The sequence below is a fragment of the Salmo salar genome, chromosome ssa15 (genome assembly GCF_905237065.1).
Source record: "Salmo salar chromosome ssa15, Ssal_v3.1, whole genome shotgun sequence".
In the NCBI taxonomy this organism is placed as follows: Eukaryota; Metazoa; Chordata; class Actinopteri; order Salmoniformes; family Salmonidae; genus Salmo; species Salmo salar.
This window is the reverse complement of record NC_059456.1, coordinates 51,200,464-51,272,552: the sequence shown is the minus strand read 5'-3', so window position 1 is coordinate 51,272,552 and position 72,089 is coordinate 51,200,464. Positions and strand designations below refer to the sequence as shown.

The 72,089-nt window shown below is 42.7% G+C and overlaps 1 protein-coding gene and 1 long non-coding RNA gene across 2 annotated transcripts; both read right to left on the bottom strand.

Annotated features, from left to right (window-relative positions):
* Positions 1–42,306: 42,306 nt before the first annotated feature.
* Positions 42,307–44,502, bottom strand: LOC106571622 (uncharacterized). Its single transcript, XM_014144916.2, has 2 exons — positions 43,141–44,502; positions 42,307–42,960 (listed from the first exon to the last, which is right to left on the bottom strand). The coding sequence occupies exons 1-2, from the start codon at positions 43,612–43,614 to the stop codon at positions 42,688–42,690; spliced, it is 747 nt and encodes a 248-aa protein (XP_014000391.1). The 5' UTR covers positions 43,615–44,502; the 3' UTR covers positions 42,307–42,687.
* Positions 44,503–60,548: 16,046 nt separating this feature from the next.
* Positions 60,549–64,832, bottom strand: LOC106571623 (uncharacterized). The gene is made up of 2 exons (XR_001320956.2): positions 64,603–64,832; positions 60,549–64,111 (listed from the first exon to the last, which is right to left on the bottom strand). It is a non-coding gene; the product is annotated as an uncharacterized lncRNA (long non-coding RNA).
* Between the last annotated feature and the right edge of the window lie 7,257 nt (positions 64,833–72,089).

The window sequence follows — 72,089 nt, the reverse complement described above, 5'->3', positions numbered from 1 at the left end:
GTGTCACGCCCTGACCACTCTACTATAGAAAATAAAACTTACTATGGTCAGTACGTGACAAACGTTCTATCTTAATTTGACTTTGGTGCAGGTTATGTTGTTCTTCACATTACCATCTCTGGTAAACACACACTATATAAAATCAAATATAAGTTTATTTGTCACATGCACAGGATACAAAAGATGTAAACGGCACAGTGTCTTATGCAGACATAGCTAGCTAAACAATGAACCATAATTTCAACTCGTTACCACCCTGCATGAATCTGTAGATAGCTAAAGCTAACCAACTACTTAGGTTCAATATTAGCAAGCTAGCTACAGTAACATTAGGCTATAACTAGCAATGCAAATAGCTTTGAGATACGAATAATATTACTACACAGATCAGACACGTAACGTTGGCTAGCGAGCCAGCCAGCTAGCGAGCCAGCCAGCTAACGTTAGCTAGCTAGCTAACAGTGTGTTTTAATTTGCAATAAAAATGACTTTCTGAAAAAAATGTGAAACGTATAATAACTGATAATGTAGCTAGCTAGACTCTCTTACCCATATACATGGATGAACGCTTCTTCCTCACTGTCACAGATGCCATGGTTGCCCTTAGTTTGAAGATGTAAGCTGGAGACAGGTCTTTTATAGAAGAACCTTCTTCTGTGTGTTCTCTTTTCGAAACCCTCTGCATTATTTGCAATCAAACTCCAGAATTTTCTCCATCTCCTTAGCTATCATACTCTGCTTCCACTGGGCATTTCACTGATGTCATTACTTGGCTGTCCAGAAAGTGGAGAGCATTAACAACACTGATGCTGTTCTTCATGATATCTTCCAAAAAAGCCGCAGTAGAAAGGATTACCTACACATACTGAGCAGCTCATGTTATAGACAGAAGTGTGCTACATGGCAGGCCAATCCAAACTCATCTCTCGGTATGTCCAGCCCATCCATTATCTCAGCCAATCATAGTTAGTGGAAGGCTCCTGTCTTTTTCCGTGGATAAACCAACTTGGCTCGTAATTTTTTTAAATTCATATTTACAGATGGCATACAAGTTTGTTGTTAGGGCACATTTAAGTTCACATGTTGCAGAAGACATTTCTACCAAAAAATGCATTTTGATAAAAAATGTATGTTTATGTTGAAATGTCTCTCCTGTGAAGTAGTGACACGCAACATACGCCAAGTTTCCAGAAACTAGTCACAAATGGACAACTCCCTGGTGTAATGGAGCACTCTCCCACCTGGGGGCACTCTTACATATGTATTCCACTATAGGGAGAGTAATTCTGATTGATGTGTTGAGCCTTGGACCTCTCCCAGCTGCTCAAAGTGGTAATTACTTCCCTCCTCCTCTCAGAAATAAGTAGCCTTTCCTTCCATGTTCCATTCATAGCCAGCCCTTTCAACAAGACAATAAACCAGCACTCTGTCTGCCGGCGAGTGTACAAATGCTCAGCACCTTTCCTCCCTGTTAAATATGGGACCTAATGAGTGATTAATATTGCACCTAAGTAAATATGCAGTTTTTATTCCTCCACCGTTTATAATTCTGAGGTCTGAGAAAAGAGTGAGGCACCGCAGGGTTGTGTAAATCACAACTGCACCAGGAGTAGTCCAACCACTCGGCTTGATTTAAAGATGACAGTTTTACTGCTAAGCACTCCTTCCCCACATCATACGCAAGCACACACGCACACATCCCCCAAGGGCCTGCTAGGGCCCCGCCAAACACAGCGGAAAACATTAGGCTACAAAATACATTGTAGAATCAAGGGAAGAGAGGAAGGAGGATAGTTTGAGAAAGAGCAGCAGGAGGGACACGTTCGTCTCCACTAGAGAGGGTAAGACAGCAGAGCAGGAGGGCACAGTGAGGGCAGTGAAGGCGCAGAGGCAGATTGGACATGTCCTCAGACACATCCCTGCAGCTTCCCACACTATCCACTGCTGGCTACTGGTCTGTAGCTTTTCTGACCTTTGATTTGCATATTTACCGAGCAGTGCAGTGTGTGAATCTTTGCTCTAAGCCCTTGCTTTAAATTATTCTGTGAGTTGAGTCACTGTGATTGCCACACACTGGTAATCAATTCTTTATTCTTTATTAAAAAGCCTTGTGCCAAGTGCATCAGCTCATAACAAAACCAATTTTCATGAAACTTCTCCTGCAGAAGCAAAAGGTGATCATTATAATCAAATATGTATTTTTCCCTAGGTAACCTTGTAACACATTCACTGATCAAACCACTTTCATCCATGTTATTTCAGATGTATTATGTGACAATGAGTTGGCAATCTACTTTGTTTTGAGAGACAGGCCTATAATTTCTTACTGAACAAAAAGCCTTATTCTACATTCCTTTACTTTAGATCCAAGCTAGCTTCCTGTATGTTTAACACCAGAGTAGGCTGGTGGGAGGAGCAATAGAAGGACGGGCTTAATGTAATGGCTGGAACGGAAAAATTGGAACGCAGTCAAACATGTGGTCTCTATAGTTTTGATGATTTTGACACCATTCCATTTATTCAATTCCAGCCATTACAATGATCCTGTCCTCCTATAACTCTCCTCACCAGCCTCCTCTGATGTAACAGAATATCCCTGTAATGTGATCAGCATTTTTTTCTTAATTACTCCTAATGAGAGCCCTCCTTTGAAATATCAGTAGCCTGACATCATTCATGTCTATAAATGTAAGTTGAAAGAGTTGCATGGGAAGTAGACCTCCCCAAAATAGCATAAAATAACCAAGGGAGCTGGATTATATGACAACAAAAAACACTCTGCTCCTGATCAATAGGACCCTTCTTCTCCCGGTATTTTTGTCAACATGCAGCGAGCTAGAGACTGAAAGAGTGTCAGCTTGGCAGGGGGTAGCTAGTCAGTTGCACAATAGAATGCATTGATAGGGGGCTGAATAAGGGTCTGAATCCAACCATGCTATTTTGTTTGTTTTTTGCGTTCTTTGTAACTTGTTGGGTACATAATGTTGCTGTTACCGTCTCTTATGACCGAAAATAGTTTCTGGACATCAGAACTGCGATTGCTCACCTCAAACTGGATGCAGAGTTCTTCTTTAATGAGTCAGACAGGAAGGATATAATACAGACACCCGACCAGGCCCAGATTCCCGTTATTCGCTGGAGAAGGAAACTTAGATTTTGCGGAAAGAGACCTGGGTGCCTTGTGAGGATCAGGCGACGAGTGGATAATCTGCCCTTGCCTTCCGTCCTGCTAGCTAACGTTCAATCACTGGGAAATAAATGGGACGAACTGAAAGCATGTATATCCTACCAACGGGACATTAAAAACTACATTATCTTATGTTTCACCGAGTCGTGGCTGAACGACGACATTAAGAATATGTAGCTGGCGGATTATACACTCTATGGGCAGGACAGAACAGCAGCCTCTGGTAAGACACAAGGCGGGGGCCTATGCATTTATGTAAACAACAGCTATCTAAGGAAGTCAAGGTTTTGCTCCCTTGAGGTAGAGTATCTCATGATAAGCTAAGACCACACCATCTACCTAGAGAGTTTTCATCTGTATTTTTCATAGCTGTCTACATACCACCACAGACAGATGCTGGCACTAAAACTGCACTAAATGAGCTGTGTACAGTCATAAGTAAACAGGAAAATTCTCATCCAGAGGCGCCGCTCCTATTGGCAGGGGACTTTAATGCAGGGAAACTTAAATCAGTTTTATCTAATTTCTATCAGCATGTTAAATGTGCAACCAGATGGAAAAAAATTCTAGACCACCTTTACTCCACACACAGAGACGCATACAAAGCTCTCCCTCGCCCTCCATTTGACAAAGCTGACGATAATTCTATCCTTCTGATTCCTGCTTACGAGCAAAAATTAAAGCAGGAAGCAACAGTGCCTTGGTCTATAAAAAAAGTGGTCAGATGAAGCAGATGCTAAACTACAGGAATGTTTTGCTAGCACAGACTGGAATATATTCCAGGATTCTTCCGATGGCATTGAGGAGTACACCACATCTGTCACTGGCTTTATCAATAAGTGCATCGAGGACGTCGTCTCCACAGTGACTGTACGTACACTACAGTTCAAAAGTTTCGGGTCACTTAGAAATGTCCTTGTTTTAGAAAGAAAAGCTAATTTCTTGTCCATTAAAATACATAAAATTGATCAGAAATACAGTGTAGTCATTGCTAATGTTGTAAATTACTATTGTAGCTGGAAACGGATGATTTTTTATGGCGTACAGAGGCCATCAGCAACCATCACTCCTGTGTTCCAATGGCACGTTGTGTTTGCTAATCCAAGTTTATCATTTTAAAAGGCTAAACCTTTTGCAATTATGTCAGCACAGCTGAAAACTGTTGTCTGATTTAAGAAGCAATAAAACTGGCCTTCTTTAGACTAGTTGAGTATCTAGAGCATCAGAATTTGTGGGTTCGATTACAGGCTCAAAATGGCCAGAAATAAATAACTTTCTTCTGAAACTTGTAAGTCTATTCTTGTTCTGAGAAATGAAAGGATGCTGGCCTTCTAGGCAGAGTTGCAAAGAAAAAGCCAAATCAGACTGGCCAATAAAAATAAAATAGTAAGATGGGCAAAAGAACACAGACACTGGACAGAGGAACTCTGTTTATCATATACGCATAGTCACTTTAACTATACATTCATGTACAAACTACCTCAATTGGGCTGACCAACCAGTGCTCCCGTACATCGGCTAACCGGGCTATCTGCATTGTGTCCCACCCACCACCGCCAACCCCTCTTTTACGCTACTGCTACTCTCTGTTCATCATATATGTATAGTCACTTTAACCATATCTACATGTACATAATACCTCAATAAGCCTGACTAACCGGTGTCTGAAGGTAGCCTCGCTACTTTATAGCCTCGCTACTGTATATAGCCTGTCTTTTTACTGTTGTTTTATTTCTTTACCTACCTATTATTCACCTTATACCTTTTTTGCACTATTGGTTAGAGCCTGTAAGTAAGCATTTCACTGTTGTATTCAGCGCACGTGACAAATAAACTTTGATATGATTTGATTTGCCTAGAAGGCCAGCATCCCGGAGTCACCTCTTCACTGTTGAAATTGAGACTGGTGTTTTGCGGGTACTATTTAACCTGTTATGGCTAGGGGGCAGTATTTTCACGGCTGGATAAAAAACATACCCGATTTAATCTGGTTACTACTCCTGCCCAGTAACTAGAATATGCATATAATTATTGGCTTTAGATAGAAAACACTCCAAAGTTTGAATGGTGTCTGTGAGTATAACAGAACTCAAATGGCAGGTCAAAACCTGAGAGATTCCTTTACAGGAAGTGGCCTGTTTGACCATTTCTTGAACTTCTTTGCCATCTCTATCTTTTACAAAGGATCTCTGCTCTAACGTGACATTTCCTACGTCTTCCATGGGCGCTCAGAGCCCAGGAAAAACCTGAATGTCGTCATCCCAGGCCCAGGCTGAAACACATTATCGCCTTTCTCAAGTGGCCGATCAAGGGACTGTGGGCTTAGGCGCGTGCCCTGGCCGCCCCCGTCTTTGTGATTTTTCCTCTGTTTGCTGAAAAGGAGATTCCCGGTCGGAATATTATCGCTTTTTTACGAGATAAATTGCATAAAAATTGATTTTAAACAGCGGTTGACATGCTTCGAAGTACGGTAATGGAATATTTAGAATTTTTTTGTCACGAATTGCGCCATGCGCACGACCCTGATTTACCATTTCGGATAGTGTCTGGAACGCACGAACAAAACGCCGCTATTCGGATATAACGATGGATTATTTGGGACCAAACCAACATTTGTTATTGAAGTAGCAGTCCTGGGAGTGCATTCTGACGAAGACAACAAAGGTAATAACATTTTTGTTATAGTAAATCTGATTTTGGTGAAGGCTTACCTTGCCGGGTGTCTAAATAGCTAGCCCGTGATGGCTGGGCTATGTACTTAGAATATTGCAAAATGTGCTTTCACCAAAAAGCTATTTTAAAATCGGACATATCGAGTGCATAGAGGAGTTCTGTATCTATAATTCTTAAAATAATTGTTATGCTTTTTGTGAACGTTTATCGTGAGTAATTTAATAAATTGTTAGTAAATTCCCCGGAAGTTTGCGGGGGGTATGCTAGTTCTGAACGTCACATGCTAATGTAAAAAGCTGTTTTTTGATATAAATATGAACTTGATTGAACAAAACATGCATGTATTGTATAACATAATGTCCTAGGTGTGTCATCTGATGAAGATCATCAAAGGTTAGTGCTGCATTTAGCTGTCTTCTGGGTTTTTGTGACATTATATGCTAGCTTGAAAAATGGGTGTCTGATTATTTCTGGCTGGTTACTCTGCTGACATAATCTAATGTTTTGCTTTCGCTGTAAAGCCTTTTTGAAATCGGACAGTGTGGTTAGATAAAGGAGAGTCTTGTCTTTAAAATGCTGTGAAATAGTCATATGTTTGAAAAATTGAAGTTTTTGTATTTTTGAGGAATTTGTAAATCGCGCCACACCTATCATTGGATATTGGAGCAGGTGTTCCGCTAGCAGAACGTCTAGATGTAAGAGGTTAATGAAGCTGCCAGTTGAGGACTTGTGAATCATCTCAAACTAGACACTCTAATGTACTTGTCCTCTTTCTTAGTTGTGCACCGGGGCCTCCCACTCCTCTTTCTATTCTGGTTAGAGCCTGTTCTGTGAAGGGAGCAGCACATAGCGTTCTACGAGATCTTCAGTTTCTTGGCAATTTCTCGTATTGAATAGCCTTTATTTCTCAGAACAACAATAGATGAGTTTCAGAAGAAAGTATTTGTTTCTGGCCATTTTGAGCCTGTAATCGAACCCACAAATGCTGATGCTCCAGATACTCAACTAGTCAAAAGAAGGCCCGTTTTATTGTTTCTTTAATCAGAACAACAGTTTTCAGCTGTGCTAACATAATTGCAAAAGGGTTTTCTAATGATCAATTAGCCTTTAAAAATGATAAACTTGGATTAGCTAACACAATGTGCCATTGAATCACAGGAGTGATGGTTGCTGATAATGGGCCTCTGTACGCCTATGTAGATATTCCATAAAAAATCAGCCGTTTCTAGCTACAATAGTTATTTACAACATTAACAAAGTGGTTAGAGCGTTGGACTAGTAATCGAAAGGTTGTAAGTTCGAATCCCTGAGCTAACAAGGTACAATCTTTCGTTCTGCCCCTTGAACAAGGCAGTTAACCCACTGTTCCTGGGCTGTCATTGAAAATAAGAATTTGTTCTTAACCTCTTATGGCTAGGGGGCAGTATTTTCACGGCTGGATAAAAAAACGTACCCGATTTAATCTGGTTACTAATCCTACTCAGTAACTAGAATATGCATATACTTATTATATATGGATAGAAAACACCCTAAAGTTTCTAAAACTGTTTGAACGGTGTCTGTGAGTATAACAGAACTCAAATGGCAGGTCAAAACCTGAGAGATTCCTTTACAGGAAGTGGCCTGTCTGACCATTTCTGGAAATTCTTTGCCATCTCTATCTTTTACTAAGGATCTCTGCTCTAACGTGACACTTCCTACGTCGTCCATAGGCGCTCAGAGCCCGGGAAAAACCTGAATGTCGTCATCCCAGCCCCAGGCTGAAACACATTATTGCCTTTCTCAAGTGGCCGATCAAGGGACTGTGGGCTTAGGCGCGTGACCTGCCCGCCCCCGTCTTTGTGATTTTTTTCCTCTGTTTGCCGAAAAGGAGATTCCCGGTCGGAATATTATCGCTTTCCTACGAGAAAAATGGCATAAAAATTGATTTTAAACAGCGGTTGACATGCTTCGAAGTACGGTAATGGAATATTTAGAATTTTTTTGTCACGAATTGCGCCATGCGCAAGACCCTTCTTTACCATTTCGGATAGTGTCTGGAACGCACGAACAAAACGCCGCTATTCGGATATAACGATGGATTATTTTGGACCAAACCAACATTTGTTATTGAAGTAGCAGTCCTGGGAGTGCATTCTGACGAAGACAACAAAGGTAATGAAACTTTTGTAATAGTAAATCGGAGTTTGATCAGGGCTAAACTTGGTCAGTGTCTAAATGGCTAGCCGTGATGGCTGGGCTATCTACTGAGAATATTGCAAAATGTGCTTTCACCGAAAGGCTATTTTAAAATCGGACATATCGAGTGCATAGAGGAGTTCTGTATCTATAATTCTTAAAATAATTGTTATGTTTTTTGTGAACGTTTATCGTGAGTAATTTAGTAAATTCACCGGATGTTTGCGGGGGGTATGCTATTTCTGAACGTCACATGCTAATGTAAAAAGCTGGTTTTTGATATAAATATGAACTTGATTGAACAAAACATGCATGCATTGTATAACATAATGTCCTAGGGTTGTCATCTGATGAAGATCATCAAAGGTTAGTGCTGCATTTAGCTGTGGTTTTGTTTTTTGTGACATTATATGCTAGCTTGAAAAATGGGTGTCTGATTATTTTGCTTTCGCTGTAAAGCCTTTTTGAAATCGGACAGTGTGGTTAGATAAAGGAGAGTCTTGTCTTTAAAATGCTGTGAAATAGTCATATGTTTGAAAAATTGAAGTTTTTGTATTTTTGAGGAATTTGTAATTCATTGGATATTGGAGCAGGTGTTCCGCTAGCGGAACGTCTAGATGTAAGAGGTTAACTGACTTGCCTAGTTAAAGAAAGGAGAAAAAAAATGTCTACACTGTATTTCTGATCAATTTGATGATATTTTAATGGACAAAAAATTTGCTTTTCTTTCAAAAACAAGGACATTTCTAAGTGACCCCAAACTTTTGAAAGGTAGTGTACATACCCCAACCAGAAGCCATGGATTACAGGTAACATTCGCACTGAGCTAAAGGCTAGAGCTGCCGCTTTCAAGGAGCGGGACTCTAACCCGGAAGCTTATAAGAAATCCCGCTATGCCCTCTGACGAACCATCAAACAGGCAAAGCATCAATACAGGACTAAGATCGAGTCGTATTACACCGGTTCTGACGCACGTAGGATGTGGTAGGGCCTGCAAACTATTACAGACTACAAAGAGAAGCACAGCCGAGAGCTGCCCCAATGACACAAGCCTACCAGATGACCTAAATAACTTCTATGCTCGCTTCGAGGCAAGTAACAATGTGTGATCATGCTCTCCGCAGCTGATGTGAGTAAGACCTTTAACCTCTATGGGCTAGGTGGGACGCTTGCATCCCACCTACTCAACAGCCAGTTGAATCCTGTGGCGCGTTATTCAAATACCTTAGATATGATATTACTTCAATTTTTCAAAAATATGACTATTTTACACCATTTTAAAGATAAGACTCTCGTTAATCTAACCACACTGTACGATTTCAAAAAGGCTTTACAACGAAAGCAAAACATTAGATTATGTCAGCAGAGTACCGAGCCAGAAATAATCAGACACCCATTTTTCAAGCCAGCATATAATGTCACAAAAACCAAAACCACAGCTAAATGCAGCACTAACCTTTGATAATCTTCATCAGATGACAACCCTAGGACATTATGTTATACAATACATGCATGTTTTGTTCAATCAAGTTCATATTTATATCAAAAACCAGCTTTTTACATTAGCATGTGACTAGCATGTGACTAGCATTCCCACCGAACACTGCCGGTGAATTTACTAAATTACTCACGATAAACGTTCACAAAAAGCATAAGAATTATTTTAAGAATTATAGATACAGAACTCCTCTATGCACTCGATATGTCCGATTTTAAAATAGCTTTTCGGTGATAGCACATTTTGCAATATTCTCAGTAGATAGCCCGGCATCACAGGGCTAGCTATTTAGACACCCAGCAGGTTTAGCACTCATCAAAGTCAGATTTACTATAAGAAAAATGTTATTACCTTTGTTGTCTTCGTCAGAATGCACTCCCAGGACTTCTACTTCAATAACAAATGTTGGTTTGGTCCAAAATAATCCATCGTTATATCCAAACAGCGGCGTTTTGTTCGTGCGTTCTAGACACTATCCTAAAGGGTAAATAAGGGTGACGAGCATGGCGCAATTCGTGACAAAAGAATTCTAAATATTCCATTACCGTACTTCGAAGAATGTCAACCGCTGTTTAAAATCTATTTTTATGCCATTTTTCTCATAAAAAAGCGATAATATTCCGACCGGAATCTGCGTTTAGATAAACAGACAAAGGAAAAGAAAGCATTCGGTCGAAGCGGGCACGCGCCTAAGCCCATAGTACTCTGAGTGGCCACTTGCCAAAAGCGATAAAGTGTTTCAGCCAGAGCCTGCCTCGATATCGGTCAATTTTTTCCCGGGCTCTGAGACCCTATGGAAGACGTAGGAAGTGTCACGTTATTGCACAGATCCTGAGTCTTCAATAAAAAGAGCCAAGATGAAACACTACTTCTCAGACAGGCCACTTCCTGCTTGAAATCTTCTCAGGTTTTGGCCTGCCATAGGAGTTCTGTTATACTCACAGACACCATTCAAACAGTTTTAGAAAATTTAGGGTGTTTTCTATCCAAAGCCAATACTTATATGCATATTCTAGTTACTGGGCAGGAGTAGTAACCAGATTAAATGGGGTACGTTTTTTATCCAGCCGTGTCAATACTGCCCCCTAGCCCTAACAAGTTAAACAGGTCAACATTCACAAGGCCGCAGGGCCAGACAAATTACCAGGACATGTACTCCGAGCATGCGCTGACAAACTGGCAAGTGTCTTCACTGACATTTTCAACCTCTCCCTGTCTCAGTCTGTAATACCAACATGTTTCAAGCACACCACCATAGTCCATGTGCCCAAGAACACTAAGGTAACCTGCCTAAATGACTGCCGACCCTTAGCACTCACATCCGTAGCCATGAAATGCTTTGAAAGGCTGGTCATGGCTCACATTAACACCATTATCCCAGAAACCCTAGACTCACTCCAATTTGCATACCGCACCAACAGATCCACAGATGATGCAATCTCTACTGCACTCCACACTGCCCTTTCACACCTGAACAAAATGAACACCTATGTGAGAATGCTATTCATTAACTACAGCTCAGCGTTCAATACCATAGTTCCCTCAAAGCTCATCACTAAGCTAAGGACCCTGGGACTAAACACCTTCCTCTGCAACTGGATCCTGGACTTTTACACCTGCACCATCGAGAGCATCCTGACAGGTTGCATCACTGCCTGGTATGTCAACTTCTCGGCCTACGACCACAAGGCACTACAGAGGGTAGTGCATATGGCCCAGTACATCACCGGGTCCAAGCTTTCTGCCATCCAGGACTTCTATACCAGGCAGTGTCAGAGGAAGGCCCTAAAAATTGTCGAAGACTCCAGCCACCCTAGTCACAGACTGTTCTCTTTGCTACTGCACGGTAAGCTGTACCGGAGCGCCAAGTCTAGGTCCAAGAGGCTCCTAAATAGATTCTACCCCCAAGCCATAAGACTCCTGAACAGCTTATCAAATGGCTACCCAGACTATTTGCATTGCCCCCCCCCCATAACGCTACTGCTACACTCAGTTATTATCTACTTTATTATCTCACTTCAATAACTCTACCTACATGTACATATGTACTCAATTACCTTGACACCGGTGCCCCCGCACATTGACTCTGTACCGGTACCCCCTGTATATAGCCCCGCTATTGTTATTTTCTGCTGCTCTTTAATCATGGCGGCAGGTAACCTAGTGGTTAGAGTGTTGGACTTGTAACCAAAAGGTTGCAAGATCGAATCCCTGAGCTGACAAGGTAAAAATCTGTTGTTCTGCCCCTGAACAAGGCAGTTAACCTGCTGTCATTGAAAATAGGAAATTGTTCTAAACTGACTTGCCTAGTTAAATAAATGTGTTATTCTTATCTCTTACTTTTTTTAGGTATTTCATTAAAACTGCATTGTTGGTTAACCTCTTACATCTAGACGTTCCGTACTTACCGTACTTCAAAGCATGTCAACCGCTGTTTAAAATCAATTTTTATGCAATTTATCTCGTAAAAAAGCTATAATATTCCGACCGGGAATCTCCTTTTCGGTAAACAGAGGAAAAAACACAAAGACGGGGGCGGCCAGTGCATGCGCCTAAGCCCACAGTCCCTTGATCGACCACTTGAGAAAGGCGATAATGTGTTTCAGCCTGGGGCTGGAATGATGACATTCAGGTTTTTCCCGGGCTCTGAGAGCCTATTGGAGCCGTGGGAAGTGTCACGTTACCGCAGAGATCCTTTGTAATGGAATGAGATGTCAAAGAAAGACAATAAATGGTCAGACAGGCCACTTCCTGTAAAGGAATCTCTCAGGTTTTGACCTGCCATTTGAGTTCTCTTATACTCACAGACACCATTCAAACAGTTTTAGAAACTTTGGAGTGTTTTCTATCCAAAGCTAATAATTATATGCATATTCTAGTTTCTGGGCAGGAGTAATAATCAGATTAAATCGGGTACGTTTTTTATCCAGCCGTGAAAATACTGCCCCCTAGCCATAACAGGTTAACCTGTTAGGGCTAGGGGGCAGCATTGACACGGCTGGATAAAAAACATACCCGATTTAATCTGGTTACCACTCCTACCCAGATAGATAAAGGAAGTAAGGACAATGACCTCTGTGTAATACAGTTCTACTGAGCCACAGTGTCTGTCTGTGTCTGTGGTACATATGGGCTGCAGATACAAAGTTTTACACAATGACAGTAACTGAAACATCAGGATTCAGTTGCAATAGAAATTAGTGATGGATCATGTTTGCCACTGAGGCAATGAGGTCATTCTAAGCTGTCAAATCAGTTCCTGTCAAACACACATGCACGCACGCGTGCACACACACACACACGCCACAGTGTGTGAACATTAGCCTTGCAAATAACAACAAATAAGAGCAAGTGGAGCCGCTTTCATCAGCCTCCAGCACAATTCCATTTCCTAGACAGACATTGAGCCTTCGCACAGGTCAGCGTGAGTAATACCATTCATCTATCATCTCTTGCCTCTCGCCTCTCCAACGGGGCTAAGGCAGGTTGGACTCCAGTCCTCCCTTTACTCTCTCCCTACAGACGGGCTGTTTTCCCAGGGATTAAGCTGGCTTTGTGGGAAGAACTAATCAGGCTGTATTTTTTTGCTGCATTGTGTGTCTTGATGCAAGGTGTAACCCTACCCGACCGCCTGATGCCCAGTGGAGCAGAGATAGACCACACGCTGGCCAGACGCAACCCGACACCTACCAACACACCCGCCTGGCCGCCCAGCATTGCACACGGCCCAGGAGGCTGTTCTGTCTTCTGTGTTCTTTGCTTTGTTCCTCTGGCGAGGCGTTCAGATTGGGCGGCAAATGAATCCGATTTTTTCCTCATCAGCACTGGCTCTGATTTGACTAATTCAGTTTTTTCTCCTCTCGGGCGGCGGAGCGGGCAGAGTGGAGAAGGAAGGCAGCTGGAAGGAGAGGAGAGCCAGGCTGGGACTGTATGTGCCACGAGTGATACACACACACACACACATACACACACACAAACAAACACACACGCCCACACACACACACCCCACACACATCATACTCCCCTCCATACACACCCACCATTCCATCCTCACCCAGTCACCGGTCTGATAAGATGACAGTCACATCTCCTTTACTATGTTTATTCATAGCCTTAGCCGATGGGCTTGCCTTACGCTCAACCTCCTCATCTCCTCCAGGTCACCAGGCTGCCTGCTGTTTATTCGGGTGATCCAGGTGGAGCACCCAGCTCACAGATATAGTTTATGTCCACACACACTCTGAGACATGCCTTGTGTTTCTCTGAAATAAATACCAGCCATGTCAGACCCTGTGAAGCCATTTGAGGTCCTGGTTGTAAAAATAATAATTCTAGTAATAACTAACTGATATACTGTATAACTTAGTAGATACTGTACAATGTACTGTATAGTATAACATGTACTATAATATTTAATATTCATGGTGAGTACAGACAAAGCACACAACCATTACATTGTAAGACTGGAGTGTGTTGCTAGACAAAAGTAGAAAAGAGCAGGCAGATTGCTCGAGTGACTTCGAAATTGGATGTCGATCCATGTCCTGAGGGTGTTGGGAAATGCCTTCAAAGTTGGCCACTAGGGGCAACATTGAGCGCTATTACCATCAAGTAGGCTTGGGTTTTGCAAGGGTGTTGTGGACATGGGTAGTGGCTCGGAGTAATCACATGGGTTAAGGTTTGGGATAGGGTTCAAACAAAAACATGTAAATCCACCACTGGGATCGAACACGCAACCTGCCTGTCCTGAGTCATGCATCATGGGATTAATCCCATGACTCTGGATCAGAAGGATGAGTGTTTGATCCCAGTGGTGGCCACTTGTTTGTTTTAACCCTATACCAAGCCTTAACCCTTACCTTAACCAATCGGAATGATTGCTTAAGCGCAATGTTTTAACCCTATCCAAAACCTTAACACTTAATCTTCTAAATTTGACATTTGGAGCAACTCTGAAAAAAGACGTTTGGAGAAAAAGAACGACACTGAGTAGGAGGAGTCATTCCAGGGTGTCAAAAACACTTGGAAATTTGACGTTTGGAGCAATTTAGAAATGTGAGTAACATTGCTAAATGTCGAATTCTGCATTGAGACTGTGAGAGCTTGTTGGAAACAGAGACAGGCAGTAACACACACACACACGCATGCATGCACCCCCAGTCCCCTTCTCCGCCACACGTGGCCAAGAGTGAGAACAGACCATGCAGTGAGTGCCACAGTACAGTGAGGCTTGGTAGATTGGGCCCATGGAAAGTGTGGCATCATCATAGGTCCTAATATAAAATAATGACTGCATCTCCACGTGGCAGCAGCAGCTCCATGGTGGCTGGTTCCGGGTTCCAGGGCTCTGCTGGAGAGACAGGGGAGACTCCCCGAGAGACTCTCTGCTCCAATGCTTCCAGTCTCATGATCATTAGTGAGAGCTGTGAGCCTCTGAATAGCACTGTGTGTTGTCAGGAATACAATAAGCCCCATATACAGTGAGGGAAAAAAGTATTTGATCCCCTGCTGATTTTGTACGTTTGCCCACTGACAAAGAAATGATCAGTCTATAATTTTAATCGTAGGTTTATTTGAACAGTGAGATACAGAATAACAACAGAAAAACGCATGTCAAAAATGTTATAAATTGATTAGCATTTTAATGAGGGAAATAAGTATTTGACCCCTCTGCAAAACATGACTTAGTACTTGGAGGCAAAACCCTCGTTGGCAATCACAGAGGTCAGACGTTTCTTGTAGTTGGCCACCAGGTTTGCACACATCTCAGGAGGGATTTTGTCACACTCCTCTTTGCAGATCTTCTCCAAGTCATTAAGGTTTTGAGGCTGACGTTTGGCAACTCGAACCTTCAGCTCCCTCCACAGATTTTCTATGGGATTGAGGTCTGGAGACTGGCTAGGCCACTCCAGGACCTTAATGTGCTTCTTCTTGAGCCCCTCCTTTGTTGCCTTGGCCGTGTGTCATTGTCATGCTGGAATACCCATCCATGACCCATTTTCAATGCCCTGGCTGAGGGAAGGAGGTTCTCATCCGAGATTTGACGGTACATGGTTGTCCTGTCCATCGTCCCTTTGATGCGGTGAAGTTGTCCTGTCCCCTTAGCAGAAAAACACCCCCAAAGCATAATGTTTCCACCTCCATGTTTGACGGTGGGGATGGTGTTCTTGGGGTCATAGGCAGCATTCCTCCTCCTCCAAACACGGCGAATTGAGTTGATGCCAAAGAGCTCCATTTTGGTCTCATCTGACCACAACACTTTCACCCAGTTGTCCTCTGAATCATTCAGATGTTCATTGGCAAACTTCAGACGGGCATGTATATGTGCTTTCTTGAGCAGGTGGACCTTGCGGGCGCTGCAGGATTTCAGTCCTTCACGGCGTAGTGTATTACCAATTGTTTTCTTGGTGATTATGGTCCCAGCTGCCTTGAGATCATTGACAAGATCCTCCTGTGTAGTTCTGGGCTGATTCCTCACTGTTCTCATGATCATTGCAACTCCACGAGGTGAGATCTTGCATGGAGCCCCAGGCTGAGGGAGATTGACAGTTCTTTTGTGTTTCTTCCATTTGCGAATAATCGCACCAACCGTTGTGTGACGACCCTCCCACTGTCTGCCGTATTCTCTCTCTTTGTTCTTGTTTCCTTATTAGGATGCCGGTGGGCGGAGTTGGAAGGGTCGTCAGCTAAATGGGAAGCACCTGGGCCCGGTTGGGTCCCAGGATAAATAGACCTCTTCCACAGTCATTAAGGGGGACTCTCTCCATGCAGACACTTTGTTGATTTTGGTTGTGTAGTTTTGTGGCTTTTTGGTTATTTGCTTTGGCACCTTTCAACAACCTGCATTATTACATTCAGGTATGCAAAACACTCACTTACACTACTGATTACTGATTACACACGCCATTGTTAATTATTTAGTTACTTTAGTTAATAAATATATATTTTGATACTCCTTGTCTCCACGTTGTCTCCCTTTTGTTGCGAAATCAGAGCCGGTTCGTAACAGTTGTCACCTTCTCACCAAGCTACTTGGTCTACAATCTTGTCCCTGACATACTTGGAGAGCTCTTTGGTCTTGGCCATGGTGGAGAGTTTGGAATCTGATTGATTGATTGCTTCTGTGGACAGGTGTCTTTTATACAGGTAACAAGCTGAGATTAGGAGCACTCCCTTTAAGAGTGTGCTCCTAATCTCAGCTCGTTACCTGTATAAAAGACACCTGGGAGCCAGAAATCTTTCTGATTGAGAGGGGGTCAAATACTTATTTCCCTCATTAAAATGCCAATCAATTTATAACATTTTTGACATGTGTTTTTCTGGATATGTTTGTTGTTATTCTGTCTCTCACTGTTCAAATAAACCTACCATTAAAATTATAGACTGATCATTTCTTTGTCAGTGGGCAAACGTACAAAATCAGCCGGGGATCAAATACCTTTTTCCCTCACTGTAATACCTTTTTTAACCATTGTCATGACGTTGCCCTCTTTGAGTACAGGGAGCACAGTTGACCCCCTCCCCCTTGCACCATCCCCCTACCTACCTCTCCCTACCCAGGCCCGGTGAAGGCGGTCGTAAATTCCAAAGGAAATGTCCTGCCGCCTGGCCCAGTTGAGACACAGAGGGGTTTCATAGAGAGACAAAGGAAATTCTTCCAACTCACAGAATTGGGGAACCGAATGACATTTATGTTCTGGAGAAGGTATAAAAGATCGGTGAAGAATCCAGCTACGAACTGGTCCGCTTGGTACAATTTTGTGATACTCAGAAGAGACAATATAGCCATATTACCATAAAACTGTTTATATAATAGCCTCAGCTATGGGACTTGCATCTAAATGGTTGTATAAAATGTATTAATATGGATAAAGCTATTTGGAATACGTTGAGATGCTATGTACTGATGTTAATGTGCTAGAATGTATTTCTGTTCAAAGCTTAAAGCAGTCATCGGCACGCCCCCCAGGGACACAGACAGGACCAGGCGTCATGTGACAAGCCTGTTCTATGTTCACGTATAAAACCCCCACCCTGATTTTCTTTCATTAGATCAGGCCTCCACTCCATGACGAGTTGGCCAATAGGTTTGACCATCCAATTCCTCTACTGAAAGTTAACTACACCACGTGGTTAACTTTTAGACTATCGATATCGACAGAATAAGAACAAGTCTTTGATATTAATTATTAGTCTACAGCTAAGTACTCGATATCATCGAACGCGAAGACCGACGAAACATCCATTCTATAACGACATTAATGAATGTCGCTTTGAAAGATCCATTCTAACGAAGAGAGAGAGAGAGAGAACTCTCCAACAGAACGACCTTTCCAACGAAGATCGACGACACACTGAGCGTAAATATATATATTGATTGCAATTGTTTCCGAATGAGTGAGCGTTCAGGTGCAAAGGGTTAGCATATCAATTGTTAATATTTATCAACTCTGTGTGCCTTCTCCGCTGCCCCCACCCCCCTTATTTGTTTAACAGGCCGCAATGCCTGTTTAGCCCACTAGGGCACATTACTCCACCAATGCTTTGTAACGATAACCAATTGTTTGTATACTTTCTGTGAATTACTTAGTTTAGTAAATAAATGATTTTAAGACAATTGATGTATGGATGACTTTTAGTAAAGGCTGGATTCGTGCAGATACAACAATTTACGACCTTTGGAATGAGACTGGACGCGAGGTAAAATACACCATTTAAGCCAGAAGATAATCGGCCTATACGATAATATATAATGTTATAATATAGGAAAGTTATATTAGGAAAATTATAACTTTGTAATCTGAATATTTTCCTTGGTGCCCCGATCTCCTAGTTAATTACAATTAAACGATTAATCAGTTTAATCGCGTAATAATAATTACAGGGAGTTATTTTGAGAAACATGTCTTCAAGTTAATGGTGCCCAAAGACATGACACCATTTTCTTTTTTATAAGGCAAAGGCACATTGGGCTGATGGTGAGTTCTTCCCCAAGTTTGACAGCTTTTCTAAATGGTTTATGACCTTAAGGTGAAACAGAGTTCTCTAGTCGACCTCCTCACTATATGAAGTCCGGCTTTAATGAAACAAATGTATTATTAAACAGGCAGAGCCAGACTCAACTAACAGGCAAAAATAAAATCTGGAATGATATAGAAAGAATGCCTGCCTTCATTATTTAGTTTCAAAACTCCAGCTCTGTGCCAAAATATTGGTTGAATAGAATAGCTACAGTGGGTGTTGCTGGAATTGTGGGGAGATGAGGATGGCAGGTTCTTTACGCTTTATCTCCAGAATCCTAGTGAATGTGTGGCATCTTGATGGGCTCCCAGAGATCATATACTATATATGTGAGAGGCAGGGAGGCTGATAGAAAACTTAATTAGCAGATATTACAGTATGATGAGAATAGGGGTGAAGGAGAGGGATGGAGGGAGAGAGTGAAAGAGTTATAACAGTTACAAAGCTCCGTCATTGCTCCTTCATTGCGTCCTAATATAGATTTCTCACATTGATAGTGACATCAAAGTCAGATTGTAAGAATAATAAATGCCGGGAATGTCTTCCTTACTCCACTTTTAGTTACTGTAATAAGAGACCGAATATTAATCCTAAATCACCTTTCTTATGTTAAGCTCTTTGTGTGTTTTCTACACATATACTGAGTGTACAAAACATTAGGAACACCTTCATAATATTGAGTTGCACCCCCTTTTGTCCTCAGAACACCCTCAGTTTGTCAGGGGATGGACTACAAGTTCTCGAAAGCGGCTGAATGTCCTTTGGGTGGTGGTGGACCATTCTTGATACACACTGTTGAGAGTGAAAAACCAAGCAGCGTTGCAGTTCTTGACATGCTCAAACCGGTGCGCCTGGCACCTACTACCATACCCCGTGCAAAGGCACTTAAATATTTTGTCTTGCCCATTCACCCTCTCAATGGCACACATATACAATCCATGTCTCAAGGCTTAAAAATCCTTATTTAACCTGTCTCCTCCCCTTCGTCAATACTGATTGAAGTGGATTTAGCAAGTGAGGGATCAAAGCTTTCACCTGGATTCACCTTGTCAGTCTATGTCATGGAAAGAGCCGGTGGTCCTAATGTTTTGTACACTCAGTGTATATTCTCAAGCATTCCCTTTGTCCAGATAGCATATGAACACGTCGGTTGTGGGCCCACTAGAGGTTCATATCATATGAACACGTCATAAGTGTGTGTATGTTTGGGTATACAGGATGAGGTGGACATGTCCATGCAATTTATTATTGTACCTCACTGAAGACTGTGACCCCTTAAACTAGGGGAAGTGGGTATTTTCAATATCAAACACATGCATAAACGCACACACACACACACACACGTTATCAAGTTTCACGATGTTACCATGTGGTGTGTGTGTGAGTCTACAGAAGAAATAAAGCATAATTGAGAGAAAGGAAAGGTTGTCTGTGAGTAATAGTTCACCTTTAACTCTGCAGCCGTCTGTGGGCTGAGTGTGTGTGCGCCTGTCGGCTTTGAGTGTGTGACGCTGAAACACATGAAAGGAAACCCAGTCACTGAGGTCACATCATAGAAAGGAAAGGGGGTTGAACATGTCACTGATGCTCAGAGCAAAAAAAAGATATAAATCTGAAAACATCCGCTCCCAGCACACCTGGGTTCAGATCGTATTTGACTTTCACAATACTTTGATCGTTGGTTTTAGTCTGCCTGGAGTGCCAGAATGGCAGTGTTCACTTTCGAGACTACTCCATTTGTTGAAGTGCTATTTGAACCCAGGTGTGTGTCCCCAGTCAAAACACAGACTGTATCATATGCAGAAAGTGTTTTTCATCTGACTCATTACAGGGTGAAATTAAACACTGAAAGTTGCATGGATAGCTAATATTTACCTCCAAGTATCCTCTAACAAAAACACTATGCTAAAATATCCACCTTCCATGTCGTACATGATATGGCTATATTAACTTAGGACATTAAGGAGAATTATGACCAAAGCAGGTATGATACTGATGAGCTTGCTTTCTACAGAAGCGGTAAGGAGATGGAGGACTGTTTACCTGCTAATAAACACTTGCAAAGAAGAACCATATACCTCCAGTTTGGAGAATTTTGGTGATATGACATATTTCTGGTTGTTTCGTCAATACGAATAATCAAGAGTTACAGAATTTTATTACAGTACACCAATAAGATACAAAACCAGTAATTTTCAGAAATTCAAAACGCATATATGCTTGTTCGTGGCAAGGGTTCTAATAAGGAAAATAGAGGAATATCTTGACTGTTTCCGTCAGTATAAATCTGCTAAGACATCTGTGTGAGATGACACCAAGAATGGCTCATTGCCGAAGCAAATAGACTACATATGCTAATAACTAATTGGGGAAGGAAGGGCGTACAGAGGTGAGAGAGAGAGAAAGAGAGAGAGATAGTCAGAAAGCCCCCCAACACAACACAAAGAGCATGCTGACAATATTAGGTCTTATAAAGAAACATTTGCATGCAGAGGAAAGCTACTTAACTTTCTATCAGACTTCCATCACTCTGTGTAGCATGTTACTCACATGTACTCTTCTATGTTGCTTTGGAGGTTGTATTGGTTAAACATATACAGTATACTACTTCCTTTTAAGAAAATGTGTAATGATTTCGCTATTTTATAAACGGAAAAATTCTAAGTTAGGTCCCTCCTGAACTCAATCAATAAGAACAGTCATTTTTTATCTCGTTCATTTCCGATGAACACGATCAAGGATTTACAGTAGCTCATGACCTACCCACTGCGACTGAAAGTGTACACTGCAGGAAAGAGAGGCAGAGAGTGAGAGTGAGAGTGAGGCAGGCTGGGCAGAGACAGGGTTTGGAACTGTCATGGTCAGTCCCATTCGAACCCAGGTGTGAGTGAATTATACATTTTGGATTGATGCGGGCCTGGTCCTGGCTGCAGCTGTCTGTCCCCTAGTTACAGTAATGACTCCATCATGACCTCCTGATGGCTGGGCTAAAACATGTCCAGGGTCAGGTTGAGGAACGGTATGTGTGCATGCACTATATGGAACCAGATCTGCAATTTGCAGTACTCCAGAGGGGAAGGCCAATTTGGCCAATCGGCCGGCCGGTCGGCAGGAGTATCAGTCGAGGGGACAAACCTGTTTGGCAGGGTATGGCTTCCTGGTCTGGCTTTTCTCCCTGTTTAACCAATCAAAGAAAATACAGATCAGCCTGGGGAGCTGAAGGGCCAGGGGTTAGAGGTCAGTGGAGAACAGTGTTCCTGGCAGCTGAACTGTATGGCCAGGCTCCAGCTGATCCTCTGGGAGTGGAAGTGGTCAAGGACTACATCACGTCTGACTCAGGCTCCACTGGATACCAATGTAGTTGTGCAGTTGTTGTCTCTCTCTTTCTCATTTTCTCTCCCAATATCTCTGTCTCTCTCACTCCCTCTCTGTTGACAGGTGACATGCACACGGCGGCACGTAAAGACAACACACACGCACAAACACACACACATGCATGTGCGCACATACGCACACTCACACACAAATGCAAAAACAGAGTCCCTTGTGTGACAGTACAAGGCCGCTATCATCAACTTAACATGTATCTTCTGTGACACCTTGCCATTTCGTTTTAGTGATTGAACACTTTACTGTTCAAATTTACACAGAAGAATCCACACTTCGAGCAGTTACAGCTATTTAGAGATGGAGTGCATACAGCCATTTCAAATGGGAACGTTTACTGTACCTGATTTGACCAATGATATCTTCCAAAACAGACCATTATGGCAAATAGACCAAGCCTTGGAAGTCTGATATGAAATATCAGCCTATGTCTGTTATGCCTATCATAGTGCATGGCCATGCATCTTTAATGACTATATCAGGAATATTAATGTCATGGCTGTCTCTGTGATGAGTAAATATTCAACGTGTTATTATCATATTGACTCACCCTAACAGGATTAGGGTCAAGTCTATAGGCCTGAGGAAATCTACGAAATCACTCCGTAAAATCCTTCTAAAAGAGGAATGTTTTGATCCACTTTGTATTTAAATGAGCTCATTTAGAGTTTCGGTCACGTTCTGGCGTATAGCCATGGAGATTATAGAAGGCAGAATGCTAAAAGTAGGATGTAAATCTCATTACTGGAGCTGCTATTCGAAAACATATAATTATTCTCAGAACAGCCCGTACCGTCACGTAGAAATCATGCTTCAAGGCCTGCCATGAGACATGCTCATCATGTAAATCTCTACATGTTTTAACTATGCACATATCTTAACATGCTAATCTGACACAGCAAAACACATGCTGACAAGGGTCTGTGTGCTCTCTCTAGCCTTAGTAGAGGCTCTGCTGGTACCGTGGGGACTAACGTTCAATAAATGATGAGCCAGTGATACATATTTAAAAGAACCTCTGCCTGGCTCTGCACAGAACTGTCTACAGCGTTACATTTATGTTCTGAAAACCAGTGACTCCCCTTTCCTCCCTCCTGAAATTCTATACACGTTATGATGATCAACTCGGTACATTGCACATTGAATAAACTGTTCTTAAAACTAGTAATCTCGCCAAAAAAAATATATATATATAAAAAAAAAATATATATATATATATACTGCTCAAAAAAATAAAGGGAACACTTAAACAACACATCCTAGATCTGAATGAAAGAAATCATCTTATTAAATACATTTTTCTTTACATAGTTGAATGTGCTGACAACAAAATCACACAAAAATAATCAATGGAAATCCAATTTATCAACCCATGGAGGTCTGGATTTGGAGTCACACTCAAAATTAAAGTGGAAAACCACACTACAGGCTGATCCAACTTTGATGTAATGTCCTTAAAACAAGTCAAAATGAGGCTCAGTAGTGTGTGTGGCCTCCACGTGCCTGTATGACCTCCCTACAACGCCTGGGCATGCTCCTGATGAGGTGGCGGATGGTCTCCTGAGGGATCGCCTCCCAGACCTGGACTAAAGCATCCGCCAACTCCTGGACAGTCTGTGGTGCAACGTGGCGTTGGTGGATGGAGCGAGACATGATGTCCCAGATGTGCTCAATTGGATTCAGGTCTGGGGAACGGGCGGGCCAGTCCATAGCATCAATGCCTTCCTCTTGCAGGAACTGCTGACACACTCCAGCCACATGAGGTCTAGCATTGTCTTGCATTAGGAGGAACCCAGGGCCAACCGCACCAGCATATGGTCTCACAAGGGGTCTGAGGATCTCATCTCGGTACCTAATGGCAGTCAGGCTACCTCTGGCGAGCACATGGAGGGCTGTGCGGCCCCCCAAAGAAATGCCACCCCACACCATGACTGACCCACTGCCAAACCGGTCATGCTGGAGGATGTTGCAGGCAGCAGAACGTTCTCCACGGCGTCTCCAGACTCTGTCACGTCTGTCACGTGCTCTGTGTGAACCTGCTTTCATCTGTGAAGAGCACAGGGCGCCAGTGGGGTGAATTTGCCAATCTTGGTGTTCTCTGGCAAATGCCAAACGTCCTGCACGGTGTTGGGCTGTAAGCACAACCCCCACCTGTGGACGTCGGGCCCTCATACCATCCTCATGGAGTCTGTTTCTGACCGTTTGAGCAGACACATGCACATTTGTGGCCTGCTGGAGGTCATTTTGCAGGGCTCTGGCAGTGCTTCTCCTGCTCCTCCTTGCACAAAGGCGGAGGTAGCGGTCCTGCTGCTGGGTTGTTGCCCTCCTACGGCCTCCTTCACGTCTCCTGATGTACTGGCCTGTCTCCTGGTAGCGCCTCCATGCTCTGGACACTACGCTGACAGACACAGCAAACCTTCTTGCCACAGCTCGCATTGATGTGCCATCCTGGATGAGCTGCACTACCTGAGCCACTTGTGTGGGTTGTAGACTCCGTCTCATGCTACCACTACAGTGAAAGCACCGCCAGCATTCAAAAGTGACCAAAACATCAGCCAGGAAGCATAGGAACTGAGAAGTGGTCTATGGTCCCCACCTGCAGAACCACTCCTTTATTGGGGGTGTCTTGCTAATTGCCTATAATTTCCACCTGTTGTCTATTCCATTTGCACAACAGCATGTGAAATGTATTGTCAATCAGTGTTGCTTCCTAAGGGGACAGTTTGATTTCACAGAAGTGTGATTGACTTGGAGTTACATTGTGTTGTTTAAGTGTTCCCTTTATTTTTTTGAGCAGTGTATATTCCCTACACCCCTACATGAGGAGCATACATATTTTCTGGCTAAACAAAGTCCTTTATGTTGTTTCAGTGTAACACCGTTCCATCTGCAGAGGGCTGTGAGGTAACCAGGGTGACACATATGCATCTGGTTAAGGTACCCGTACAGACATGCTCTCTGGTTTGATGTAAGAAAGATATGGCACCCACCATCTGCAGAGGGGAGGAAAGGAGAGAAGATAAGACATCTTTAGAAACACCCGGGATGGTAATTAGGGTTTTGGAAGGGGGAGCATTTTCTGCATGTCTGTACAGTTAAACACTTTAAAATGCTATTCGGAGAACAGCAAAAATAAGCTAAACTGACCCCAGCCATTATCACCATGGCTGCTGTAGGTTCTTTCACTTCAGCCTATCTACAAACACATAGCCTATTAGCCTGTTATGTTATACCCCTGACACGTAGCGTCAGCGACTGTTCAGTCAGTGGTAATGATGAACTGCATAAAATCATCAAACTCTTTACATAAATATTTATTTTCTCAAATTACATTGCATTCCCATTTGTATTCCTAGGCATTACTAATCAAGCTCTGCAATTAACAGACATCAATGGAGCACAAACAGACATCCAGTAATAGCATAATCACATTCACAGGAATTATTAGAATATTACTTATGTTTCTGTATTAATATCAGTGACGTAGTGGTCCAAAAAAAAGGTAGGTAAACTCCAGTGGGCGATCGAGATAAGACGAACAACCACTGATATCTTCTTTGGGATAGGGGGCAGTATTTTCACGGCCGGATAAAAAACGTACCCGATTTAATCTGGTTACTACTCCTGCCCAGAAACTGGAATATGCATATAATTAGTATATTTGGATAGAAAACACTCTAAAGTTTCTAAAACTGTTTGAACGGTGTCTGTGAGTATAACAGAACACATATGGCAGGCAAAAACCTGAAAAGATTCCATACAGGAAGTGCCCTGTCTGACGATTTGTTGTCCTTCCGTTGCATCTCTATCGACATTACAGCATCTGTGCTGTAACGTGACACTTTCTAAGGCTTCCATTGGCTCTCTAAAGCCGCCAGAAAGTGGAATGGGGTGTCTGCAGTCTCTGGGCAAAGTACAGCAGCAGAGTTTGTAAGTGGTCAGCCTGGGGACAGTGAGACTGGAGATGCGCGTTCACGAGACTTCTCCATTTTTTTCTTTCAGTCTTTGAATGAATACAACGTCGCCCGGTTGGAATATTATCGCTATTTTACAAGAAAAATAGCATAAAAATTGATTTTAAACAGCGTTTGACATGCTTCTAAGTACGGTAATGTAATATTTTGAAATTCTTTGGCAAGAAATGCGCTCGCGCGTTACCCTTCGGATAGTGACCTGAACGCATGAACAAAACGGAGGTATTTGGATATAACTATGGATTATTTGGAACCAAAACAAAATGTGTTGTTGAAGTAGAAGTCCTGGGAGTTCATTCTGATGAAGAACAGCAAAGGTAATCCAATTTTTCTAATAGTAATTCTGAGTGTAGGTGAACCCGAAGTTGGCGGATGTCAAAATAGCTAGCCGTGACGGCCGAGCTATGTACTCAGAATATTGCAAAATGTGCTTTCGCCGAAAAGCTATTTTAAAATCTGACACTGCGATTGCATAAAGGAGTTCTGTATCTATAATTCTTAAAATAATTGTTATGTATTTTGTGAACGTTAATCGTGAGTAATTTAGTAAATTCACCGGATGTTTTCGGTGGGTATGCTAGTTCTGAACATCACATGCTAATGTAAAAAGCTGGTTTTTGTTATAAATATGAACTTGATTGAACAAAACATGCATGTATTCTATAACATAATGTCCTAGGAGTGTCATCTGAGGAAGATCATCAAAGGTTAGTGCTGCATTTAGCTGTTGTTTTGGTTTATGTGACATATATGCTTGCTTGGAAAATGGCTGTGTGATTATTTGTGTCTATGTACTCTCCTAACATAATCTAATGTTTTGCTTTCGCTGTAAAGCCTTTTTGAAATCGGACAATGTGGTTAGATTAACGAGAGTCTTATCTTTAAAATGGTGTAAAATAGTTGATTGTTTGAGAAAATTGAATTGTGGTATTTTAGTTGGTTTTGTATTTCGCGCTGTGCGATGCCATTGGCTGTTGGATAGGGGTTCCGCAGGCGGAACAGGGTTCCGCAAACGGAACATCTGTCCTCAACAGGATATATATGAAAACGTATGACATTTTTACAATTGTATTGTTTGCATTTTGATTGCATTTGAATCTAGGCTAGGCCTATAGGAAAGATAAGCCATGTGGAGATGTTCACTGTATCTTCGTTTTTTTAATAAGATAATACAGATTTTCTGATCTCTCTGTCGTATGCATTGCAGCCTGCCTCAGCCTCAGCTCCACATCACTGTCTGTCTCATTAGCCTACTCTCTGTAAACAAAAGTTATTATGAGTATGTAGTAGTGTATTTTTTGCTCCTGCTGAGGTAGGCTCCGTGTAACGTTAGCATCTTACTTCATCCCACTAGCTGGCTAGGTAATACTATACAGAGCCCTTACATTTTTCTACAATGTAATTTGTTTGCGGGAGCTAGCCACTTGACTGACTGACATATCTATAAGCGACTATTTACCAGTTGTGTTCTCATTCTCGAGAATTGTTATTTGTTTGTTGGGGAATGTCTGTAGACAGGGCAAGAGTCGCGGGACGGTTTTAAATTGCCTTTTGTCCAGCATATTGCAAACACATTGTCAGCAGGGTCTCTAGTTACCTACTTGAGCCTACTCCGAGCTGGGGTAGTTAATGTCACATCGTAGGCCCTCAGCCTCTGCCACGAGAGGGCGAAGTTAGCTCTTTGAAAGAGTGGTGAATGTGCTACTAAAGGCAAATCCGGGGGATGCAGGCGAACAAAGCAAACAACTATTCATGATTCCACCCATTCACAATGAGGCAGTTACGATTAGAACTGAATCAGATCAAGAATATAAGAGTTCTGAGCTCTGATAAAATCTGGAGCAATATTTAGATGTTGACCCGTTGTAATGGTTTTCTTAGAGAAGTGGAGGAGTCAGGCGCAGGACACAGGGATAAAGGTAAACAAACGTGTTTACTAAAATTATCAATCAATCTTCTCATCAAAATACATAGTTTGGAGAAACACCTCCAACTACACAAAACAGACAAACAATCACCGACAAGACAAACAGGAAATGCAGAGGTTTAAATAATGAACATAATTAGGGAAAATCAAAACAGGTGTACACAATAAAGACAAAACCAAACGAACAGTGAAACATCGATCGGTGGCAACTAGTAAGCCGGTGACGTCGACCGCCGAACGCCGCCCGAACAAGGAGAGGGGTCGACTTCGGCGGGAGTCGTGACACCCGTAATACATTTTCTTTATTGTGTAAAGTGTATATATTTGTATTATTATTATTTTTTTCAAATTAGACCTTGGTTTCCTCATATGCAGTTCCAGCCCTGGAACCCCCCCCCCCCACCCAGCCCTGGTGCTATGGGAAAGAAAACAACATTTGTGTTAATTTCCCACTAGGGATCGTCTGTTTCCTTGTATTCATTTATGTGGAACGGAATTTGGGGACAAGGTCATGTCAGAGGGGAAAACATGGTGTTTGAAAGGGAGAAGGTGTCATGTCAATAAATAGAAGAGGGAGGGCGAGGGAGAGGTAGAGAGAGAGAGTGAGGGATAGGAGAAGTGAGTGAGGGAGAGAGAGAGGTGTCACTTCAATAGATGGAGATGTTTTGAGTCAGGCCACAGGGACAGCATATTGAAACATCCACATTGAAGGGCTCGGTGTCACAGAAGACGTGTCATAGACGAGAGAGGTCACCGAGTCACACAGAATCAGGGGGGGGAGAGGGGTGGACAGACAACTGATTGGATTTCTCTACTATATAAAGATCCACTGGGCTCTGAGTATGTAAGGAACGACTTGTGAACTGTATTTGAAAAATAACACCAAACTGCACAATATATTTGTTAGTGTAAGTTTTTCTATAATGCTATGTAGACTGATTACACTTTAAAAAAATCTTTCCCTTCCTCCAAAGTGACATGGAGGGAGGGAGAAATAATGTCATTTTCCTACACAATCCCCATTCTCCAAGAAAGGCCAGCTTAGGCCTATCTGGCTGTTTGTAGTTGGCTATAGCTGATGGGGGTTGAGATGATGTGTGTGTGTGTGTGTGTGTGTGTGTGCATGTGTGCATGTGTTTTCCTGCCTGCCTTTGAGCATACATATTCATGCATATCTGTGTGGAGGTTTTGTATGCGTGATTGGGGTGGACAGCTAGATGGGAGAGTGGGGGCTCTGAGCCGAGCTATACGTTGTTTTCTCCAAAGCCTCGTCCCACTCCCTACTGGTTCTCCTGCATATTTTCATATAACCTCCTGAGAAACAAGCCTCCGGGGGCCGCCGGGTTGACAGATACGCTGCTGGGAGACGGGACCGGGAGGAGGGCCGTTCTACTCGCCGTAGCCATGGGATTAGCCACACAGCAAAGAGAGTGTTGGGAACCGACGGGGGGGTTGGTTGGGGGTAGGCACCATCAGTGTCCGAATGGTACTGACTGAGGCAGGGGTCTGTAAGGAACACACACACACACACACACACACACACACACACACACACACACACACACACACACACACACACACACACACACACACACACACACACACACACACACACAGCAGGCGGGAAGCTAAACAGAGGCCAATGTCAGGTTTCATTCCCAACCTGTGGATCCCCACAGACACACAAGGGACTGTACATCAACACACAAGACAGGCCCATGCTCATATTCCCTCCAATATACCCACACTGCTGGAAAATGTCCTGTTGTCTGTTTACAAAGGTTAATGCTGTCTGGCTTGCTGTGAAAACTAGCCCCCGGCCATGTCTATTGTTTATACTATATTTTATTATAATAATTCATCATGAACATAGAGAAGCAAAGATCACTGTATGACATTGTCAAAAAAGTAGTATCTCAAAGGATATGTAGCGCATCACCAATATCCTGTTTATAACAGAAATACCTCACCCTGAATAACAGACCCAAAATATCATGAGTGAGACCTGGTGGTTTTCCTGGCCATGTTAGCTATCCAGCCCAAATCACGCATCACAAATCATAATAAGTTAATAAGTCAGTAAGGAAATCAACACATTTTAAAGGACTGACATGCAGTGGTGGACAATTGCTATACTATGCTGCCATAGCTGCTTCTAACAACGTCATTACGGACGGGTTGAAATCTGGTTGAAATAATGTAATAACGGACCGGTTGAAGACAGGTTGAGATAACTTCATTACAATGTTACGTTCCCCAGCAAGAAAACCAAAAATTGTCGCTCTAACAGAAAGGGGACCAAACAAAGAGTCACTGACAACAACCAAAACAAAACAGGTGGGGTTTTAGGAGGGATTCTGAAAGACACTCATGGGGGTGTCCACTGAAAGCTGCATAGCAACAACAACTGGGACCTAAAAGACACCACCATGAGCACACACTGGGCTACGCACACACACACGCACACCCGCACGCACGCACGCACACACGCACGCACACCCGCACACACGCACAGTAAACACTAAAGGGACTGCTCTCTCCTGGATTAGGATTAAAGAGAAGCCCATTAACAGACAGAGGTTTATACGCACACACACTAGAGGCTTAGGGGCAGGTGAGGACTGGGACAAAAACTCAGCCCTGGCATTTCTAAAACACCAACCCATTCTTTTCCTTGAGTCCTCCACACTGGCCCATTCTTTTCCTTAAGGCTCCCATTATTAGCCAGATAAGTATAATTTTGCGCAAAAAAACGAAGTTAGGCAGGCTCATTGGCTCATTGGGCTAAAAATTGACCAGCCCATCTGGTATTTGCTCCAAATGCCAGATGGCAAGTCTGCCCCTGCTTAGGTGCAATGGCAGAACACAGAAGTGTTGATTTGGGGTCTGCATCGGTTAATTAGCCAACACACTTCCGCTGAACTTCTGATTCACTCTACTACATCACTACCACCACAGAATCCTCCCTGTACAACTTCTCACAGCAAGGGAAGGGAGAAGTTCAACTTTATGTTGGTATGCTGAATTTTATGTTGGTATCTACTATTGTCCCTGTACCCAAGCACACAAAGTTAACCTGCCTAAATTACTATCACCCTGTGGCACTCACTTCTGTCATCATGAAGTGCTTTGAGATAATGGTCAAGGAACATATCAGCTCCACCTTACCTGACACCCTGGACCCATTACAATTTGCATACCGACCCAACAGATTTACGTAGGACGCAACGCCATTGCACTGCACACTGCCCTATCACACCTGGACAAGAGGAATACCTATGTGAGAATGCTGTTCATTGACTACAGCTCAGCTTTCAACACCATAGCCCCCTCTAAGCTCGTCACTAAGCTCAAGGTCCTGGGCATGAACACCTCCCTCTGCAACTGGATCTTGGAATTCCTGACAGGCAGACCCCAGGTGGTGAGGGTAGGAAACAACACATCAGCTATGCTGACTCTGAACATGGGGGCCCTCCAGGGGTGTGTGCTCAGCCCCTTCCTGTATTCCCTGCAAACGCACAACTCCAACACCATCATGAAGTTTGCAGACGACACAACAGTGGTGGGCCTGATCGCCGACAGTGACGAGACAGCCTACAGGGGGAGGTTAGAGCCCTGGCATAGTGGTGCTAGGAAAACAGCCTCTCCCTCAATGTTAGAAAAACCAATGAGCTGATCCTGGATGACAGGAAATATGACATCAAAGGGGTTGGAGTGGAGAGGGTCAAAAGCTTCAAGTTCCTCAGTGTACGCGTAACAGAGGACCTTATATGGACCAATCACACCGACACCATGGTGAATGCCTTTTGCACCTCAAGCGACTAAAGAAATTTGGCATGGGTCCTCAAGAAGTTCTACAGCTGCACCATCAAGAGCATCTTTACTGTCTGCATCACCGCCGTCTGGTACGGTAACTGCACCTCACTCAATCGTAAGGCTCTACAGCGCGTGGTGCGGACTGCCCAATACATCACTAGGGGTGAGCTCCTTGCCCTCCAGGACATCTACACCAGGCTGTGTTTGAGGAAGGCCCGGAAGATTGTCAAGGACTCTAGTCACCCGAGCCACAGACTGTTCACTCTATTACCATGTGGCAAGCAGTATTGGACATTGGGTCTTGGACAAACAGGCCAGGTGACAACTTGTACAACCAGGCCATCAGACTACTGAACAGCTAACCCTAACTTGAGAGACTATTTGCACCTTAGACACTATCTGCATTCATATGGGTGTGAAGCCATACCCTTGCACCATGTGACAAAAGTTGTTTTATTTTGCCACCGCCAGCGGAGACAGCATCACTCATATGGGGGTGAAGCCGTACGCTTGCACCATGTGTGACAATAGTTTTTTTCAGGACATTGGGATATGCCTTCCAGAAAATTAGAATCAAAACAGATGACCAGAGTTTGGATTGAACCCACAGTATATAGCAGCCTTTCTTAAAGTTGTGGGTCGACCTGTTAATGGTGGGTCGCGACGTGTCAAAGTAAATGTATAATTATTTAATTCATTACTGGAATTGATTTGGCCAAGTGCAACTGCGCTCTCTGTTCAGTGCGCTCTCTGCTTAGCAACGGTCTCTGCTCAGTTTGGCAACTGCACGAGCGGGAGAGGGAGTTGCCCGTGTGCTTCGCGATTTACCAGATTCTTTTCTTGAAGATCACTCCACAACACACACTGCAGCGCTGTCGTTCAGCAGCGGATGATGCGGTGTCAGCCACTGACTTGTCATTCCCAATCGCCATCACTCACCGCAGTCATCAAAGGGACTCATGCTAGCCACAAGTTCTGACTGAGCTCAATTGTCATGAAACACAAATCTTATTTGTGCGGGGAAGTGCTTTGTAATGAGTCAAATCAAAACGAACAAATTAATATAACGACACGTCCTGACCAAACATCCACAGCATGATGGTAAACCCAGGGAATTCTTTCAGAACAGGGCAGAATGCTTCAGGAAACAGTGCTTCGACAGTGGAAGAGCAAGTCAGCTAGCAAGGCATTGTTATCATTTTATAACAGGTGATGATAAGCAGAAATAAGGGAGTACTATCTCTCATTGTAGTGAGTTTCTCATTCAAACAATCCCCTGGCCTTGTACACAGCGAATAGCTAACGTTAGCCGAAGCAAGCTTGCTGGCTACTGATTGTGCAACCTTAAGTAACAGTACAGATGAAGATGATCAGGCCTACTGTACATCTTGCCATAGAAATTACTGTTGAAAACAAGTCTAGGTTGGAACTGTTGCTGTTAAAATGCAAGTCATTATTTTTATTCTGAACTGGAATAAACTGATTGAAGCAAGACACTTTTTTGGGACAAACACACTTCGTTCTGGGTTGCTCATCTACAGCAGGAAGCAGTTTTCCGCCTAACCAAGGAAGCAGTAGATGTTCTGATCCAGTTTGGCACCATATACCTATGCAAGTCAGGGTTCTCAACTCTGACATACTTAAAAAAACAAGTACAGAAACAGTGTCAATGCAGAGCATGACCTCAGTGTTACACTGTCAAAACAAGTTTCAGAACCCCTGGTCTACAGAGTAGGAGCTTGCTGCTTAGTCCACTGTGCCATCCATCCACAATGAATTAGCAAGACTAAACTGTGGAGTTCTTGTCTTTTTTTGTTTTAACCCTTCATCCTTAACTTAATTAATGCCCGAATTTAATGAAACCTATCCCAAACCTTAATCCTTAACTTAACCAATCATAACTAATGGCTGAACTGTTAACCAATCGGAAATGAATGCCTTAACTTAACCCTAGAGTTGTTTCTGTTTGCTTAAGTTAACCGTAGAGTTGTTTCTGTGAGCCTAAATCGTCTGGAGCTTCCGTGAGCTGTGTACCTAAATACAGGATGTCGGTAGATGAAGTCAGTTTACTAGACAAAAATAGATGTTTATCCAAGGACGTCAAGAAATGACGTGAGTCTGTTGTTGGAGATACAGCGTCACTCATATGACTCATATGGGAGTGAAGCCATATGGTGGCACCATGTGTGACAAGAGGTTTTATCAGCGCCACCACCTGGCGAGACACAGCGTCACGCATGGGTATGATACTGCTCATCTTACTCCTGTCATTTAGATAATGCCATACCTGAACCCTACATGTAGTATAAAGGGTTGGCAGGATTTATAAGTTAGTCATGCACAAATAAAAGTTTAGGTGAAATATATTGAGTAATGTAATTACTCTTTGAGGGATGGTGCTATATTTTGGCAGTTGGGCCCTTTTCTGCTTGCTCTGAGTTGGATGGACACATGGATGCCATTTTTATGTGTCTTCGTCCAGTAGGACCGAGTGTGGGAAGCAGGACCGAGTGTGGGAAACCCTGTGCTAATTGACTAAAATGTACAGTATATGTATTCAACTGCTGGACCAATACGCTACCCACTTTCTATTTGTAAATACAGTCATACCCGACATAGCTCGTTCATTAACTATAGTCCTGTATATCTTATTGTGTACATATCATGCTATTACTATGCATACTACCTCTTATATTACTTGTTATTGTTTATTTGACTTATTATTATTGATATTGATTATTGTACTGAAATGTTGAGGGAGCTAGCACAAGTATTTCCCTGCACCTTTTATACCTGCTGTAAACTGTGTACATGATGAATAAAAATATATTTCATTTGATTTGAACACACAGTATTGGGATATAGATATTGTCTCTCTTTTCAACTATTCTCTATCCAAATGTATCTTCTAATTGAAGCTCAGATAACTCTGCTCTCTGTTGGTGTGTGTGTTTGTTTGTGTGTAGGTTCAGGTTCAGAGGTTCATGCAGTAAATCTCCCTCTAGACAACCAGGCTGGACCAGAGGGAATCTGCTCTGAGGTTTTCCCATATCAATACTTTTACGGTATTGTCTGAATCTGTAATCAATAAACTGTATTTATTAATGTTTAACACAGGTGATTGAGTCCAGGCGAGTCCAATGAATCGCTGATGCGCGTGACGAGGGAAGCAGGTGTGTGTAATGGTGGTGGCAGGAGTGTGTAATGCTGGGCAGCCTGGCACCCTCGAGCGCCAGGGAGGGAGAGCGGGAGCAGGCGTGACAGTACCATCCCCTCTAGGGGCACCACTCGGTGTCCCATCTGGGCGAGCCTGACGGGCCGGCCGAGGCACGGGCGTAGGACAAGCTGGCTGGGCGTAACATCCCGACGAACCGGCAGAGGCGTAGATTCATAAAATTATCTTTGGTACATGTGAGCCATTATCTTGTTGAGTGAATAATACATTTGATACCTGCAATAGATGTGTAGTAGATATTTAACTATGAATGATACGAATATCTGTTAGTATGCTCTACACATCTGACTGTACTGTAATGTATAGTATTTACAATGGATAAGACTGCATTGTATCACTTGAGATATGTGTCAACCTTGTTGTTTGCGTGTAAATCTGAACAATTGTCGTGCAGCATATTTAACAAATGTCCCACAGCCTGGTGTGTCTGTGTGTCAGTCTGTCCGTCTGTGTGATATTTCCCAGGTGATCATCTAGGTACATGCATTAAACAGCCAACACGCATTGCTGACAGAATACAGAATGTCAAGGGCAAGCCCCACCATGGTCTACTGTGCCATTCATAGATTAAGGGAGAGAGAGAAGACCCCAACAAAGAGATAAAGAGAGAGTTGATTGTGGAGAGAGAGAGAGAGAATATATCAACAAAGTAAGAGAAGAGAGAAAGAGAGTGAGCCTCAAGCTAAAATAATTTAATTTGTTTTTAACATAGGTATTGCGCTTCTGCTTTTTATAAGGCCATTGCTCCAGAGGGCAACCGTCTATCATTTGGGAGTCGAGAAGCACTAATAAACCCTGGACAGGACTGCTACACACACACACATACGCACACACGCATACGCAGGCATGCATGCGCGCACGGACGGACAAACACACAGTCAGTAAAACATGCAGCATAAAAAGCCTGGGTAGAAAACCACGGGTAAAACGTAGAACAAGCCTGCTTATTTGCTCTCAGGATTTGAACGGTTCTCTGCCGTGGCCGAGTTCACACCCCCTGGGTCTGTAGGGGAAACTCTGTGTACGTCTCTCCTGGGCCAGGTTTACACCAGATGTGGCCTTAGTGTTCCTGCTGCTAGCGACTTTTCACAGCCCTACAACTGACATGATGAGATGACTTTGCGACAGGGTTCATGGAGATCCACTGTGTTGTTGCGTCCCTAACTCCAAGTTAAAAAAATGCAGAAGGATATTTAGCAGACATATGTCACTTCTAATGTCGTACACGGGGGCCCCTCAGGGGTGCATGCTCAGCCCCCTCCTGTACTCCTTGTTCACTCATGACTGCACAGTCAGGCATGACTCCAACACCATCATTAAGTTTGTGTAGGCCTGATCACCGACAACAACGAGACAGACTATAGGGAGATCAGAGACCTGATCGTGAGGTGCAAGAACAAAAACCTCTCCCTCAGCGTGATCAAGACAAAGGAGATGATTGTGGACTACAGGAATAGGAGGACCGAGCACGCCCCCATTCTCATCGTCGGTGCTATAGTGGAACAGGTTGAGAGCTTCAAGTTACTTGATGTCCACATCACCAACAAACTAACATGGTCCAAACACACCAAGACAATGGTGAAGAGGGCATGACAAAACCTATTCCCCCTCAGGAGACTGAAAGGATTTGAAATGAGTCCTCAGCTCCTCAAAAGGTTTTACAGCTGCACCATTGAGAGCATTCTGAAGGGTTGCGTCACTGCCTGGTATGGCAAGTGCTCGGCCTCCGACCGCAAGGCACTACAGAGGGTAGTGCATACAGCCCAGTACATCACTGGGGCCAAGCTTCTTGCCATCCAGGACCTCTATACCAGGCGGTGTCAGAGGAAGGCCCTAAAAATTGTCAAAGACTCCAGCCACCTTAGTCATAGCCTGTTCTCTCAGCTACCGCACGGAAAGCAGTACCAGAGCGCCAAGTCTAGGTCCAAGAGGCTTCTAAACAGCTTCTACCCCAAGCCATAAGACTCCTGAACATCTAATCAAATGGCTACTCAGACTATTTGCATTTCCCCCACCCCCCCTCTTTTACGATGCTGCTACTCTATGTTATTATCTATGCATAGTTACTTTAATAACTTTACCTACATGTACATATTACCTCAATTACCTCGACTAACCGGTGCCCCCACACATTGACTCTATACCTGTACCCCTGTATATAGCCTCGCTGTTGTTATTTTACTGCTGCTTTACTTTTATTTTATTTTTTATTTTTTTTCTTCTTAAAACTGCATTGTTGGTTAAGGGCTTGTAAGTAAGCATTTCACTGTAAGGTCTACACCCGTTGTATTCGGCACATGTGACAAATACAATTTGATTTGATTTGACATTGTACTTTGTTGAGCAAGTACAGTGCTCTCAGAATCGAGAGGAGACAATAGCGAAAATGTCAAGGGCACAGACAATCTTCTCCCAATTCATTATCCTCTCTTGAAAAAGCCAAACCTTCACCCAGAAAATTTCAAAACCTATCGGCCTATATCGAATCTCCCATTCCTTTCAAGAATTGTAGTAAAAGCTGTTGCACAGCAACTCACTGCCATCCTGAAGACAAACAATGTATACGAAATGCTTCAGTCTGGTTTTGGACCCCATCATAGCACTGACACTGCACTCGTGAAGGTGTTAAATTATCTTTAAATGGCGTCAGACCAAGGCTCCTCATCTGTCCTCGTGCTCCTAGACCTTAGTGCTGCTTTTTATACCATCGATCACCACATTCTTTTGGAGAGATTGGAAACCCAAATTGGTCTACACGGACAAGTTCTGGCTTAGATTTTATCTGTCGGAAAGATATCAGTTTGTCTCTGTGGATGGTTTGTCCTCTGATAAATCAACTGTACATTTCGGTGTTCCTCAAGGTTCCGTTTTAGGACCACTATTGTTTTCACTATATATTTTACCTCTTGGTGATGTCATTCGGAAACATAATGTTAACTTTCACTGCTATACGGACGATACACAGCTGTACATTTAGTTGAAACATGGTCAAGCCCAAAAATTGCCCTCTCTGGAAGCTTGTGTTTCAGACATAAGGATGTGGATGGCGGAAAATGTTTTACTTTTAAACTTGGACAAAATAGAGACACTAGTTCTAGGTCCCAAGAAACAAAGCGATCTTCTGTTGGATCTGACAATTTATCTTGATGGTTGTACAGTTGTCTCAAATAAAACTTTGAAGGACCTCAGCGTTACTCTGGACCCTGATCTCTCTTTTGACGAACGTATCAAGACTGTTTCAAGGATTGCTTTTTTCCATCTACGTAACACTGCAAAAATCGGAAACTTTCTGTCCAAAAGTGATGCAGAAAAATGAATCGATCCTTTTGTCACTTCTAGACTACTGCAATACTCTACTTTCTGGCTACCCAGATAAAGCACTAAATAAACTTCAGGTAGTGCGAAACACGGAGCTTGAACCTTGACTAGAACCAAAAAATGTGTTCATATTTCTCCAGTGCTAGATTCTCTACACTGGCTTCCTGATAAGGCTAGGGCTGATTTCAAGGTTTTACTGCTAACCTACAAGGCATTACATGGGCTAGCTCCTACCTATCTTTTCGATTTGGTCCTGTCATACATACCTACAAGTACACTATGTTCACAAGATGCAGGCCTCCTTATTGTCCCTAGAATTTCTAAGCAAACAGCTGGAGGCAGGGCTTTCTCCTATATAGCTCAATTTTTATGGAATGGTCTGCCTATCCGTGTGAGAGACACAGACTCGATCTCAACCTTTAAGTCTTTATTGAAGACTCATCTCTTCAGTAGGTCCTATGATTGAGTGTAGTCTGGCCCAGAAGCGTGAAGGTGAAAGGAAAGGCACTGTAGCGACGAACCGCCTTTGCTGTCTCTGCCTGGCCGGTTCCCCTCCCTCCATTGGGATTTTCTTCCTCTAACCCTATTACAGGGGCTGAGTCACTGGCTTACTGGTATTCTTCCATGCCGTCTCTAGGAGGGGGGGTCAATTGAGTGGGTTGAGTCACTGACATAATCTTCCTGTCCGGGTTGGCGCCCCTCAGGTTCGTGCCGTGGGGGAGATCTTCATGGGCTATACTCGGCCTTGTCTCAGGGTAGTAAGTTGGTGGTTTGAAGATATCCCTCTAGTGGTGTGGGGGCTGTGCTTTTGCAAAGTAGGTGGGGTTATATCCTGCCTGTTTGGCCCTGTCCGGGGCTATTGTCAGTAGGGGCCACTGTGTCTCCCGACCCCTCCTGTCTTAGCCTCCAGTATTTATGCTGCAATAGTTTATGTGTCAGGGGGCTAGGATCAGTCTGTTATTTCTGGAGTATTTCTCCTGTCTTATCCGGTGTCCTGTGTGAATTTAACTCTAACTCTCTCTCTCTTTCTCTCTCTCTCTTTTCTCTTCTCTCGGAGGACCTGAGCCCTAGGACCATGCCTCAGGACTACCTGGCCTGATGACTCCCCAGTCCACCCCAGGCCACCTGCTGCTGCTTCAGTTTCAGCTGTTCTGCGTGCGGCTATGGAACCCTGACCTGTTCACCGAACGTACTACCTTGTCCCGGACCTGCTGTTGTCGACTCTCTCCCTCTCTACTGCACCTGCTGTCTCTATGAAAAACCAGCTGACATTTACTCCTGAGATGCTGACCTGTTGCACCCTCTACAACCACTGTGAGTATTATTATTTGACCCTGCTGGTCATCTATGAACGTTTGAACATCTTGGCCATGTACTGTTATAATCTCCACCCTGCACAGCCAGAAGAGGACTGGCCACCCCTCAGAGCCTGGTTCATCTCTAGGTTTCTTCCTAGTTTCCTGCCTTTCTAGGCAGTTTTTCCTAGCCACCGTGCTTCTCTACATCTGCATTGCTTGCTGTTTGGGGTTTAAGGCAGGGTTTCTGTATAGCACTTTGTGACATCGGCTGATGTAAAAAGGGCTTCATAAATAGATATGATTGATTATTTAATGGTTAGTTGAAGACATCCATCTTGTGTCAGCTAAGAGCATTGAGAAACAGACATCCTGGTTGACCCCGGTCAGAGTTCAACAGGCTAACCCTGAGGTTTTTAATGTACTTCACAGGATGTGTGTGTGTGTGTGTGTGTGTGTGTGTGTGTGTGTGTGTGTGCATGGATGCTCCTCCAGTACGCACCAGAGTGGATCTGACAAGCCTCGTCTCAGGTTGTCATGACCGTAAACTTCGCAGAACCCCCTGTGTTCTGTCGGAGTGGAGGGGTGTGTTTGTGCCCGTGTGTGTCCATGTTTCAAGTTTTTATTTTAAGTAAAGCCTTTCTTGCTTGCTCTTTCCCAACAATGCAGTAATCGGTATCAGAAAAATGTATCAAAAAGTCAAGCAGAACAAAAACACATGAGAAATAAAAATAAGAACACGAGAAAGTAAGTTATATACCGGGTCAGCTCCAGGCTCAGCTCCAGGGTCAGTGCCAATACCATATTAACAATGTGCAGGGATACTGGAGTGGTAGGGTTTAGTATGTATAGCGGTAAGGTAATTAGGCATGAGGATATATAATAAACAGAGTAGCAGCAACGTACAGTGCCTTCAGAAAGTATTTATACCCCTTGACTTATTCCACGTTTGTTGCGTTGCAGCCTGAATTCGAAATGGATTAAATAAATCATGTTTTCACCCATCTACACACAATACCGCATAATGACAAAGTGAAAACATGTTTTAAGAAATTTCTCATCAAGGATTTGCCTGTATATGGCTCCATTCATTGTTCCCTCTATCCTTACCAGTCTCCCAGTCCCTGCTGTAGAAAAGCATCCCCATAGCATGATCCTGCCACTGCCATGCTTCACGGTAGATGTCTTCATGGTTTCAACAGACCTGAAATGCCAAAATCCAGCCTAGGACGGATCTGCAGATCCGGGTCCTAAATTCTGACTTTTGTCTTGGATCTGGGTCGGGTCTGATATAAATGCCACGGGTCTCGGGTATGTGCAATTCAAATGTATTTAACGACTGGACCCGATTGGACATGTCCTCAGTTAATTCAGTGTTTGTGTGACAAGAACTGTGCGAGCTTGTTATCTGTGTCAACCAACTGCAACTCAATAAAACATAACTTATATCCAGCTGAAACTGGTACCGGCTGCTCACCTTACGTGAGCCTGCTGCTGAGAGAGAGAGAGCAAGTAAAAGGAACCTTGGCCTAAGCTGCTGTTGATTGTGAAGATGGAGTCCTTTTTCACTGAAGTAAAACAAAAGTTAGAGGAGAAAGAGTATAGTAAGCCGACAAGGGGAATGTCCTCTGGGACAAGTTTTCATATTTTAGTAGACAAAGATGAGAAGAACGTTGTCGCGGCCATATGTTCAGGTTTGATGTAATTTTCTACCTTTTATTTATTTATTTATTTTCACATTTATTATCAATTGTTTAGTCATTATTATTATTGTAAATCATTATTATGAATATTGTAAATCATTATTATTATTATTATTGTAGGCCTATTTCAGAATCTAATCCAGTTTTAAATAGCCTAGGCAAAAAGTGTTTTATTTCTTTTGCTATGTGACCCTGTTGTAAAATAAATAGCATTAGCCTATTGCTGTTATTTGTTGGGTAGGCCTACGGTAGGTAATCACCTTTGTTGGTAATAGCTGCAACATACACTGAGTGTACACAACATTAGGAACACACACCCGTTTCGAGTTTGTCAAGAACTGCATCGCTTCTGGGGTTTTCATGCTCAACAGTTTCCCGTGTGTATCAAGAATAGTCCACCACCCAAACGACATCCAGCCAACTTGATACAACTGTAGGAAGCATTGGACTCAACATGGGCCAGCATCCCTGTGGAACGCTTTCGACACCTTGTAGAGTCCATGCCTCGACAAATTGAGGCTGTTCTGAGGGAAAAAGTGGGTGGAACGCAGTATTAGGAAGGTGATTCTAATGTTTGTACAATTGGTTGAGGCCTAGCTTGTTGAAAACGTTTTTGAAGAAGGTTTCATTCTGTAGAAACATTTATCTTGGCCAAATTAAGTTCCAGCTATAATGTTGTATTTGCTACAATATAACAGATATACTGGTAGGCCTACTATGCTACTGGCACTCAAACCATAACACAGGAAAACCAAAGAAGGCAAGATGCAAAACTTAATTTAATGCCGCAATATAATAACCAGCTCATATTTTCCCTATAACCCATAACAGTCTAAGCCCTGTCTAAGCCAGGGGGGATTCTACTACGCTATGTGACTCGTTTCAGGAAACTAGACATATGTCGTGTGTCACTACTTCACAGGAGAGGCAATTGAACGTAAAAAAATAAATAAATGTAATCCGTTTTTTGGCAGAAATGCCTTTGGAACATGTGAATGGTTCACAAAACTCACAGTTCGGTACGATACGCTACAGTGGTGTCACGGTTCGGTACAGTTTCGACACATCGACAAAATAAATGCCTGAGAAATATGTAATTTGTATTTAGATTTTCCATTTATTATAATAGTAAACATGGGTAGCTTCAATTCCCAGGTGCATATGGAAACAAAGGGACAACAAAAAACAGTAGTGCCTGCCTTATAACATGAAGTAAAATAGTCATTTAAAACAGAACTTCAACAACAATGCATAGTCCAGCTGCATATCTCAAAATTAAGTCACATAGCAGTGTCTTAAACAAAATAGGACTATTTGAGACAGGTTACTTGAAAAAATATTAACATTTTTATCAGATTTTCTAGTTTTTCTTTAAGAAGATTAGTCTATCCACACTATCTGCAGTGAGCACAGATCGGCTTGCTGTGACAATGTCAACCACTGTGGAGAATGCCCTCTCGCTAGGGACAGATTTCCTAGGCACAGCCAGGTAGCGCCTTGCTAACATGGAAACATGAGGGTATATTAACTCTTTGGTCTTCCAAAGCATCCAGGGAAATAAAGTCCACTTCCCTGTATGAGGTCACCTCCTCCTCTATGACCTTGACCTTTGACTTGGTTCCCTGCTCCTGGGTCGTGAACAACTCCCCAAAAAGCTCAGCCATGACAGACTTATTTTCTGGAGGAGAACCCCTGTTGTCTGCCGTCTCTGGAGAGGAGTTGGCTCCTGTGGTATCTGTGGCTTGACCCTGCAGAATTGAATTAGATGAAAATTACTATCTCTGAAGTGGCTTTAAAATTATCATTTGTTGTTAGAAATATATATATAAGACACTATTATGACAATTACAAGTATTACTTTATAATTAATTGTTAAATAACTAATTAATAAAATAATAAATGTCACATTAACAAAATAAATACAACACCTGTTGTATGTTAGTCACAATCTCTGCTGTGAGTTCATTGCAGACTCTCAGACGAGCAGCAGAATCCATGTGCCTCAGGGACATTAAGCAGGGGTCCAACGCGGTGCTCTTGTGTAAGAACTCTTGGACACCAGGGCCAGCATATCTAGGCTCCAGGTTGACTCTGATAGCAGTCTTGACATCCCTTACTGCGGGTTCATCTTCATCACATGCCACCATTGATTTCAGGATCATTGTTTTCATAGGCAGGACCATGGAAACTGATGGAATGCTCTTAGTGCATATCAGTGTGACTGTTCTGAGAGGTTTGCACACCTTGATAACTTCCTCTGCTAGTCTTACGTCATTTTCAGACAAAGTCACAATATCTTTGACATTCTTCCTCACTTGATCAGTCAGTGTAGAATACACCAACGTTCTGCTCAAGGTATCTCGCAACCATATATTGGCTTGAATTCCATCTAGTAGGGACATCTTGGATTAGTTTGTGGTTTGGCAGCTCCAGCATCTCCTGCTTTGTCTTGAAAACATGTGCAGCAGTTGTGCTTTTATAAAACGATACCACCTTCCTGATCTTTGCTAGGAGGCGAGAGATTGGATTCACTGACATTGCTTTTTGAGATGCTAGATTAACAACGTGAGCAAAGCATCCTATCTGTGGCCCCAATCCAGCTAGTGCAACTGCATTTACAATATTTCTAGCGTTGTCAGTGGTCACGGGAATCGTTACATTATCCCTCTCCAACTTCCACACTGCAACTACTAACCTTAGCTCTTCCCCTAAGTTTACACTGGTGTGACTACTCTCAAGGAGACGTGTTTGAAGGACATGGCTTTTTATCTCCCACTCTGCCGTAATGAAATGAGCCGTTACAATAAGGTAGCTCTCTGTAGCTCTAGACGTCCAACTGTCTATTGTTAGAGCGACAGACCGCGTTTCTGACAACTCGCTCTCAAGTTGTTCTTTTGTTTAAGGCAGGTATTAATGTCTGGGCAAAATGTGTACGGGAAGGAATAGTGAAGTGGCTCAACCACTTTAAACATGTTTCTGAACCCTGCATTCTCTACCACAGAGAAGGGTCTCATATCTGCCTCTATGGATTTTGCTATCGCTGAGTTGATTTCTTTAGCCCTACCAGAGTCAGTCGCTTATTGTTGCCTGAAGGCTGTGGGGAGAAATCGTTGCCGATTGGTTGCCGTTTAATTTTTTCGCCTAGTCCCACTGATTGTCACACATGAGTAGTCATGTTACTCGTATTGCCACTTGAATAGGCTATCAGCAATGAACAGAGCCTACATGTTGTGTAAGTTTTATCCACCACTCGTTGGCAATCCCAGTTATAGTTTACAGGGAAACCAAAATGTTCCCAGACGGCAGACCTCAATGATACTGAAGCGTCTTCTAGTTCTGGCTTGCCAATGCTTGCCATGTTGCTTTTTTGTATTTAGCTAACTGCTAATTCCTTCATAAGCTAATTGCTGCTACAACGGTCTCTCAGCTCGGTTCTCACTGGAGTGAAATAACTCATGAGCGGAGCTGCACAAGAAAAACAACTATCTTATTTATTTTAAAGACAACTTTACTTTACTTTACCACTTTACTCTGTGGATATTTTTCCCACGATAACTTATAAGCCATCGGTTTATGCAATAATATTTTGTTTTACAATAAAAAATAATAATATATATATATATATACAGTTGAAGTCGGAAGTTGACATACATTTAGGCTGGAGTCATTAACAAACTATAGTTTTGGCAAGTCGGTTAGGACATCTACTTTGTGCATGACACAAGTAATTTTTCCAACAATTGTTTACAGACAGATTATTTCACATATAATTCACTGTATCACAATTCCAGTGGGTCAGAGGTGTACATACACTAAGTTGACTGTGCCTTTAAACAGCTTGGAAAATTCCAGAAATGATGTCATGGCTTTAGAAGCTTCTGATAGGCAAATTGGCATCATTTGAGTCAATTGGAGGTAAAGCTGTGGATATATTTCAAGGCCTACCTTCAAACTCAGTGCCTCTTTGCTTGACATCATGGGAAAATCAAAAGAAATCAGCCAAGACCTCAGAAAAAAAATTGTAGACCACCACAAGTCTGGTTCATCCTTGGGAGCAATTTCCAAATGCCTGAAGGTACCACGTTCATCTGGGCAAACAATAGTAGGCAAGTATAAACACCATGGGACCACGCAGCCGTCATACCTCTCAGGAAGGAGACATGTTCTGTCTCCTAGAGATGAACGTACTTTGGTGCGAAAAGTGCAAATCAATCCCAGATCAACAGCAAAGGACCTTGTGAAGATGCTGGAGGAAACAGGTACAAAAGTATCTATATCCACAGTAAAATGAGTCCTACATCGACATAACCTGAAAGACCGCTCATCAAGGAAGAAGCAACTTCTCCAAAACCGCCATAAAAAAGCCAGACTACGGTTTGCAACTGCACATGGGGACAGAGGTCATACTATGTCTACTTGTCTGATGAAACAAAAATAGAACTGTTTGGCCATGATGACCATAGTTATGTTTGGAGGAAAAAGAGGGAAGCTTGCAAGCCGAAGAACACCATCCCAACCGTGAAGCATGGGGGTGGCAGTATCATGTTCTGTGGGTGCTTTGCTGCAGGAGGGACTGGTGCACTTCACAAAATAAATGTCGTCATGAGGAAGTAAAATTATGTGGATATATTGAAGCAACATCTCAAGAGTATTTTCACAGCCAGATGAAAAACGTACCCAAATTAAACAGCCTACTACTCGGGCCCAGGAACTAGAATATGCATATTATTAGTAGATTTGTATAGAAACACTCTGAAGTTTCTAAAACTGTTTGAATGATGTCTGTGAGTATAACAGAACTCATATGGCAGGCAAAAACCTGAGAAAAATCCAACCAGGAAGTGGGAAATCTGGTTCTTGTAGACTTTTCAAGTCATTGCCTATCTAACACACAGTGACTTAGGGTTCATTTTGCACTTCCTAAGGCTTCCACTAGATGTCAACAGTCTTTAGAAAGTTGTCTGAGGCGTCTATGGTGAACAGAGAGCGAACAAAGGAAGTTGTTGACTCGGGAAAGTACATTGGCGCGCGTTCACGTGAGGGGTAGCTGTGTTCCAAAAGTTTTTCAAGACATTGGAATCGTCCGGTTGGAATATTATTGAAGTTCTAAGTTAACCTCTATGGGCTAGGTGGGACGCTTGCGTGCCACCTACTCAACAGCCAGTGTAATCCCGTGGCGCGATATTCAAATACCTCAAATTTTCAAACATATGACTATTTTATGTCAGCAGAGTACCCAGCCAGAAATAATCAGACACCCATTTTTCAAGCTAGCATATAATGTCACATAAACCAAAACCACAGCTAAATGCAGCACTAACCTTTGATGATCTTCATCAGATGACAACCCTAGGACATTATGTTAAACAATACATGCATGTTTTGTTCAATCAAGTTCATATTTATATCAAAAAACAGCTTTTTACATTAGCATGTGACTAGCATGTGACTAGCATTCCCACCGAACACTGCCGGTGAATTTACTAAATTACTCACGATAAACGTTCACAAAAAACATAATTATTTTAAGAATTATAGATACAGAACTCCTCTATGCACTCGATATGTCCGATTTTAAAATAGCTTTTCGGTGAAAGCACATTTTGCAATATTCTCAGTAGATAGCCCGGCATCACAGGGCTAGCTATTTAGACACCCAGTAAGTTTAGCACTCACCAAAGTCAGATTTACTATAAGAAAAATGTTATTACCTTTGCTGTTCTTCGTCAGAATGCACTCCCAGGACTTCTACTTCAATAACAAATGTTGGTTTGGTCCCAAATAATCCATTGTTATATCCAAATAGCGGCGTTTTGTTTGTGTGTTCAAGACACTCTCCAAAAGGGTAAATAAGGGTGACGAGCATGGCGCATTTCGTGACAAAAAAATTCGAAATATTCCATTACCGTACTTCGAAGCATGTCAACCGCTGTTTAAAATCAATTTTTATGCCATTTTTCTTGTAAAAAAGCGATAATATTCCGACCGGGAATCTGCGTTTAGGTAAAAAGAGGAAAGAAAATAAAGCACGGAGTCGACTCGTGCACGTGCCTAAGCCCATTGTCCTCTGATCGGCCACTTGCCAAACGCGATAATGTGTTTCAGCCAGAGGCTGCCTCGATATCATTCAGCTTTTTCCCGGGCTCTGAGAGCCTATGGGAGCCGTAGGAAGTGTCACGTTACAGCAAAGATCCTCAGTCTTCAATAAAAAGAGCCAAGATGAACAACAACTTGTCAGACAGGCCACTTCCTGTAAGGAATCTTCTCAGGTTTTTGCCTGCCATATGAGTTTTGTTATACTCACAGACACCATTCAAACAGTTTTAGAAACTTTAGGGTGTTTTCTATCCAAAGCCAATAATTATATGCATATTCTAGGTGCTGGGCAGGAGTAGTAACCAGATTAAATCAGGTACGTTTTTTATCCGGCCGTGTCAATACTGCCCCCTAGCCCTAACAGGTTGAAAAGGCCCTAAAGATTGATGATATACAACGTTTGACATGTTTGAACGAACGTAAATATAACTTTTTTTTACCTTTCGTCGTGTCATTTTGGCCGCGCTTCCTACACTTGGAGTAGCTTGCTGAACGCGCAAACAACAAAGAGGTATTTGGACATAAATTATGGACTTTATCGAACAAAACAACATTTATTGTGGACCTGGGATTCCTGGAAGTGCCTTCTGATGAAGATCATCAAAGGTAAGTAAATATTTCTAATGCTATTTAAGATTTTAGATGACTCCAAAATGGCAGGTATCTGTATTGCTTGATGTCTTTTTCGGAGTGCAGTACTCAGATTATTGCAAAATGTGCTTTCCCCGTGAAGCTTTTTTGAAATTTGTCACAGCGGTTGCATAAAGGAGATGTTCATCTATAATTCTTTGAATAACAGTTTAATATTTTATCAATGTTTATGATGAGTATTTTTGTAAATTGTAGTGCTGCTTCACCGGCAGTATTGGAGGCAAAATATTTTCTGAACATCATGCGCCAATGTAAAATGCTGTTTTTGGATATAAATATCAACTTGATCGAACAAAAAATGCATGTATTGTGTAACATGAAGTCCTAGGAGTGTCATCTGATGAAGATCGCCAAAGGTTAGTGCATAACGCTAGCGTCCCACCTGCCCAAGAGAGGTTTTAAAGCTTGGTCGCAAATGGGTCATCCAAATGGACAATGACCCCAAGCATTCTGTCAGGAGGGATGGGCCAAAATTCACCCAACTTATTGTGGGAAGCTTGTGGAAGGCTACCCGAAACATTTGATCCAAGATAAACAATTTAAAGGCAATGCTACCAAATACTAATTGAGTGTATGTAAACTTCTGACCCACTGGGAATGTGATGAAAGAAATACAAGCTGAAATAAATCATTGTCTCTACTATTATTCTGACATTTGACATTCTTAAAATAATGTGGTGATCCTAACTGAACTAAGACAGTGACTTTTTACTAGGATTAAATGTCAGGAATTGTGAAAAACTGAGTTTAAATGTATTTGGCTAAGGTGTACGTAAAATTCCTTAGCCAAATACATTAAACACAGTTTTTCACATATATACACTACCGTTTTCATATATATACACTACCATTCAAAGGTTTGGGGTCATTTAGAAATGTCCTTGTTTTTGAAAGAAAAGCCACATTTTTTCCTTAAAAATATCATCAAATTGATCAGAAATACAGTGTAGACATTGTTAATGTTGTAAATGGCTATTGTAGCTGGAAATGGCAAATATTTTATGGATATCTATAAGCGTACAGAGGCCCATTATCAGCAACCATCACTCCTGTTTTCCAATGGCATGTTGTGATGGCTTATCCAAGTTTATCATTATATATATATATTTTATATATCTTATATATATATATAAACATATATACTGCTCAAATAAATAAAGGGAACACTTAAACAACACATCCTAGATCTGAATGAAAGAAATAATCTTATTAAATACTTTTTCTTTAAATAGTTGAATGTGCTGACAACAAAATCACACAAAAATAATCAATGGAAATCCAATTTAACAACCCATTGTCACGGCTGTTGTCGGTGAATGAGGACCAAAACGCAGCAGGTACGTGAATGCTCATCTTGCTTTTTAATTATCTTTCAAAACGAACATACAAAATAACAAAAACACGAACGATCAACAAAAAACAGTCTGGTAAGGCACAAGGCGAAACACAGAACAATCACCCACAAATCACACATACAAACACACCCTAATATATGGAACTCTCAATCAAAGGCAGATAGACAACACCTGCCTTCAACTGAGAGTCCCAACCCCAATCAACCAAACATAGAAACACACAACCTAGACTAACCATAGAATACTAAACATAAACCAAAACCCGGAATTACTAAATCAAACACCCTTTACACAAAACACACCACCCCGAACCACATAAAACAAATACCCCCTGCCACGCCCTGACCAAACTACAAAACAATTAACCTTATATACTGGCCAGGACGTGACAGTACCCCCCCTTAAAGGTGCTACCCCAGAAGCACCTTAACAAAAAAATAACCCCAAGCAACACCAACAAAAAGTCCCTTTTCTAAAGGGAGGGAAGGGAGGGTGGCTGCCGTCAACGACGGCACTGTGCTACACCCCCCTCCCCAACCCACCTATTTCTGGAGGTGGCTCTGGCTCCGGCCGTTCCAGGCTGTCGGGCCACTCTGGCATCGCCGGGGGCAGTCGGGGCAGTCTGGCAATTCGGGAGAGTCTGGGCAGTCTGGCAATTCGGGACAGTCTGGGCAGTCTGGCAATTCGGGACAGTCTGGGCAGTCTGGCAATTCGGGACAGTCTGGGCAGTCTGGCAATTCGGGACAGTCTGGGCAGTCTGGCAATTCGGGACAGTCTGGGCAGTCTGGCAATTCGGGACAGTCTGGGCAGTCTGGCAATTCGGGACAGTCTGGGCAGTCTGGCAATTCGGGACAGTCTGGGCAGTCTGGCCACTCCGGCAGTTCAGGGCAGTCTGGCCACTCCGGCAGTTCAGGGCAGTCTGGCCACTCCGGCAGTTCAGGGCAGTCTGGCCACTCCGGCAGTTCAGGGCAGTCTGGCCACTCCGGCAGTTCAGGGCAGTCTGGCCACTCCGGCAGTTCAGGGCAGTCTGGCCACTCCGGCAGTTCAGGGCAGTCTGGCCACTCCGGCAGTTCAGCGCAGTCTGGCCACTCCGGCAGTTCAGCGCAGTCTGGCCACTCCGGCAGTTCAGCGCAGTCTGGCCACTCCGGCAGTTCAGCGCAGTCTGGCCACTCCGGCAGTTCAGCGCAGTCTGGCCACTCCGGCAGTTCAGCGCAGTCTGGCCACTCCGGCAGTTCAGCGCAGTCTGGCCACTCCGGCAGTTCAGCGCAGTCTGGCCACTCCGGCAGTTCAGCGCAGTCTGGCCACTCCGGCAGTTCAGCGCAGTCTGGCCACTCCGGCAGTTCAGCGCAGTCTGACCTCTCTGGCGACTGTTGACTGGCGGGCAGCTCTGACGACTGTTGACTGGCGGGCAGCTCTGACGATGACTGTTGACTGGCGGGCAGCTCTGACGATGACTGTTGACTGGCGGGCAGCTCTGACGATGACTGTTGACTGGCGGGCAGCTCTGACGATGACTGTTGACTGGCGGGCAGCTCTGACGATGACTGTTGACTGGCGGGCAGCTCTGACGATGACTGTTGACTGGCGGGCAGCTCTGATGATGACTGTTGACTGGCGGGCAGCTCTGATGATGACTGTTGACTGGCGGGCAGCTCTGATGAAGACTGTTGACTGGCGGGCAGCTCTGATGATGACTGTTGACTGGCGGGCAGCTCTGATGAAGACTGTTGACTGGCGAGGCAGGGTTGACGCACTTGTAGCCTGGTGCGTGGTGCTGGTACTGGGATTACCAGATTATGTACACGCACCTCCAGGCTAGTGCGGGGAGCGGGAACAGGACGAGTCGGACTGGGTTGACGCACTTCCGGGTCCGCACGAGAGACAGGAGCTGGAAACCCAGGGCTATGGAGGCGCACAGCCGGTCTAGATCTTACCTCCTGCACAACCCGCCTTGGCTGGATGGAACTAGTAGCCCTGTACGAGCGGGGTGCTCGTACAGGGCAGACTGGGCTGTGCAGGGGCCTGATGGTAGCCGTGCGTAGAGCGGGAGTTGGGTAGCCTGGTCCTCGGAGGCGTACCGGCGACCAGATGCGCTGCGCAGGCATCCTCCTACCAGGCTGGATGCCCGCTCTAGCACGGCACCTGCGAGGGGCTGGAATAACGCGCACCGGACTGTGCGTGCGTATGGGTGAGATAGTGCGCTCCTCAGCGAAACATAGCGCTCTCCACCCCATACGCTCCTCCATATAACCACGAGTAGCTGGCTTCCGGCTCTTCTTACGCCTAGCCAAACTACCCGTGTGCCCCCCCCAAAATTTTCTTGGGGGTGCCTCTCGTGCTTCTCCTTCAGCGCGTACTTGGCCTCGTACCACCGCCTCTCTGCCTTGGCTGCCTCAATTTCCCCCCTGCGGGCGTCGATAATCCCCAGCCTGATGCCAGGGTCCGGCCCCGTCCAGAACTTCCTCCCAAGTCCACTTCTCCCGCCAGTCCAACTCGAACTCCGTCTGCTCCTTCCTCTGCTGCTTGGTCCTTTGGTGGTGGGTGATTCTGTCACGGCTGTTGTCGGTGAATGAGGACCAAAACGCAGCAGGTACGTGAATGCTCATCTTGATTTTTAATTATCTTTCAAAACGAACATACAAAATAACAAAAAAACGAACGATCAACAAAAAACAGTCTGGTAAGGCACAAGGCGAAACACAGAACAATCACCCACAAATCACACATACAAACACACCCTAATATATGGAACTCTCAATCAAAGGCAGATAGACAACACCTGCCTTCAACTGAGAGTCCCAACCCCAATCAACCAAACATAGAAACACACAACCTAGACTAACCATAGAATACTAAACATAAACCAAAACCCGGAATTACTAAATCAAACACCCTTTACACAAAACACACCACCCCGAACCACATAAAACAAATACCCCCTGCCACGCCCTGACCAAACTACAAAACAATTAACCTTATATACTGGCCAGGACGTGACACCCATGGAGGTCTGGATTTGGAGTCACACTCAAAATTAAAGTGGAAAACCACACTACAGGCTGATCCAACTTTGATGTAATGTCCTTAACCTGTTAGGGCTAGGGGGCAGCATTTGCACGTCTGGATAAAAAAATGTACCCGATTTAATCTGGTTACTAATCCTACCCAGTAACTAGAATATGCATATACTTATTATATATGGATAGAAAACACTCTAAAGTTTCTAAAACTGTTTGAATGGTGTCTGTGAGTATAACAGAACTCATTTGGCAGGCAAAACCCTGAGACATTTTCTGACAGGAAGTGGATACCTGATGTGTTGTATTACCTTTAAACCTATCCCATTGAAAAACACAGGGGCTGAGGAATATTTTGGCACTTCCTATTGCTTCCACTAGATGTCACCAGCCTTTACAAAGTGTTTTGAGTCTTCTGGAGGGAGATCTGACCGAACAAGAGCCATGGAACGATGATGTCCCATTAGACACCTGGGCGCGAGTTCATGTTGGGTACCCTCGTTCCAATACGTTATAAAAGAGTATGCATTCGTCCACCTTGAATATTATTCATGTTCTGGTTAAAAAAGGCCCTAATGATTTATGCTATACAACGTTTGACATGTTTGAACGAACGTAAATATATTTTTTCCCCTCGTTCATGACGAGAAGTCCGGCTGGCTTAGATCATGTGCTAACAAGACGGAGATTTTTGGACATAAATGATGAGCTTTTTTGAACAAAACTACATTCGTTATGGACCTGTGATACCTGGAAGTGACATCTGATGAAGAGAATCAAAGGTAATGGATTATTTACATAGTATTTTCGATTTTAGATCTCCCCAACATGACGTCTAGTCTGTATCGCAACGCGTATTTTTCTGGGCGCAGTGCTCAGATTATTGCAAAGTGTGATTTCCCAGTAAGGTTATTTTTAAATCTGGCAAGTTGATTGCGTTCAAGAGATGTAAATCTATAATTCTTTAAATGACAATATAATATTTTACCAATGTTTTCTAATTTTAATTATTTAATTTGTGACGCTGACTTGACTGCCGGTTATTGGAGGGAAACGATTTCCTCAACATCAATGCCATAGTAAAACGCTGTTTTTGGATATAAATATGAACTTGATAGAACTAAAAATGCATGCATTGTCTAACATAATGTCCTAGGAGTGTCATCTGATGGAGATTGTAAAAGGTTAGTGCATCATTTTAGCTGGTTTTATGGTTTTGGTGACCCTGTCTTTGAATTGACAAAACATTACACACAACTCTTGTAAATGTACTGTCCTAACTTACTCTAAATTTATGCTTTCGCCGTAAAACCTTTTTGAAATCGTAAAACGTGGTTAGATTAAGGAGATGTTTATCTTTCAAAGGGTGTAAAATAGTTGTATGTTTGAAAAATTTGAATTTTGACATTTATTTGGATTCAAATTTGCCGCTCTTGAAATGCACCTGCTGTTGATGGAGTGCACCACGGGTGGCACGCTAGCGTCCCACCTAGCCCATAGAGGTTAAAACAGGTCAAAATGAGGCTCAATAGTGTGTGTGGCCTCCACGTGCCTGTATGACCTCCCTACAACGCCTGGGCATGCTCCTGATGAGGTAGCGGATGGTCTCCTGAGGGATCTCCTCCCAGACCTGGACTAAAGCATCCGCCAACTCCTGGACAGTCTGTGGTGCAACATGGCATTGGTGGATGGAGCGAGACATGATGTCCCAGATGTGCTCAATTGGATTCAGGTCTGGGGAACGGGCGGGCCAGTCCATAGCATCAATGCCTTCCTCTTGCAGGAACTGCTGACACACTCCAGCCACATGAGGTCTAGCATTGTCTTGCATTAGGAGGAACCCAGGGCCAACTGCACCAGCATATGGTCTCACAAGGGGTCTGAGGATCTCATCTCGGTACCTAATGGCAGTCAGGCTACCTCTAGCGAGCACATGGAGGGCTGTGCGGCCCCCCAAAGAAATGCCACCCCACAACATGACTGACCCACCGCCAAACCGGTCATGCTGGAGGATGTTGCAGGCAGCAGAACGTTCTCCACGGCGTCTCCAGACTCTGTCACGTCTGTCACGTGCTCAGTGTGAACCTGCTTTCATCTGTGAAGAGCACAGGGCGCCAGTGGCGAATTTGCCAATCTTGGTGTTCTCTGGCAAATGCCAAACGTTCTGCACAGTGTTGGGCTGTAAGCACAACCCCCACCTGTGGACGTCGGGCCCTCATACCACCCTCATGGAGTCTGCTTCTGACCGTTTGAGCAGACACATGGACATTTGTGGCCTGCTGGAGGTCATTTTGCAGGGCTCTGGCAGTGCTCCTCCTGCTCCTCCTTGCACAAAGGTGGAGGTAGCGGTCCTGCTGCTGGGTTGTTGCCCTCCTACGGCCTCCTCCACGTCTCCTGATGTACTGGCCTGTCTCCTGGTAGCGCCTCCATGCTCTGGACACTACGCTGAGAGACACACCAAACCTTCTTGCCACAGCTCGCATTGATGTGCCATCCTGGATGAGCTGCACTACCTGAGCCATTTGTGTGGGTTTTAGACTCCGTCTCATGCTACCGCTAGAGTGAAAGCACCGCCAGCATTCAAAAGTGACCAAAACATCAGCCAGGAAGCATAGCATCTGTGGTCCCCACCTGCAGAAACACTCCTTTATTGGGGGTGTCTTGCTAATTGCCTATAATTTCCACCTGTTGTCTATTCCATTTGCACAACAGCATGTGAAATGTATTGTCAATCAGTGTTGCTTCCTAAGTGGACAGTTTGATTTCACAGAAGTGTGATTGACTTGGAGTTACATTGTGTTGTTTAAGGAGATGTTTATCTTTCAAATGGTGTAAAATAGTTGTATTTTTGAAAAATGTGAATTTTGACATTTATTTGGATTCAAATTTGCCGCTCTTGAAATGCACCTGCTGTTGATGGAGTGCACCACGGGTGGCACGCTAGCGTCCCACCTAGCCCATAGAGGTTAAGTGTTCCCTTTATTTTTTTGAGCAGTGTATATTTATCATATTATATATATATATATATATATATATATATACATACAGTTGAAGTCGGCCTTTTACATACACCTTAGCCAAATACATTTAAACTCAGTTTTTCACAATTCCTGACATTTAATCTTTGTAAAAATTAATATTTCACTTTCTCTGGTCATAGGAACAACATGAATTTGTGCATGAGGCAGATGCGGTGCGACTCCAGTTTCACCATCAGGTGGAAAACGAACGTCTCCTTTAGCTGGTCAGTCTCATTGGAGGAAAGGAAGGAGAGAGCAGGGACCGTGAGAGGCAGACCCTCTGCTGCTATCTCCCTTTCTCCGCTGAGACTAATGCCGTATTCAAAACAAATGGGAACCCTCCACTTAATTCTAACAGAACTTACATTTACATTTTAGTCATTTAGCAGACGCTCTTATCCAGAGCGACTTACAGTAGAGAATGCATACATTTCATTTCATGCATTTCTTTTTTTTTTTTTTTTGTACTGGACCCCCGTGGGAATCAAACCCACAACCCTGGCGTTGCACACACCATGCTGGCGTTGCAAACACCATGCTCTACCAACTGAACCACAGGGAAGGCTAGCAGAACAGGTGAGGCTGGCTACAGTGCTAAAGAGAACTCTAGGGTTCTTTTTGTTATCTTTTCATTTAGAGAAGTAGGACGCCTATAAAGGTCAAAGTAAAGTAGAATCTTGTTCATGATCTCCATCTTCATCAGGTCTCAGGAATATTCCTCTGTTACGCAGGAAAGCACAGTGTCGTCATCATGAATCAAGCAAGATCCCTTCGAAATTCCACCCCCTCCCTAGGTAAAATATATATCTTTGATGTTCAGAAGATCTTCGTCATCTTCTCTGGAGGAATTTTCCTGGTAATGGTTATCCAGCAAAAGCACAGTGTCATCAGCATGAATCAGACGCTATCCCTGTTCTAATTCTAATTTTCAAACTCATCACCACACTGATTGCTTCTTTGAATGGAATAGAGGGTTTAATAATAATAATAATAATAATAATACAACACAGTGAGAAGGAAAAATACTCATTATCACACCACATCAGATTACCATTATTCAGTTTCTACAGATGTGAATTAATAGTTTTCGATCCAATGAATGCTGAGACGTTCATTTCAATAGTTTAATAAATGAATTCTGGGACGCTCATTTCAGTCAGGGTTGCTGTAATCGTTATACTAAGGCTGATTGTGCTATAGTGATTTGCAGCAGCAGGGTGCTGTATTAGTCATTGTCAGAGTTCAGATAGCAGTCGACAGAGTTATTACATTCTTATTACACACACACGCACACAAACGCGGACGTGCACACACACGTGCACACACACGTGCACACACATAGTTGTCAGCATTACTAACCTAACGAGAGATTCAAGGAAAATATCTACAGCACCGCATTGGACTAAATAGATTTGAGGAAAAGGATATGATGTGAAGTTGCTGTTTGAAAATACATGTAATTTTGGAGAGACACTTGTGTGTATGTCTGTGTCTATTTGTGTGTGTGCATGTGTGTGTGTATGCTTTTGTGTGTGTAGTGTGTGTGTGTGTGTGTGTGTGTGTGCGCATGTTATTTTTATTTTTATTGAATCTTTATTTACCTAGGCAAGTCAGTTAAGAACTAATTCGTATTTACAATGACGGCCTACCCCGGTATGAGTGTGTGCGTGAATGTATGTTGCATCATCTTGGATTGAAACACTTCCCATGCAAGCAGATGGTAAGTTGACAGATGAGACTGTTGTTGAACCGTTCTTCAGGTATTTACCACATCAAAGCAGCTCTTCATGCCTTGTCTTCACCTGGAAGAGGTCGCAACCACGGTGTAAACGACTCGCTCTCTTGTTTTGGTGGGGAGTAGATCTTCTTACAGTGACAATCATAGCAAAACTGTTCGAGTTTGTGAGGGTCTCTCCACAGCAAGCCATGTGTGAAATGCACACCCCATATTCTTCCTCCATAGAAAGGATTTGACACATGAACATAGACCAGAGCACTCTCACATCCTCTTCCCCTATCCCCCTCATCCATTCGCTGCTCTTCCTGTCACTTATTAAAGTAAAGCGGAGGCCAGCGTGTTGGATAAAGAAACACACGCCATGACCCTCTTGACTTACTTAAAACACACTCATCACGCCACGCAGCCCACACACCATTACTGTCAAACACCTACCTACCCTGTATCTATCTTTATTGTCCAGCTTCCAGCGTTGCTGGCCCACACTGTCAAAATCACATAATCTCTGTGTGTGTGTGTGTGTGTGTGTGTGTGTGTGTGTGTGTGTGTGTGTGTGTGTGTGTGCGCGTTATGGACATTACTTTTGTTGCGGAAACACAATTTTATGTCCCACAGAATGGACATAATAGAAATTAAATGTTTGATGTATGTGTGTCTATAGTTCCCCTTGGGGTGAGTGCGTACCCCAAAAATCAGACTTGTAAATATTGACAAGTTGGAGAAATAAAGCAAATAAGAAGCGTTATAGATTTTACGTGAAATGGACAAGTGTTTTTGGGGTGAACATATAAGCAAAAGTCTGTGAGTCTTAGGTCAAAACATGGATTGCCAATTCGAAGGCAAGGCTTGGCTGGTACTGACAATGAAGAGAGAACCAATTATAGACTATATAAAAACCTTTATGAAAGTGAGCTTTAAAGTGCATGTTCAACTTTTTTTTATATATACATTACATTGCCTGTCCAAGTCACCGCCTATCTGGACAAAGCTGTAGAACATGCAAATACAACTCAATACACTTCAATGGGGTCTCAAGCTCACAAGCTTTGTGAGTCCTTTCTAAAAGCCATAAATTATAATTGACTGAAAAGCCACCTACTCTGTAATAGTCAAAATTCAGGCAATTTCATACTTAAGCTTTTCAAATCAAGCTTGAACTCTAACATATAAACCTTAAGGATAATTATGAAAGTGGTTTCATCTGGAAACGACTAACTTTATTTGTGCATGCTCAGGTTGACTTTTACACAGAATCACCCCTTACTAATCTCTATGAGTCCCATCTGAGTCATCCAAAACACTATGTTATGGCCTGATGTCATCTCACTTTACATCTAGCACGTATCCTTATGAGCCATAAATGTACTAGAAGGGCATTGCGATGGCGGTTAACAGTGGGCAGTAACACAGTAAAAATCGCAGATGTGATGTTTAATCTAGAGCAGTATTGGACAGGGCCAGAGCTTACATTGACACCCTGATGTCTCATGTCTTAAAGGTTTCTGTCACGGATTTCCCCCGGTACTGCTGCTCATTCCGTTCACCAGCTCCAGAGGTCTACGTCACCGGCCTTCTAGGTGTCACTGAACTGGATCATCACCACCAACCCTGGACTGTCTTGTCTCATTACGCACACCTGGTTCCCATTCCCCCTGATTAGTATGTGTATATATGTGCCCTCTGTTCCCCATTGTCCTTGTCAATCATTGTCCTATGTCCGTTGGTCTTGAGTACCTGTGCTCTGTTTTATTCGGTTTTTGGTGCTACGTGTATTTTTGTGCACTTGTTATTACGGGTCTCATCCCATGAATTATATTAGAGGTTACACTTCGCTCTTTTGTTTTGGGTCGAGATTTAAAAAACCCTATTACGTATTCCTGCGCCTGTCTCCCATCCTTATGCAATGTGACAGTTACAGTATATTAAGTTGAATTAATATGTTCTCAAGATACGTTCAACATTTAGGATGTCTGTTGGACACACACACACACACACACACACACACACACACACACACACACACACACACACACACACACACACACACAATAAAAAGGCCCACGATAATAATCTAGAATAAAATAATTCCATCTCTTCCTTTAAAGATGTAAGGGTGTGTTCTGGAGGCATGCTCAGTAGGTCCCGGCATGCAGTGTTTTCTCCCTCTGCACTGTGACTGTCGAAGCCTGTCGTAAATTCTTCCCTTGTCTGAGTGGTTTCAGAGGTAGCAGAGAGAGTACCCAGTAAATCTCTTATTTACATTGCTATGTCAAAGGTTCTGGGCTAAGTCAATGGGGCAGTCTTTCTGGGCAGGGAGTACATCAATATAGGGGAGCTATGCTCTGGTTTAAGGATCCATTATCAAAGGCCAGTGGCCTTGAGCCCAATGTTGTTTACATACTCGCCTCAATGTAACATGACTCAACGCAGGGGAGAATCCCTCATGACCACTACACGGTCTCAGAGCAGAAATTTGTTTCATTTGAGAGAATAATAATTGTGTATGTATGTGTGTGTGTGTGTGTGATTCTGTGTGCGTGTATATGAGTGTGTGTGTTTGTGTGTGCGCTTCTGGTGTCTTTGTGATTATAGATGTGTCTCTTACACTGTATGTGTGTCTCTAATTATAGACCAATGGAGAGTCGACTAGATATTATCGCTGCAGGACTTTGAAAAGTTGTGTCGTGTATGTGGTAAACATAGGCACTGCTTATATTCCAGTATTACACATTACATACTTCAAATTTTGAACTCATGTCAGACTGTTGCTTTCCCTTCATAAAATGAGGGTGTTTTCGTGGAAACATACAGTGCTGACTGGATTTAGCAGGCATAACCCACTTTCCAATATCACACGCCGAAGCACATGTCAAGTAAATTTACCTTCTGTGAAATGCAGCTCACTGATATTACCGGAATTAATCTCGCATAGAGCTAAAGAAATACATGAAAGGGAAGTTGTGTTCACATACTGCAGGTGGACGCTGGGGTTGCTGTGGATTGATGTCCTCTAAGAGAGCCGGTAGAACCCAACCACTGCTGGGCTGTGTAAATGTATCCCTCAGCCTAAAATAAGCTCTGGGAGAAGACATAATAAGATTCTCCCTATTCTAAATAAACTCCCATATCAATAACCCAACTCAATTAGGTTCAGGCTCCAGGTTTAGTACAGCCAGCCAGCCGGGCGTGGTGAGGCTGCAGCAAACATTACTTTGAACATGTTCTGAATGGATCCGCATCAATGCACGCATGCATTGATGCACACACACACACACACACACACACACACACACACACAGTCTCCCCCATGGGGTCTCTGTAATAAGGAATAAGAAATAGTACCCCGCTCATCCAATTCTGTTGTGTTTTGCATGAATCTGTGATGATGTCGCACCTCAATTAAACAGTGTAGAAAAATGCATTGAAGGAATAGGAAGCATTTTTCACCACGAGCAGCGATCAGAGTTTAGCACATACGTTTTTTACCATTACATCATTGGGCAGCTCCACTTATAAAACTACTGGAGGATTCTGAGAAAACGTGGAGAAAAATTGGTAGGCACTCAGCACTTAAAGTCAGCATACAAAGGCATTGCAAAAGTTGGTAACATGACTCAAGTAAGCATCCACTGATTCAAGGATTAACTTTCAATTCTGGATCAGATTTCAGTACTTAAATTTGTCGGACACTGAGAAGTTGCAGCACGTACATACATATTCTTTATCAAAAAGTGATTATTTTTTTCTTCCCAGACTGCCCCTCGTTATTTCATATAGCATTATTGATTACATTATTATATAGCATATAGTGAATATACAGCATATTTTCAATAGCCTTTCCATAGAACGGACAGTCAGACAGAGCTGTTAGAGGAGAGCTTCAGCATGGATTACAGCGTGAGACTCACTCTTTAATTGATGCGATTACGAGGTGCTGAGAAATGTCACAGAGACATTTGAATTAAGTCTGGTCTATAATTAAAAAACAACATAATCGCCACTCATAAGCATCTCTCCAGCATCGGTAGGCTATCAGGTCATTCTCAACCATGCGTGAACTCTTCAAATTTAAGCCCAATGCCCACGTTGTCTCGTCTCTCAAATGTCATTTGACTCGATTCACATTAATCAGCATCTACTGTCCCCAGAACAAAAGACAAATGTTTTTGGTATGTAATTTGAAAGTTTGGGGGTCTAGATAACTCTTTTCACTTGTTTATAAAAAGTGCAGTATGTTTCGCATTGTTCCGTTCAGTAAGTGCATTTAGGGCCATTCAGTTGATTTAATGTGGTGAAGCTCTCACAACACCTATTTATAATTGTTTTGCACATTTGCTACATTCAATTAATTTAACTAATGATGAATGAGAACCTCTTTTGATTTAGCAGAATGCAGGGAAAATTGAAGATAGTAATATATTTATGTAACTTTCTATAATTCTATAGCTTTGCTATTTACATGAAAAGCATAATGAAGGTATTTATTGTCATGTACTGGTTGACTACAAATAAGTGATAATGCCCGAGAAGCTGGTGGTTTGGAAGATATATTGGCATGGGTGTTGTTAGGCCCAAAACGAAGTCGAGGACCGGCAAACCGCGCCAATATATCCTCCAAATACCGGCTTCTTGAGCATTATCACTTTTATACAACGGGTTACCAACATATTAAAAAAATTATATTTTGATGAGTTTATTCATACTATTTCATCCTTCTTAGAGATCTAGTCCCAAAACAAATCTAGGGTTGCTACCCAAGCCGGCTGGTTGTTTGTTCTACGGGTTTGGTTGCCAGATATGCAACCTAGTCATTAAGTCTTTTGATTTAGATCTATGGACGCGACCCAGTCGTTCTGGCAACATTCTTATCTCTTGTTTGGTAGCTAGCCAAGTTCAGCTAACACGGTCATATCAAACATCCTTAACAATGACCTAATGATGCGCGATTTCACCTGGCATAAAAAAATGTACTCTCTAGACAGTACACTGTTCAGAAGAGCTTGCCAACTACACAGCTAACACAATCACTTCAAACTGAAGCTGGAATGACAGCAAACTAGCTACATTTAGTGTTTTCCTATTGACATTTCTTTGTATACAGTATATACATAAAAATTATGTTGATTCATGATTCATTACTATGGGACAGCTGGAGATCGAATTTCAATATTGAAATTATGTTGCAAATCTTTGCTGTTGAAAACCAATTGCTAGTCTAAAGGAAATGGGAGATAATGTCCAGATGCTTTTTACAGTGGAGATCAAGTTTATAAATTGCCTGGCTGAGCTGATGAGACAATGGATTGCACAGAAGGATGGATCATAGATTTAGCCGGTGGTAACTTCTGGAATAGTCACCGGTTTTAACCAATCAGTATCCACGGTTAGACCCACCCGTTGTATGAAATAACAAGTAACCTATTGCAATACAGGTGAAAATAACATGTTCTTATCTTACCAGCACTGTTTACAGTAGTGCCTGTGCATATGAAACTCCAACTCCTTGCCACCCTGAATGCACTACACTACAGACCAAGATTCTTTGGGTAGTCAAGTGAACAGAGAAACAACAAAAGTTCCTAGCAATTCCTCCTCACAATACCTCTGCATTCCTGGAAGAGGGTTTCTGGCCTAGTTTAGGAGGATTAGCAGAAGACAGCACAGCCCACGTTATCTTAGTGCAGTTTGTCTCCTCTCCCTAGAGAGAGGGAGAGAAGTGCCCATAACTCAGAACACTAATTGTCTTTGCATCCAGCAGGCCTACCAAGGGGTGTGAGCAAACCCCACTCCAACTCCAACCCCTTGTGTCTCTTTATCCCAGCTTTCAATAGGGATGAAGGATTCCTAATTCTGGAAGTCTCAGACTCTCAACAGCCAGGATTTAGTTTAGAGGAGATGAATCAAATGATGTCCTGGGTATAAAAAGATAACATACACAAAGAGAGAGAGAGCACGTGCCTACATTTTTTTTTCACTTCCTCCAATTTGTAATCTACGTCCCCCAACCCAGAGTATGATCAAATTGAGTCCCTCACATCCACATCCAATTTATGCTAATAGCAGAATTATTGACTTGACCCAAGCTTTTCACTCCTCATTGTATAGAGTGATGCACCCAGCCAGGTCACCCGTGATATTCATCAGTATATAAGATATAAGTCAGTATACGTCAGTATTCGACGTCCATCTATGACGTCAGGAGATGAAGTGGAAACCAGCACTATGGGCAACAGTGAGCTCTGTTATCTTGAAGTAGGTTTTGGTTTTGCTGGATGGATGTGGATGGCAGATGAGCGTAAGCATCTGCCTCTGATTCTAAAGGTTGCAATTTCAAATCTAGTGATAGAAAGTTTTTTTAGTTTTAAGCCTATCCCAAACCTTAACCCTTAGCTTAGCCATTCGGAGTTAATGCCTAAACGTAAGAATTTTGAGTTAATGCCGGAACTTAACCCTAACCTTAAAAATTCAGAGTTAATGCTGAAACTTAATCTTAAACACATAAAATGTTTACATTTGGAACAAATTCAAAATTTGATGTTTGAGAAACATGGATTAAAGTCTAATTCTGACGTGATACTGTGAGAGCTGGTAGGATGCACCATCGGGGTGCCTCTCTAACCTCAAGGCTACCTGCCGTACCACTCCTATTTCCTGATTCTTTTTTTTTAAACACGTAGATACAATGCATTTATAATGAAGGAAAATTTAAAAAAGTGTAGAAACGTAGTTCCATTGTGGTCCTCTTTTTACCAAAATACATTATTCATCAATGAACCACAACTTAAAGATGGAAAAGGGATGGAGTTGAGTCAGTTTGTAAAATTCAGTATTGCTTGAGAGGAGGGCGGATCGATGGTACGGTACAGCCAGGGAGAAAGTCCGTCTGTCAGACAAGCCAGAAGATCTTCATCAGAGCCCATCACTTTGTCCGACGTTCCCAGTTCCTCCATAGTAGCCTCTCCACCGTAAGTAGCTGATACACCATTGCTGACTGTGTAGCACCCACCTGGGTGATGCTTCAGCTGCAGTAAAGCGCCAGAAAATCAACCACACATCAGCAGTGGTCAGAAACAGTCTCTCTGCCTCTCTGACATTTCAGACACCGCAGTCTCCACTTTCCAAAAGGCATGCGAAACCAAAAAGCCGTAGCTGCTGCTGCATGTTCTAAATGCAAACATTAGCCACCCAGCTAGCTAGCTAGCCAAAGCAAACAAACACATTTAACATTGAATACACGTAACTTTGACATTGAAGACCACACTATTTATGCGATCAAAACAGAGATTTATCAAAAATAAAAAGATGATAATATTTTTTACATTTTTTAAAACAATACCAGACCCCACCACGACACCTCTGTGATTCCACAGTTTCTGCATCCCTCCACCATTAGACACACAAACTTCATCTATCAACCCTTCCACAAAGCAAAGCAATCCCTCTGGCCGCAAACGAGCCAAGAATCCGCAAACGAGCCAAGACCCCCAGCTTGCTCGGCGAAAAGTTCACTCACTCTTTAGTTTAGGCTGATATGACTGTAGTGTACACAGCCTCTTTCCAATTGTGTCTGTTTTCATTTAGCTCTCTCTTCTTTCCCTCTCTTCGTCCCAAAACAACCCGATCAGCACTCTGCGCAATTACAAAACGGATTGAGGAAGCAGGAGCCTGATTTAGCAGACTGCAGGGACTGCCACCTTCTATTATCTTTGGATCTGTGATGATTTATGCTTTGTGTGTGGGTCTCTCTCTCTCTATCCTCACATGCTAAGATCTTTCCTCTCTTCTCTTCTTTCCCCTATAGAGTTTTTCCAGGCCGGGCCTCCAGCCCAAACTCCACAATACCAGATGTCTGATTCTGAACAAACGGAACCACCAAGGAGGAAGTCCTTGGTAGAGAATCAGAGCATGTAAGCTGAGATAGTGTTTGATAAGCTTCATACAGCACAGGGGAAATAAACAATGGGAATGGGGATGGAAAGCTGAGACATAAGAGGGTGTTCTCTCTAAGGGATCTTTGCACAGTATGAACAATTTGCCCAATTATTATTCTATATACGGTTACAGCAAGAAGGGATCTGGTATGTTACTACACCCGCTCAGTGTCACAAGATGGCTTATAATGGAAAACATTTTCAGAGTATTTGTTTCGTATCTCAAGGGTACATACCTATTATGTAGAATAATGGTCAATTCTATGTGTGAAACTGTAATTAAAGTATTCTTAGTACGTGTATTCACACATTGCTGTATAGGGGGTTGAAAAAAAGACACTAAATTGTTTATCCTATTGTCTTATTATCTTAAGGGTACACATTGTGTTAAATGGTAACAAATAATGTTTTTTTTTATCTGTAATCAATGTGTTATAAATGCTTGTACACTAAAAAAGACACAGCAGTATATTTGATTTATGTCTCAAGGGCACAAAAAACACTCAATATTTATACTAAGACAAATTGCATTTGTGAATCTGAAATCAAAGTCTTATTAGATCTATGCACACATTTTTAGGGAGGTCTGAGAAGAAACATAAAACTGTGTAGACTATTAGTAATACATTTGAAAGGTTCAAAACATTGAAATGAATGACAAATGTAATTTCTGTGATTTTCTAACCAATACAGGTTAAGCCTCGCTCTATACATTTGACACACACATCTCCCCATTTCCACTGAGATCTGTGAAAAAGATTTTTTAGCTTTGAGCCATTGGCATCCTAAACCCTACTACCCACAAGGCCTATCTTACTTCCTGTTCCTTCCAGGCAACCAGCCCTACCCAGCAGGCCATGCTATTCCAGTAATTGAGTGAGTAATGGACTTATTCCACTGAGTGCTCTTTATACCAGGCTGTAAATCCCAAGGCAAAATGGCAGATTAGAAGAAAAAAAGTAAGAAAAGAAATAAAAGCAAAAAAAATTCCATAGTACTGCTATTCACGCACAATAAATCCAATATAGGTCTCAGTCAGTTTGTGTCAATCCTGTCTTCCCAGCATTGTCACTCTTCTGGCCGACGGTCAGCAGCCATCTGCGGCTTTCTGTGGTCGTCTGGAGTTATTAGCTAACAAGACAGTGGGTAAGTATCTAGAATGTATCCTGATGATCATAATAATTTTTATTTCCCTCTCTTTTCCTTTAACTCCTAAAAGTCTAATCAAACATATGGAATTGTTATAGGATGTTCATACCATGGATCATTTAGCTATTTGATTTGGAATTTTTGGACCCCTGTAGGTATCAAGAAAATATCCCAAAAATATATTAGATCAAATATTGAATTTGGCCTTTAGTGCTATAGCCCATAGAAACACATTGAATAACATATTCATACACGGCAAAATAGACAGTAAAACAATTACTCTTAAGAAATAAAGTTTTGAAGTTGTCTGTCCTATATCTAGGAGATATAAGAAAGCTCAGGAATTATTATAACTTTAGAATATATTCATACTAATAATTTTATGTGTGGGGTACAGAGATGAGGTATTCATTTAAAAATCACGTTAAATACTATAATTGCACACAGACTGAGTCAATGCAACATGTTAAATACATTTTTAATGCTACATTTATTTAAGCTTGAATACTTATTTTTATTTATTTAACTAGGCAAGTCAGTTAAGAAGAAATTCTTATTTTCAATGATGGCTTAGAAACAGTTCAGGGGCAGAACGACAGATTTGTACCTTGTCAGCTTGGGGATTCGATCTTGCAACCTTTTGGTTATTATTCCAACACTCTAACCACTAGGCTGCGCTGACTCAAGACATTTCAGCTTTTCATTCGTAATTCATTTGGACAAAATTCTAAAAACATACAGTTGAAGTCAGAAGTTTACATACACCTTAGCCAAATACATTTCAACTCAGTTTTTCACAATTCCTGACATTTAATCCTAGTAAAAATGTCCTGTCTTAGGTCAGCTAGGATCACCACTTTATTTAGGAATGTGAAATGTCAGAATAATAGTAGAGAGAATGATTTATTGTAGCTTTTATTTCGTTCATCACATTTCCAGTGGGTCAGAAGTTTACATACACTTAATTAGTGTTTGGTAGCATAGTAAATTGTTTAACTTGGGTCAAATGTTTCGGGTAGCCTTCCACAAGCTTCCCACAATAAGTTGGCTGAATTTTGGCCCATTCCTCCTGACAGAGCTGGTGTAACTGAGTCAGGTTTGTAGGCCTCCTTGCTTGCACACGCTTTTTCAGTTCTGCCCACACATTTTCTATAGGATTGAGGTCAGGGCTTTGTGATGGCCACTCCAATACCTTGACTTTGTTGTCCTTAAGCCATTTTGCCACAACTTTCAAAGTATGCTTGGGGTCATTGTCCATTTGGAAGACCCATTTGCGACCAAGCTTTAACTTCCTGACTGATGTCTTGAGATGTTGCTTCAATATATCCACATAATTTCACTTCCTCAATATGCCATCTATTTTGTGAAGTGCACCAGTCCCTCCTGCAGCAAAGCACCCACAAAATGATGCTGCCACCCCCGTGCTTCACAGTTGGGATGGTGTTCTTCGGCTTGCAAGCATCCCGCTTTTTCCTCCAAACATAACGATGGTCATTATGGCCAAACAGTTCTATTTTTGTTTCGTCAGACCAGAGGACTTTTCTCCAAAAAGTACAATCTTTCTCCCCATGTGCAGTTGCAAACCGTAGTCTGGCTTTTTTATTGTGGTTTTGGAGCATTGGCTTCTTCCTTGCTGAGCGGCCTTTCAGGTTATGTCGATATAGGACTTGTTTTACTGTGGATCTAGAAACTTTTGTGCCTGTTTCCTCCAGCATCTTCACTAGGTCCTTTGCCGTTGTTCTGGAATTGATTTGCACTTTTTGCACCAAAGTACGTTCATCTCTAGGAGACAGAACGCGTCTCCTTCCTGAGCGGTATGATGGCTGCGTGGTTCCATGGTGTTTATACTTGCATACTATTGTTTGTACAGATGAACGTGGTACCTTCAGGCGTTTGGAAATTGCTCCCAAGGATGAACCAGACTTGTGGTGGTCTACACATATTTTTATGAGGATTTCTTTTGATTTTCCCATGATGTCAAGCAAAGAGGCATTGAGTTTGAAGGCAGGCCTTGAAATAAATCCACAGGTACACCTCCAATTGACTTAAATTATGTCATTTAGCCTATCAGAATCTTCTAAAGCATTTTCTGGAATTTTCCAAGCTGTTTAAAAGGCACAGTCAGCTTAGTGTATGTAAACTTCTGACCCACTGGAAATGTGATACAGTGTTGGAAAACAATTGTTGGAAAAATTACTTTTGTCATGCGACTTGACAAAACTATAGTTTGTTCACAATACATTTGTGGAGTGGTTGAGAAACAAGTTTAATGACTCTAACCTAAGTGTATGTAAACTTCCGACTTCAACTGTAATTCCACTTGGACATTATGGAGTATTGTATGTAGGTCAGTGGCACAAAATCTCAATTTAATCAATTTTAAATTCAGACTAAAACACAACCAATTATGGAAAAAGTCAAGGGGTATGAAGACTTTCTGAAGGCACTGTATTTAACCCCCTTCCATACATCCATATATATTTTTTTGAACTGGTACTGACGAGTCCTGTGACACTTGCGGGGGGTTGCAGAACAAAACAGAGAGCACCATCATGTTCGTGAGAGTCTAATCTTTCCATAGAGTGGTTTGTAGGTCATATAACTGTTCAGACGCTACAGACATTTTCGTGAGAGACCGATTTTCTGGATGTCTCCTGGTCTAACAAACAGCGCTGTAGCTCTGCCACTTTCCACCGCATGCAGAAGGCCGACCTAGGCGGACGCGGTGGATTGAGATGCTGAAACATCGGGTGCATCAAGTGACTCATATAAATTATCCACTCGCACGTTTATCAATGAACTAACCTGTTTATTTTTGTTGCCAGAAATTCTGAAAGTAGCTCTCACAATCCCCGGAAGTTGTGTACTTCATCATCACAACATTGTTCTCGAACATCTGTAGTGTGCATAAAGAGAATAAGAAAATCTCTGTGGTGTTAATGAGCTGTGCACATGCTTGGCCTCCAACCTCATTGGACAATGCTGTGCTGATCTGATCCCGCCTCCCACTTTAACCTTGCAACCTTATCCACCTGTCAATTGTCCCTCACACGTGGCCGTGGCTTATTCCCGTTTTTGTATAGACTAATATGGCAAGCAAGGAATTGTGATAATATAATTCATACAATTGTCAGTGATGGGTGTAGCTGGTGCATGAAATTCAGACGCAGGAGAGCAGAAACGAGTGGACAAAGCACTTTACTGAGGCAATCATTAGAACAAAATGCAACCGCGTCACAAAAACAAATGCCCAAAGAACAAGTGAGGCAGCACAAAGTACAACAACCAAGTACAAAGTACCGGTTGCCACAAAGCACGGGTACAAAACAAAACCCGGCGCCAACCAGCCGGAAGCGTGCCAACCTTGACAATAAACAATACCCCACACAGACATGGAGGGAACAGAGGGCTAAATACACATAGTAATATTGAGGATATGTAAACCAGGAAAACAAGACAAAACAAATGGAAAATGAAAGGTGGAGCGGCGATGGCTAGAAGACCGGTAACGTCGACCGCCAAATGCCGCCCGAACAAGGAGAGGGACTGACTTCGGCGGAAGTTGTGACAACAATGGACAGTTATAACCTATTTACAGTATATGTAAGTATCAAATTACCTATTCCTTTAAAGTCATGTAATTGTTTTATACAATGCATTAAGAAAGTATTCAGACCCCTTGACTTTTTCCACATTTTGTTACATTGCATCCTTTTTCTAAAATGGGTAAAATATTTTCTCTTCTTCATCAATCTACACACAATACCCCAAAAAGCAAAAACATTTTTTTAGAAATTTCTGCAAATGTATTAAAAATAAAAACAGAAATACCTTATTTACATAAGTTCTCAGACCCTTTGCTATGAGACTCGAAATTGAGCTCAGGTGCATCCTGTTTCCATTGATCATCCTTGAGATGTTTCTACAACTTGATTGGAGTCCACCTGTGGTAAATTCAATTGATTGGACATGATTTGGAAAAGCACACACCTGTCTATGTAAGGTCCCACAATGCATGTCAGAGCAAAAACCAAGCCATGAGGTCGAATAAATTGTCCGTAGAGCTCCGAGACAGGATTGTACCGAGGCACAGATCTGGGGAAGGGTACCAAAACATTTCTGCATCATTGAAGGTCCCCAAGAACACAGTGGCCTCCATCATTCTTAAATGGACAAAGTTTGGAACTACCAAGACTCTCTCAAAAGCTTGTCGCCCAGCCAAACAGAGCAATCGGGGGCGAAGGGCCTTGGTCAGGGAAGTGACCAAGAACCCAATGGTCACACTGACAGAGCTCCAGAGTTCCACTGGGAGAACCTTCCAGAAGGACAACCACTGAAGCACTCCACCAATCAGGCCTTTATTGTAGAGTGACCAGACGGAAGCCATTCCTCAGTAAAAGACACATGACAGCCCGCTTGGAGTTTGCCAAAAGGCAACTAAAGGACTCTCGGACTATGAGAAACAAGATTCTCTGGTCTGAGATATAACTCTTTTGTCTGAATGCCAGGCGTCACGTCTGGAGGAAACCTGGCACCATCCCTACAGTGAAGCACGGTGGTGACAGCATCATGCTGTGGGGATGTTTTTCAATGGCAGGGACTGAGAGACTAGTCAGGATTGTGGGAAAGATGAATGGCGCAAAGTACAGAGAGATCCTTGATGAAAACCTGCTCCAGAGCTCTCAGGACTGGGCCAAAGGTTCACCTTCCAACACGACAACGACCCTAAGCACACAGCCAAGACAAAGCAGGAGTGGGTTCGGGACAAGTCTCTGAATGTCCTTGAGTGGCCCAGCCAGAGCGCGGACTTGAACTCGATCGAACATCTCTGGAGAGACCTGAAAATATCTGTGCAGTGACGCTCCCCATCCAACCTGACAGAGCTTGAGAGGATCAGTCGAGAAGAATGGGAGAAACTCCCTGAATACAGGTGCTTTAACAAAGTACCGAGTAAAGGGTCTGAATACTTATGTGAATGTGATATTTCTGTTTTTTTCTTTCAGAAATTTGCTACACCAAAACAACATTTTGCTTTGTCATTGTAGGGTATTGTGTGTACATTGATGAGGAAAACCCCAGATTTAATCCATTTTAGAATAAGGCTGTAACGTTGCAAAACATGGAAAAAGTTAAGGGGTCTGAATACTTTCCGAATGAACTGTTTAAGCCGATATGTGTCTACGTCATGATCGCTGGCAATCAACTTCAGTTTTCTATGATACCTCATATCATGGAATACCTGCTTTGTGCCCTTATAACGGCAAAAGGTGGATGTACACGTGGAAATATTTGATTGGGATGGATGGTTGAAACAACAGAAAGGTGGGGCGATATCTAAAAAGTTAGTGGGTGAAAGTTTGAAGTATACATTTATCTAGTGCATCAACAATATGTGTGTTGTGTCCGTGATGCATGCCTGGTAAAAAATGTATTGTCTATTGAACAATATATTCCAAAATTCTAACAAAATACCACTCAAAACCTGTTATTACCTCCCCTATATTTGTCAGTTCCCCAGCTCTGTTCCCCACTTCTGCATTGATTGTTTTTTGGCTTTGTTTTCTTGTATGCTGACACTGTTCCTGTCTCGTTCCATGTCCGTTCCTTATTAAATGTTTGACTCCCCGTACCTGCATCGTCTCTCCAGCGTCATTCCATGTGACAGACAATTGTCTTCTAATATATTTGTCTGACTACAATGCCATCTTTGGTGCACATCATTTTCTGCTTGCTTCCAGAGAAATGCAGGCTATTGAAATAAATAAATAAAACTACAAGTGAGGTCTAATACATCTAATTTCAAGTTTTCAAATGTGTTTTAAGGATGCATGGATTTGATCGATGTATTCTACGTATTTTAGTTTTCCATGTCATGGTAAGGTCACGTAGCCAGGCAATCCCAATTGCTTCAGAGCGCACA

Bases quoted from the DNA above. Each gene is read 5' to 3' on its own strand.
- LOC106571622 (XM_014144916.2), bottom strand. From the start codon at position 43,614: ATGTCCCTACTAGATGGAATTCAAGCCAATATATGGTTGCGAGATACC. The intron at 42,961-43,140 runs GTGTTGTATTTA...TCAATTCTGCAG, and splicing joins TTGTGACTAACATACAACAG to GGTCAAGCCACAGATACCAC.